Raw genomic sequence first — 72089 nt, forward strand, 5'->3', positions numbered from 1 at the left:
ATCTCTCAATCTGTATTCCTGTTTCACAATTTCACGGAAATGATTATAAGTAACGTATAAGCTCAATTTTTGAAAGGTTTCCATTTAAAATAGGTAAATTCCATCGTGAGATTATGATGCTAATAACTATGATTGAGAAAAGTAAGTAGCGTTTGTCGACTCAACACATATGACCATAAAGACCAACGAGTATAAGTTTTCGACTAAGAAAAATTTTAAATTACTAAATATTTGAATTTTCACTGTATGTACTTAATCTATTTACATGGTATAAAATTAGTCAAATAGTCTATATGTAGTTTTCAAATATCATTATTATTAATCCCTAAATAGATAGTCCTTATAATAAGGCTCACAATTAGTCTCACTTAGACCGATATATCCGTTTAAAGTGAAAGACGGGTCAAATATGCTTAAAGTGGTGATATTTTTGAGCCCCATCATACAACTTGTTGCTTGTCTTATGCTTAAAGTAGGTGGATATTTGGCCCGTCTATAATGAGAATTTGTGTAAGGCTCATCTATTAATCTTTTGACCAATATGTATAATACAAATTTTGTGTCTAAAACTAATCGGGTTTAAAAGTAGTAGCCTACTATCCTATCTCTCAGAAATAAAATTTATTGAGCTATACTTCAAGGCTCTATTTGTCAATGCATTTCAGGCACCTTATTTGGTCAAATTAGTTTATTTGACAAAAATTTCAGATACTTTATTTTTTTTGTAAGCGTTTGACAAGTACCTTATTTAACCAAATAAGCTACCTAAATGAAATGGTACCTAAGGTAACTGATTTGATTTCCCCTTTTTACCCCTTCAATCTATACTATTAGATAATTACCATATTCTTTTACGTCATTTGACCAAAATCGGTTACCTTTTCAGTTAGTTTACCAAACATTTTTTTATATAACCAGTTACCTTATCGACTCCTAATTTTAAGTTACCTTTTCAGGTTTCAGCTAGCTTTTCAGTTTTCAGCTACCTTTTCAGGTTTCAGCTATCTTTTCAATTAGTTTTACCAAACAGATCCCAATAATAAACATACAACTATTTATATACCAGACATTAAATTTTAATGAGTCAAATTATCATATACAAGCTGTCAGATGTCTTTGTATTATCTATGTTAAAATAAGTGTCTTCTTAGTTCTACATAGATGCCTTAATATTATTGGTCATCTTTATTAGTTATTTCACTCCCTTTGTCTCATTCATTTGTTAACCTTTTTTAAAAAGATATTAAAAATAATAGATATCGTTAAAAAGTACTAATAGCAAACACGTCAATGAGTTGCACAATGTTAGGTACCATTTAATTAATCTCATGATCAAAATTTTTAATAAAATTAATCTAAATATAATCGGATTTAGGAGTAATACCTACAAGCTATACTAATCTCTAAGAATATCCATTAAGGTCATGCTTCACCATGACGATAAATAAGAGTTAGGGAAGTCACTTAATCATGGTGAAGTTTATTTGCAGAAATCATATTTTAGTCATCATGACTAGCTTTACGTAACAACATGAAGAACATTACCGAATCATTAAAGTTCTTTATTTATGATAGGGAACAAGTCTACCAGAGTCATACGAAAAATATGTTTGACAAAGAAGTTTTCACACGTCTACCAACCTAGGTGTCATATTATATAATTTGCATGAAGTTCATATGGAACAATCAGTCTTAATTGTAGATAAGTCAAAAACAAATTCTACTATTTTGAAATCTTACATATTCTCCCAATATGCTACATATATAATTGAGATACCTGTTGTTTTACGTACCACCATTCAACGTTTACACTGGCGTATGCTTCCAGACTGTAATATATTGGTAGATATTTAGGTTAATCCAACTTGCGAATCTCATTATTATTGGAAAAACATGTGAGAAAAAATGCTTCTTCTATAGCTCATGTGAGAATTGACTTTTCCAATAATAATGTAGCACCTGCTATACCATTTGATATGGTAGACTCGCCCTGATAACAAATCAAACAACGTAATCACCCTGAATAAAGATTATTTTGAGTTTGATGCTTTTTATTAGTTTCGTGTCATGATTATTAATTTTTTTTCTCAAATCATATTTACAACTTTTATTTTATTGCGTTTGGGTAACGTGAGCTAAAGAAGAAGCATTTTTTCATTAATTCTAGATGATATTGGTCTTTGTGTAGCTCTTTCAATTCAGTTGTTTGGTCGTACACTAGAAGAACGAATAAAAAATTGTATGACACATGCTTTTCCTCAATATCGTACGTACGATGATTGGTACTTGGTAGAACTGTACTGTCGAAGGGTTTACCACCGATAGCAAACATTACTATACTTTTTGATTCGGTATTATTGAAGTAGATCCTTTAGGGCTGTTTTCTGTTGGTGATTTAAGTTAATCGCCGATCATTTGCTAATTATGGGTTCGACATGTAGGCAAATGGGTTGGGTTAAAATAACCAACCTGCTAAACATCGTCGACAAATTACTAATTATCCTCCACAATTTTTAATGATTTTCCTAAATTACCCCCACCTTAAACTCTCCCATATAAACTTAATAATTTCCAAAATTCATTATTCTCGATAAAAATCTCTAAAAAAAACCGTCTCACATAAAATAAAATAAACGCCTCACATCTACGAGATTTCCGTCACGTTTCCGTCATCTTGTTCAAACAACCTTTGAGGTATGTAATCTCTCTTTTATAGTTAATTTGTTTTAAAAAATTTGTATAAATTAGATGATTTAGGATGAATTAGGAAAGAAGCGGTAATTGTAGAACGGTTTTAAGACGGAAATTAGTTGATTATGCGTGTTACTATCCCTATGCCCAAAACAATTTAAGATAGAATTTTGTTTTTTGCTTTTTTTTAAAAAGAAAATATACGAAATTGGGTTGGAAGAAAAACATTTTCGTCCAGACGAAAAAAATTTCGTCCAAACCATATTTCGTGTTTTTTTTTTTAAAAAAGAAAAATTTTCGTCTTACAAATGTCATTATATATATTAATTTAATATTACTAATTATCTTTAGTTACGAAAACTAATAGTTAAATATACGTAATTTTTATTATTAAATCTCGTTTTTAAGTAATTAACGTCATTAAATATCGTTAACAAAATAATAAAAAACGACATTTAATGACATTAGGGTATCGTGTTTCGAAGTTATTTTCATTATTTAATATCGTTTTTAAGTATCTAACGTTATTAAATATTGATAATTTCATTAAATTTCGTTAACAAAATAATTAAAAACGATATTTAATGACCGTGTTTCGAATTTAAATATCGTTAATAAATTTATTTATTTTTTTAGAAAATAGAGTAATTAAATATCGTTATTAATTTCATCATATTTTATATCTGTTTAACTAATTAATGTTTATTTTATTTTGTAATTAGATGGCCGGTAGAGGAAAAGAGCATGTAAGTTGAGTTCATAACTGTAATGTGATAAGTGCATATTTTATACATTTTAACCCTTTATATTATTTTGATTTTACATATCATTTTAGCACTTATCAAAGTGTTTTTTAAACTAATATTGTGTTTCTAGTGCAATTGTGTGTTCAAGTGTGTTTTGTAGGAAAATGAGCTAAATGAGCTAAAGTACTATAAAATGTGCTAACACTAGAAGCAAGGCTAAAGAAAAGAGCAAGATTGGACTAAGTGTTGGAAGTGCATGGATTTTGCATGAAGAAAGTGTTGGATCGAAATGAAAATGCAAGCAAAGTCAATGTGCAAGTCAAAGCCCAAAAATTCAAGTCCAAAATGTGGTGGAAAATTTGGATGCTAAAGAAGAGTTTAGGATGCCAAAATACTTAAGATTCCCTCCTTAATGCTCTTAACCACACTCATAAACAAGACATTAAAGCACCAACTTTGGATACCTTGAGCATTAAACCAAGAATTGAAGAGAAAATTAAGAGTGTGCTTAGGATGCCATTTTGGATTCCTCTACAAACTTTACTATCTTATTTCCTATATAAGGGGTGCTAATCACACACCTTTATACTACACACCACTCTTACACATATTTTTCCATCTAAATTCTCTCTAAATTTTAGTACTTAGTTTAGGTTAGCTTAGTTTAGTTTAGTTTGTTTACATTTCCTTTTAGCAATTACATTACAATTCCATTTCAAGTTTAATTCCAAGTTTAATTTCAAGTTTGTTCTAGTTTCATTGTTCTTCTATTTTCATTTCCATTTCCAATTGCATGGTAATTTCTTATTCATATTTTCATTATGTTTTCCATTTTATTTATCGTTAGTTTAATTTATATTTCCACCATGTTAGAGTAGTTGTATTTGTCTAAGGAGTAAGGAGAGTCATGCATGATTAAGTAATTTGTAAATGTCAAAATAAGGATAAGTTAATATTGTATAAGTGTTTCTATCACATGTTTGCACCGTAATGTTTAATCTATGTTTAAAGGCCTTATTCATTGATTAAGTTTGTTCATTCGTTCTAAAAGTCGAGAGGCACGGAATTGAATTAGACTAAACATGTGTAGTAGGACGACCTAGTCATGGACAAGAGTTTCTCTAGGACCCGGTCTATGGTTGACACTAATATCGTAAGGTGGGTGTCTTTAAGTCTAAACATTTATCGTGAAATCAACTTCCTAACTTGACATAAACATTTACGTAATTAGCATGTGTGACCCGACCTCCCTAGACAATTTCTTTTGATTGTTGTTTTCATTTTATTTGCATAATCAACCAATCAATCAATCAACCGCATCGACTCAAGATAAACTTCGCTCCATAACAATTAATTAATAACTCCCGTCTCCTTTGGGTTCGACCCCTAAGTACTACATTCATTTGTTGTCTAGGGTATAAATATTATCTTTGTATAGGTGTGCGATAGCCTATCAAATTTTGGCGCCGTTGCCGGGGAGACGGTTTTGTTTGCTAATTAGTTGTTGAATTTTATCTTGTTTATTTGGTCTCGGGGAACACTTGTTCCTTGAGATTCATCTCACGGTTTTCTTGTAGTTTTAGTGCCTATTTTTGTAGGTAATAAAGCTATTGGCCTTTCATAATGAATTACGAATTTGTCCCACAACTCAAAGACGAGCCTTTTCATGACTATCTTGCCCGATTCAACCATTTTTGCAATAGTCTCCTCTCTCTTGGACATGTCCTTGATGGGGATTACATGGTTCAATTCGCGCTTAATGGCATGAATTTTGAGACCCGAGAAATAGCTCTAAACTTGAGTAATGGGAGTGTCTACTATATGATGGGGTTAGAACTTTGGGATTTCTTTGATTTCATGGCTATCCAAAGTCAATTGCGGGAGGTATCACGTCAATTCCATTATTGGCGCATCGAAGAGGAGCTTAAAGTGTTACAGGCTCGTTTGGAAAAAAATTCTCAAGAGAAATCGAGACCACGTGAGCCTATCTTTTCTCATTTTGCATTTTTACCTCCCCAATGTGAGTCTTTTAAATCTAATGATTTTGAATTCTTAGATGACGATGATGATAGTCCGACTTTTTCTTCTAAAAGTCCCCCTAATGTCATTCCAATTGATAATTTAGAGACTCATGTTGATGACATTGTCCTTGTAGTAGATAACACACTCACCATGGACGATGCCGGGCCCGAATATAATGAAAAGGATGAGGTTTTACACGAGACCTTAGACTCCTTTGAAAATCCTTTCGTGGAGGATGTGGTTGACCTTTTTAAGGTTGATGAAGGACTTCATGATGCTAAAATAGAGGTTAAGTGGGATGAACCCCCCATTTTCGACGAGTCCTACCACTTAGAGTTTTCATACCACCAATTTGAGACCGATTATAATTCTAATTTGTGCACTAACGATTATTTTTATGGTCTTAAGCATGATGCTCCTTTTGTTGCTGACGAGTGGAGTACGGTGGTTCTATTTGAAATCTCTCATGAGCAATTTGATAAGATTAATCATTTCTTGCCTTTGATCTTTCATATTTATATTTTGTCAATTGCTTACATATGCTTGTGTATTGCTCATGCACAGGTATATGATTTACTTCTAAGAGCATTGACATGCTTTTTAGAGGACGATGGAGGGTCCATTAGAAAAAAAATAGTTTGTTTTTATTTCACTTTTTACGTAATTTCATGTTTTATTAGAATTAGGAATCAATTTTAGACTAATTAGCTATTTTGAGTTGTGACTTGTAGGTGTTTGAAGAGGAGAAGAGGCGTTTTGAAGGATAGCATACTACCCCATGTTGTAGCCCCGTTCGGGGTCGTAACATTTCCGTTTCTTCAAAAAAAAAAAAAAAAATTTTAAAAAAAAATTATAAAAAAAAAGTCAACGGTCAACCCCGATTGGGGTCGTGACTTTCTTCCTTATTGCGCGTTTTAATAAAATACGGGATATGCTAATCTTTTCCATATGCTTCAAAAGCAAAGGTCGGTACTCCTTATCTCTATTTTTTCTTCATTTTTCAATCAAATCACCTCCGAAAACCTCTATTAGCATCAAGGACAAAGTACCCACCGGAATTTTGACCCATTTTTTTTTATGAGATGCTAAATGGAGGAATCCCCCAATGTTTATGCTAGCTTGGGGGAGGCTCGTTAGTCTAGTAAGTTTTCTTTGTTTTGCACTTTAGTTTATTTCTCGCAACCCATTAAATATGACCTCTTATCCTTCTTGTTTATGTGTTTTACGCCATTTTTATGGTTTAGTTGGGTAATTTAATTGTTGGCACATTGAGGACAATGTTAAGTTTAGCTTGGGGGGAGATTGCATTCGCATATTAGTTAATTTGCATTTAGTTAGTATAGATTTAGTGAGAATTTTTGAAAAATTTGTGTGAATTTTTGCTTCTAATTCTTTGCTTGTCCTACTTATGCCCTCTTGTTTGTCCCATTTTTGGCTTGATAGCTCTTGATTCGCTACTTTTGATGGGATATAGCATGCATGGGAATGTCTTGACATAGTAGGTGGAAGATGGAAATTAAACCAAGTAGGCTTGATCTTGACTTTTGGCAAGTTACAAAATTGGTAAGGTAGAACCTCCTTAAAGGCCATTTCATCTTTATTTGGTCTCACTTAAGTGAGTGGTAGGTCTCCTTATGGTGTGTGTTACATCAAAACGCACAAATATGGTCTTCTTTTCATCTCTTTTAAGCATTACTTTCATTTTGCTATGCATTTTTGAAGCCAAATTCACATTGATAAATTTGCCCATTTTCTAGCCCCCTTCACATGTTCTTATTCCCTAGCTACATTAAAAATAGCCTACCCTTGTTAAAGCTAGTAGCTATGTCTTTTGGTGATAGGAAGCTCAAAATTGGGATGTTCTTTAAAATTTATGTCATTGTGAATTTGTTTGCCGGATGTCATTGTTTTCCGGTTGTGCTATGAAAGAAAGAATTAGAGTTGAAGAAAAAGAAAAAGAAAAATAAAAAGAAAGAAAAAATGAAAAAAAAAAAGGATGAGAAAAAAATGAAAAGAAGAAAAAAAAGAGAAAAAGAAAAAAAATGAAAAAGAATAAAGTGATGTAATTTGGAAGAAAGGAAGAAGAGGTTGTGTTATTAAGAGTTCTCATGTGTTCATCAATATCTTATGAAGAATTTCTCATGATTAGTAATGTAAGAAGTCATTTGTCAATTTGATTTCTATTTGGGTTATTTGGGTTGGATTAAGCATCCTTTTATGGTTGTTGCTAGCTTAACGTTAGCTCCACATATCCATAATCATTTGTCCCCCTTATTGTCCCATATCACAATAAAGCCTTCTTCTAACCCTTTGGCTTCATTATTTGCTTGCATTTGATTGTTTCGGCTTATGATTTGATTGTTTACCATATTAGATTGCGGGCACATTCTCATGAGTCGAGGATAGCTTGAGTGATTATTCACAAAAATGTCCTTTACACAAAATTGAGTTATGAGTGGATCGTGAGAGTCCGAAAGTCAAAAGATCATGCAAGAGCCGGAAAGTTTACTTGAAGTCATCCATGCTACGCCGCCATGTAAATCTCATCCGTGATTTTGCTTATCCTTATGCCCATGTTGATTAGGGATTTGAATCATTTTGCTTGTTAGCTACTTGGGATTTGCAATGTTGGGATGATCTTGCTTGAGGACAAGCAAGGACTTAGCTTGGGGGAGTTTGATAAGTGCATATTTTATACATTTTAACCCTTTATATTAGTTTGATTTTACATATCATTTTAGCACTTATCAAAGTGTTTTTTAAACTAATATTGTGTTTCTAGTGCAATTGTGTGTTCAAGTGTGTTTTGTAGGAAAATGAGCTAAATGAGCTAAAGTACTATAAAATGTGCTAACACTAGAAGCAAGGCTAAAGAAAAGAGCAAGATTGGACTAAGTGTTGGAAGTGCATGGATTTTGCATGAAGAAAGTGTTGGATCGAAATGAAAATGCAAGCAAAGTCAATGTGCAAGTCAAAGCCCAAAAATTCAAGTCCAAAATGTGGTGGAAAATTTGGATGCTAAAGAAGAGTTTAGGATGCCAAAATACTTAAGATTCCCTCCTTAATGCTCTTAACCACACTCATAAACAAGACATTAAAGCACCAACTTTGGATACCTTGAGCATTAAACCAAGAATTGAAGAGAAAATTAAGAGTGTGCTTAGGATGCCATTTTGGATTCCTCTACAAACTTTACTATCTTATTTCCTATATAAGGGGTGCTAATCACACACCTTTATACTACACACCACTCTTACACATATTTTTCCATCTAAATTCTCTCTAAATTTTAGTACTTACTTTAGGTTAGCTTAGTTTAGTTTAGTTTGTTTACATTTCCTTTTAGCAATTACATTACAATTCCATTTCAAGTTTAATTCCAAGTTTAATTTCAAGTTTGTTCTAGTTTCATTGTTCTTCTATTTTCATTTCCATTTCCAATTGCAAGGTAATTTCTTATTCATATTTTCATTATGTTTTCCATTTTATTTATCGTTAGTTTAATTTATATTTCCACCATGTTAGAGTAGTTGTATTTGTCTAAGGAGTAAGGAGAGTCATGCATGATTAAGTAATTTGTAAATGTCAAAATAAGGATAAGTTAATATTGTATAAGTGTTTCTATCACATGTTTGCACCGTAATGTTTAATCTATGTTTAAAGGCCTTATTCATTGATTAAGTTTGTTCATTCGTTCTAAAAGTCGAGAGGCACGGAATTGAATTAGACTAAACATGTGTAGTAGGACGACCTAGTCATGGACAAGAGTTTCTCTAGGACCCGGTCTATGGTTGACACTAATATCGTAAGGTGGGTGTCTTTAAGCCTAAACATTTATCGTGAAATCAACTTCCTAACTTGACATAAACATTTACGTAATTAGCATGTGTGACCCGACCTCCCTAGATAATTTCTTTTGATTGTTGTTTTCATTTTATTTGCATAATCAACCAATCAATCAATCAACCGCATCGACTCAAGATAAACTTCGCTCCATAACAATTAATTAATAACTCCCGTCTCCTTTGGGTTTGACCCCTAAGTACTACATTCATTTGTTGTCTAGGGTATAAATATTATCTTTGTATAGGTGTGCGATAGCCTATCATAATGTCACATCATCAGCACGAGCTCGGAGGGGACTTTCGATTCGGAGTGATGTAGCACCGGTGGTTGGAGAGGGGAGTACTCAATCATGGACGGAGCAGGAAGTTGAGCGTTTGGTTGGAGAGGGGCGTCCCCGAGTTCTTGAGGAGGGGACTTTTCAGCGGGTTATTGAGGAGTTGGCCGAGCAGGAGGGGGACGGGGAGCAAGTTAGTAGGGCTCCCCGCGTCAATATTCGACGGGCGGAGAAGGGACGTTGGCAGCGGGTGTCCGGCAAGGGTTCTAGTTGCGTCGTGGCTCCGAAGAAGAAGAAGTCGAGCAAGGATGTCTCTTGGATGATTACTGAGCGTGTTCTTGGTGGGCCAACGTTTCCTTACGTGATTCCTAGCTTTGGGGGTCACATTGCCCACACCTTGTGGTCGACTCCTAATGAGGTTGGTCGACCAGTGCTGACCGGTTACCACCGATTTTGTAAGACGAGGGTGTTGAGTAGTTGGGGGCTACCCTCGGACGCCCAGTCTACTTTTGACAGAAGTGGTCTTTCTCATCTTCCCGAGTGCATGCTTGAGCATTACAACATGACTCCCATTTCTGCTTTCGTTGAGAGGTGGCAGCCCGACACCAACAGCTTTCACATGCCATTTGGAGAGATGACTATACATCTTCACGATGTTGCACAGATCTTAGGTATCCGGGTCGACGGTGAGATTTGTAAGGTGGAGAATGATGACGGGACTTTGACCGATCCCCTTATATATGTTTGTGGTTTCTTTGGGAAGTCAGCGGAGCAGTTGAGGTTGTCTTTAGAACATACGAAGAACGTCCCTATCTACAAGAGTGGAGGTATTTTGGTAGACTCGGTGTGTCAGGTGGCGAGGGTTGGTGATGATGTGCATACTCAGGGGTTTATCGCCGTGGTTTTGGGGTCGACGCTTTTCGTCGACAAATCAGGCAATCGGATACGTCTTCAGTTGTTTCCCTTGGTGGCAGATACCGACACTATAGCATCTTATGCTTGGGGTGCTGGTACACTAGCCTACATGTACCGACAGTTGGGTGTTTCTTCACATGCTAGTGTGAAGACTATTTGTGGTTGCTTGCCATTGTTGCAAGTGTGGATCTATGAGTACTTTCCTCTTTTTAGACCCGGTCCACCCTTAGACATCCTGCCTACTCAGCCTCGGGTGTGTTGTTGGAGATCTGGTGTTTCTTTTTCACAGGCTGGGGAGAAGTTGCTGGACTATCGGAGGATATTAGACGGTCTTACTACTGCGTCTGTTAGGTGGGAGTCGTACGGCCCGGGTCAGGAGAAGGCGTACCCTCGTGCCCTTTTCTCCGGTTGTTTACGGTTCATGGACACAGTCGGGCAATACTTACCCGATCGATGTTTACGTCAGTTTGGGTACAAACAGGTGGTTCTGAATCCCACTATGAAGGGGACAATGCATCGACCTGCTTCGGGAATAGGATACGACGTAGAGATTGGGCCGGTGGTGGATCATTTATGGGACTGTTGGGAGGATCACCAAGTACAGCTGATCGACTCCTGTTACTTTTCCGGGGGAGCCTGCACCAGACTACGAGGAGTGCTATCGAGGTATCTCTCACCCGCTCATCATCGATCCTGATCATCGACTAGCCCCCTTACCACGTGACGATGTTGATTTCACTGTTGAGGTAATTATATGAATGTTGATTCATTTGTTATATTTTCCTTAAACTAAAACTTCTCGACTATGTCTAACGCGTTAGTTATTTTTTTTATTTTGCAGACTGCACACGCTTTGCTTGACTAGTTCGCCGAAGCTGAGAAGATTGTGGATGACAGAGCACAACTCAAGTTTTTCCGCACATGATGAACACGGTACGACCACTAATTGACGCTCGGAAGAACAGAAAATGCCCGGGTCGTCGTCAAACACCCGGCGATCGAGTTCAGCGTAGAATGGATGGTGATGATAGTCATAGTGAAGATGATGAGTAGTAGGTTCGGTTAGGGACTATTATGTTTTTAGACTTTGAATATTGTGTGTTTTTAAACGCTTTTTATGAAACTGTTATAACCGTGTTGAAATATAACCGTTATTTAGTTCAAAAATATAATCGTTATTCAGTTCAAAAATATAGTTGTTATTCAGTTCAAAAATATAGCCGTTATTCAGTTCAAAAATATAGCCGTTACAAATTTCAAAAATATAGCCGTTATAAATTTCATTATAAATACCACTTGCTCCATCCATTCCAATCACAACAACTCTTCTCATTCATTAGTATAAATCCTTATTTCTCAAACAAAACCATCAAAAACAACAGAAACAATACCACAATGGTTACAAATGCTCAAAAAATCACAGTTTACCAACAAAAGATTGATTCCATCGTTTCGGATTTACCAAAGTTAGTGGATCGTCTTGAATTTGTCGTCCCATATGACACTATATGGAATCTGCTTGAAAATGATCTAATTGGCACAATCTCTTTCATCTTGGGCGGGAACACGCAAGATGCGCTAACTTCTCCAGTTATTGATGATGTTGTGTCTCTAACAACATTAACAGAAAAGATGTGGGAATATTGCAGGTTGCAAAGTGATGTCATTACATATTTTAACCATATAGTGACAGTGGTCGATTACGCAAGACTTTCTGCTTTATGTGCTGGTAACGAGAAACTCAATATCATTGATATCTATGATCAATATATTGCTGGTCAACCTGAAGAAATTGAGGCTGGAGACGATCTAGAAGATATGGAACCATCATCTTCATCAGCGGAAGATAATTAAGTTGGATTTTACATTCCAACTTAATTAACTTAAACTATGTTTTAATTAAGTTGTAATTTTTAATTTTGATGTTTTAATTAAGTTATAATTTTTAATTTCTATGTTTTAATTAAGTTGTAATTTTTATTTTCTATGTTTTAATTAAGTTGTAATTTTTATTTAAGCCAATAAACGTGTTTAAACCATTATATGTTGATAAATAATCCGATACAAGTGACGATAATACCTAATAAAATAAAAGATAACAAAAAATAACTAACGTCGTGGCTCGAAATTGCTCCACATAGCGAACTGATGTCGGTACATGCCACTATAATGAGCTACGCTACCATCATGTGGCCAACGAGGATATAGAGGTGGCATCAGTGAAAGGGGATGCACGCGGATCCTAATAAAATGGTTACCCACGTGCAAACCCATAAAACACGATATGGGCCACTTACACCAACCGGGGCTCGTAAGGGCAAGTAAGTGGCACTCGTACCCCAGTGACGTACACCGTGCTTGTCGAGAAATGAAGAAACAACACATATCACCCAATTATACATCGTGGCAAAACCAAGTAGATCAAACATGTCCATCCAGTGGCCCTGTCCACACGGTACTTGCTGCATAAAGTTAATTCTAGCAATGTCGCTATCATATCTGTCCCTTCTATAAACATGGTCACGATACGTGTTGATGGAACTCTTGATTTCTCTAAGTAACTCCATTCTAGCCATCGTGAAGTGATTTTGGTCACCCCGTAAAGCATGTGAAATAACTGGGTAACCGCAACGACCGTCTCCGAAAGGATCAAACCATGCTTCAAGATACTCACTAAATCACGGTGGCAAAAAATAAAGACTACTAAAGCTCCTCCAATGACCTACAACATAGTTTACCTCTAAAGGTGCACAGAACGATGTGTCGAAATTACCCGTAGTGGATGTGGTAGTGGATGTGCCAGGAACTGTCATAGTCGTACTAGTGGTAGTAGACGGAGTACCCGGAGAAGCTCCGGGCAAAGACGGATCTCGTGAAGATGTTGATCTACCTCTACCTCTACCCCTACTATTCCGCCATCGTGCATGCTCAATGGCGGATGGGTCTCTACGAGTTGCCCTCTTTGGACGACCTCTCGGGTTCTCGATCTCCGCTGGCTCATTTACATCCTCCTCCTTGGGGTGTAACTGGGAGTATAGAGCATCGTACATGGCAGATATCATACTCGGATCACAATTCCGAATTTCATCAAATAATTCCTCAAGTCGATCTTCATCAGTAGCCGGCATTGCCTCATTACCATCGTACTCCAACTTCCTCCAAAATTCATGTGATGCGGAACCGCTTAGTGTTCACAAATTAAGATGTGGTCGTTGGGTCACGGTCAAATCAAAACAGAATTTATAGCTTCACAAACAACTCTACAATTAGTAAAGAGGCAAGTAAAGGTCGGATCCCAAGGGACGGGAGTTGAAATGAGATTTCTATTGAAACTAGTGATGTCTTAGGGGTGTCATAAATTGGGTTGATGTAGAAGGTCACTAAACTAAAATAGCAATGAAAATAAACAAGCAAGATGAATTAAAGGGGTGTAGATAATTGATTAAAGACACTAGGGTGTCATGGGATCATAGGGGAATCATGGGATATGATCATACAAACATGTTCTCAAATTATAAGCAAGCAATTATTGTTGTGATGGATTGAGTTGGGTTATATCTTACAATCCTAGGAAAGTTTGGGTCCCGGAGCCGAATCGATTAGATTGTACAACACCTACAAGTCGACTTAATCTTCCCTACTCAACAACATGCATGGTCTAATGAGACTCGAGTTGGGTTATGTCTTACAAGTCTCATTGAAAAGATAGAAGATGATAGTAAATGCAAGGATTCATAGGCTTAGCATTTCATCAAATATAACATGTGCATGAGTTGAGATCAAAACAAGCAAGCAAATAAAATATGAAAGCATATTAATTTAAGCATGAATCATTCCCCATGTTGGTTTCCCCTAATCACACATTAACCCTAGCTAAGAGACTACTCACTCATCAACATATTGAACATGCTAGCAAGGTTGTCAATCATACTAACAATATGAAACATGATGAACAATTAAAAGTAATTTAGCAATAATTAAAAAGGGATTAAGAGATTATACCTACTAATGATTCCAATAACAAAGCAAGAATAATAGAAGTACTTGATGTTTGATTGAGAGGTTGTCAATCTCCCAATAATAACCCAAATAATTTTCAATTACCCAAAATAAAGGATGAACAAGAGAGAGATTAAAGAACTAAAACTTGGATTAAAGCTTGATTAATACTTGATTACAATATTAAAGAGAGATTTGATTGATATTAACTACACTAATTATTGATAAGAAGAACATGCTCCTCTAATTAGACTAATGGGGTATTTATAGCGGAAATTAGGGAGGATGCATTAGGGTTAACTAAGGGCTAAACTAGTAATTACACTTTTTAGATTGAGCAAGGAGGAGCCGGTATTTTTTGAGAGAAGGGCTTCTTTCTTCGTAGCTTGGAGAAGACGATCCGTGCTGGAGCCGAATCCGTGCGGAATAAGGTCGGGACGGGCGGATTCTGGCGTTGGAATCCGAGCGGATTCAAGGGAATCCGGTCGGATTGTGGAGGTGGAATCCGAGCGGAATAGAGCAAAGCCGCTCGGATTGTGCGGCTAACGGGGACGGACGGATTAGTGACAATCCGCTCGGATTGTCACTCAAAGAACATATCTTCTTCTTTTCTTCCCTTTTCTTCATAAATTCCTTGGGGATTTCCTTGGGGACTCAAGGATCCTTTCTCAACATTGCTCTTCTACTATAATATGTACAAAGGCCTTCTAATCTTGTCTCTCCTTGATGCTTGGTCATTGAATTCGATCAATTTAGTCTTGTTTTGCCATGAAAATGCAAGATTCTTACTCCTTTCCTACCAAGGGATCAAAATCTCAAAGAATATGCAAAACAAAGAACTAAAGATAAGAAATGACCCAAATATGCACTAAAAAGCATGGGAACAAGGCTAATTCGGGGGGCTAAATATGCGCTAATTATGGTCACATCAAATATCCCCAAACCGAACCTTTGCTCGTCCCGAGTAAAGAGGTGACAAAGACTAGGACCAATACTAACCTATCCTAATAATATAGCCGATATGAGACAATTAGCGGGTCTCACTCCGCCCCTTCAACTCACAACAAGACAACCATGAGGTAGGATGCCTTCTTGCAAGGCAAGGTGGGTCTTGCCAAAATGGCGACACATCCCAACATTAAGCACACAAAATCACATAATGGATGCATCTACAAAAAGAATAGCCACTTCCTCATCAAGTGGCGGAAGCACTAAAGAGGAACAAATTTAAGAGCATGTAATCCTTCACAAATACTAGTTCAACAAATTACTAAGTCTAAGAGGATGGCACTAAATCACCTCCAAATGGTGTTAAACTAGACTACTTTCGTCCTCAATTTCCAAATGCTTTCGTCAAGAGCGATCGGATGGTGGTGGAATGATGATCCCTATGATGCTAGTAGCATATGACATGACAAGTCTCGAATTCTCTACAAAAGTAAAGGTCATGGATCGTCCCAAACTCGACCAAGTGGCTTGACAAAAGGCTTTTTGGGAATGAAATGCTCAAATCTTTATTCACAACGGGTGGATATGACTAGTATTCAAAATTGTCCTCATTTCACTTTCACATTTCAAAAATTTAAAATGGGGTTTGTCCCTTCCGGGCTAGTGTCCTTTGCTTTCGCCAATCGCTTATTAGGCAACCGGTTAACCTCTAGACAATAGCTTTTCGGGGTGATAGTCACTCTGTCTCTGGGCGGCCGAATTCACAACCGTATGGGGGCCCAATTCAATGGATCCCGCACCAAAGCACATCGAAGTGGTACGCCTCCATCAAAACAACTTAAATTTCTCAACTTTCAACAATTCATAACATTTGAGGTTTCCTTGGCATTAATTTCTTCCACATGACAAAACTTCTTTGAAATGAGCACTTCAAGCTTATTGATAGAAAATATTTTTGGGCTGCCTTACCACAAGGTCAAACAAGGTCACCTAGACAAGTTAACCAAGTCCACATCGCATCACGGGGTTGGATAGGTGACTCACATGCAAACCCTTGACTAGGCCTTGGGTCATGGGTCAAAAGATACTAGTATGACACTATCTAGGGTGTTTTACAACCATTCTAGTAGGCAAAGTCTTAAGTTGAACAAGTATTTGTAATGGCTTAGTTGCTCTTGTCAAAGTTCCTAAATAGGCATTTTTCAAAACATTTCTAACATGCAACTACATGCCATGATGCAACTAATATAAACATCCTAATGCAAGTGATTCTATTAACTAATATGACATATAAACTAAATGCAAGTCCTAAGTTCACATTATTATACCACATCAATCAAAATAAAGCCACATAGTCATTAACATAAAGAGGAAAAAGGAGATTGGAAAGATCATACCATGCGGTCTTCATGATCATCATGTCTCGGATGTGGCGTAGTCAATCAATGTGAACAAGGATAGAACAAACCCAATATATACAAGACAATATATACAAGACTACAAAGGAAATAAACAAGTTTTTGGGTTTTCAATTTTCAATTTTTTATGATTTTTGAAATTTTTCAATTTTTTTGGATTTTTGAATAAGAGTTAAATGTTAGAATTCCCATCCCCACACTAATATGGGCATTGTCCTCAATGGCCAAAATGATGGAAATTATGCAAAGATGATGCATGATTTCTATACTAAATGCAATCTATACTAAGCTACACTACATGATGCATGGTTTTTGTTATGACGGAGAGGATAATTTAGATTACCTCCCGTTGTGTATGCATTAACTTCCCCAAACCGAGTGAGACACTATTGCTAATGTCCAAGGATGGGTGTAGTTCATGCACACACTATGCAATGCATGAAACTAATTTGTCATTTTGGATTTTGAAAATGGGAACAATAAAATGAGAACACCTCAATGGTACCGAGGTGTGAGTCCGCTATGGTGCTAGGACTACTCCAACAATGATCAAAATTATAATTAAGACAAAGAGAGAAATAGACAAACCATGAGAGGGTAGGAGTCTCCAAGGCTTGCTAATCTTCCATCATGCTATCACCATCACTTTCCTCATTAGAAATGGTCACATTGCCACTTCCCTTGTCATTTACTTCTCCACTTTCTTCCTCATCTTGCTCATCATCATCTTCACCATCCTTTTCTCCTTCACTTGCTTCTTCCTCAATGTTATCATCAACTTCTTCATCATTACCAACAACCTCATTGTCACCCAAAACGACCCTAGATGCACCCGGAAATAGGACTTCTCTATCCGCCCAACTAGGCAAAGGACAAGATGGATCAAGTAGTCCTTGCCTAGCTAAGTGTAGGAGGGGTGGATATTGAGCCAAGTAAGCATTTTTCCGATCTTCAAAGGCTTGCTTGTGCATTGCTTGCATGAGAAGAGTCACATAATCTTTTCTAGCTTCAACTCCTTCCGGCTTGAACTCTTCATACTCAAAGGGGTACGGTGGTATGACAATGGAAGAGGAGGGAGTTTCAAGATCACCCTTTTGTTGTTAAATAATATACTCGGCCTCTTTAGAAAGGGGAAGTAGATAATTGGTCCGGTGGACGCTTAGACGACAAATCTTTGAAGGCAAGGTGAACGATCTAGCTTCACTAGTGAGCCATCCATACTTAGTGTCAAGGGGGTTATGGGCAACCCACTTGAACTTGTGTATCATAGTATGCAAATCAACAAGATGACCACCCTCCTTTGCTTTGTACTTGTTATCCTTATTGAAGTTAGGATCAAAGTGCTTAGCTAGGATAGTGACTAGGCCGCCATTAACAATAACGGTAGTGCCCTTCTTCCCACAATCAATGTTGAGCCATCTATCTACCAAGAGCCTCAAAGAATTGTAAGGCTTGGTGTGTACTCTTCCAATGTTAAAAGCCGATTCAAGGAGAATAAAATCAAGTTTGGTGAAATGGTTGGTATCTTTCCTTGCAATTATGGTGTTTCCCACGACCTTGTGCCATACTCTTATGCCCGGATGGTGGACCAAAAGAGCACGACTCGCATGAAAGTCCTCAAATTTCTTCCCGGAGATTGCCTCCCAAAGAGGTTCGGGGTCATACTTTCCATAATTCTTAAAATAACGCGGTTCATCACTAAGACCCAAGATTTCACTCAATTCCCTAAAGGAAATGCGTCTACTAACATTAGCTAGACGAAACTCAAGATTCTCCCTATTCTCAACTTTGGTGACTTTCAAAGAACTTAAAAATTCCAAGGTAAGGGAGGGGTATGTCAATTCCTTTGTTTCAAACAATTTCTTCAACCCCATGGCATTGAAAAAGGCTCTAGTTTGCTCAAGAACACCCAATTTTTCTAAGGTATCTTCACATATAAATTTGGTGGATTGTAATGACTTCATAGCAAACTTGACAAAGGTATTTCTATGGGTATCGGAAATAAAAGTTACTTCCGGATAATGCAAAAGTTGATCGATTTCCGGAGTAGAAGGTGTTGTTGCTCCCATAGAAGGTTGTTGTTGTTGTTGCACTTCCAAGTTTGGTGTTGCTACCACCATAGCCAATGCTTTCTTTGTTTGAAGAGCCTTTTGCCTTTGTGAGAGTGCCTTAGCCTTTGGTGCCTTTGTTGCCTTTGTTGCTCCCTTAGTCCTTGCCATTGATGAACTAACCAAGAAAAGAATGAAAAATCTTCAATTTGTAGTGTACCCAAATCGATTTAAAGGTGAAAGGCTTTGCCTTTATGAAATCAAAAATCGACTCAAAGGTTGAATATTTTGTGCTTGGTTTTGATTTTTATTGAAGAAGGAGTGATTGGTCTGTTGTTGGAAGGATGATTTGATTTGTTTTTGGTGAATGTTGTTGAGGGTTTTTGTTTTTGTGATGGAGAGGATGAGGGTTTTGATGTTGTGGGTAGTGTTTATGAATGAATGAATGAATGAATGAAGGTGGGAGGGGTTTTAAAGAGACTGAAATTTTCGAATCTGCAGGAGCAATCCGTGCGGATTCTGCCCAATCCGTGCAGATTCTGCTCTTTCTGGGCTTTACAAAACTCGCCTAAAGACGGGCGGATTCGGTGGAAGACGCTCGGATTTCAAAACACGGGACGGGCGGATTTGGCTGAAGACGGACGGATTTCAGTTCAGGAGATTTTGCTTGTTTTCCTCATCTGCAAAGACGGACGTCTTTCTTTCAAGACGGGCGGATTCTTCAAGACGGGCGGATTGCTGCTCAGGACGCCCGGATTCAGTCACAGTCAAGAAATTTTCAAAATTCAGCTCAGTTCAGGACGGGCGGATTTTCTGCAATACGCTCGGATTACTGAAGCTGGGCGGATTCTGTACAATCCGCTCGGATTGTTCCCCTGTGTACACGGATTTAGTTCCATCCGTGCACAATGCATTTCCCTTACCATTCTTCTATTCTTTCTTCAAGTCTTGTGTTCGTCATTGTGGGGGCACTACTAGGCATGGATAGCCTAGGCAATTGTCATCCCCACACTAAGCTAAAAGCACTACACATCAATTGAAATTGTTAGTCCCTCCCTCACTTCTCTCAAACATGACAATTATTTTGATCAAAGTAAATAAAAATCCAAAGATGACAAAAATGCAATACAAGAATTGAAATGTAAGTTAGGGAGTTAGAAATATTTACAAGTGGTGGTTTAGGGAGGACTCCACCAAACTCTCATTCATGATGAGATGTCAAGGGGGCATGTTCAAGGTGTTGTTGATGTTGCTCAACACCTTGAAGAAGTAATCAAAAGCTTGTTCATTATCATGGTAAAGGTCCTCAATAGTCCTTGGCCTTTGTTGTTGGTCTTGATCGATGGCATTACCAATGTAGGGATTAAAAATCCCTTCAAATTCGTCGTCCCAAAGACCACAAACTTCATTAAGTTGATCATTGAAAATCTCTTGCTTAGATGGAGACAACTCTCCCAATTTCTTCTCTTGGCCAATGAGGCCATCCTCTTCTTCCTTGATTGATTTTGATGAGCTTTGCAAGCTCTCCTTGTCACAATTCACTTGCTCTTTGAATGGAGCATCTTCAATTTTCTTCTTCCATTGGAGTTCCGATTTCTTCCTTTCATCCTTTCGGCTATAATGATCAATCATGAAACATGGTTCATGCAAACGAGGAGCTCTCATAGTCTTGTCAAGATTAAAAGTTATGCTTTCATCTCCCACTTCTAGAGTGAGCTCACCATGTTTCACATCAATCACCGCACCCGCGGTGTGTAGGAAAGGTCTTCCTAGGATGATTGGAATGTTGGAATCTTCCTCCATATCAACAATGACAAAGTCCACCGGGATGAAAAACTTCCCAATTCGCACGGGGACATCTTCCCATATCCCTAATGGTGTCTTCGTCGATCTATCGGCCATTTGGAGCGTGATGTTGGTGCATTTAAGCTCTCCCATCCCCAACCTTTTACTCACCGAGTACGGCATGACACTCACACTAGCCCCTAGATCACATAAGGTTTTGTTGATCGTCGTGTCGTCAATGGTACACGGTATTGAGAAGCTTCCCGGATCCTTTAACTTTGGAGGTGAACTCCCTTGAAGTATTGCGCTACTCACCTTAGTGAAGGCGATAGTCTTAAGCTTCCGGATCGACTTCTTCTTTGTGAGGATATCTTTCATGTATTTTGCATAAGCCGGCACGTGATTGATTAATTCCGTGAAGGGAATTGAGACTTCCAAATTCTTCACAATTTCCATGAACTTTCCAAGTTGATCATCAAATTTGGGCTTGGCTTGACGACTTGGAAAAGGAAGTCTAATCACAATGGGCTCCTTCTCCTTGGCCTTGTCTTAATTTTTCTTTGAACTTTCTTCTTTTGATGATTCTCCATCTTTGGAGTTTTGCACAATTTCTTCTTTTTCACTAGCTTCCACAACTTCATCCTCAACTTGCTTCTTCGGTGCTTCATACCTTGTACCACTTCTCAAGTGAATAGCACTAACCGTTTCATGTCTAGGGGGATTACTTTGAGGTGGTAATTGCCCCTTTTGTCTTTGTGAGCTTGAAGATGCTAGTTGAGTCAATTGCGTTTCCAACATCTTGGTGTGAGCTAGAATGTTGTTGATGGTGGTTTCCTTTGCTTGGCTATCTTTTTGCATTTGAGTGAAAAATTCTTGTTGATTCTTTTGCATTTGGAGGACCGCTTTTTGGACATCAAAACCTTGGTCATTTTGGTGATTGTATGGATTTTGATTTTGGTAACCTTGGTTTTGATTGTAAAAGGGTCTTTGATTTTGGTTTCTCATGGGTGGTGGAGTGTATGTTGTTTGAGGGTTTTGAACATTTTGGCTTTTGTATGAGAGATTTGGATGGAATTTGGTGTTTTCATTGTAAAAGTTGGAATAAGGGGTACCACTCTTGTATGCTTGGAAAGCATTCACTTGTTCATTTGTTCCCCTACATTCACCTTGGTCATGTCCCAAAGTTCCACAATTCTCACATATCCCACTTGGGATTGATGAGGATGCCGTCATGGCATTAACATGATGCTTTGATGATTTTGAGTTTTCCTCAAGTCTAGCCATAGCTTGTTCAAACTTCAAGTTGATTGTGTCAATGTGAGCACTAAGTTGAGCACCCAATTGAGTAACGGAGTCCACTTCATGCTTTCCTCCTCTAGTAGCCTTGCGAGGTCTACTATATTGTGAGTTATGGACCGCCATTTCCTCAATTTTGTTCCATGTTTGATTGTCATCAACTTCGGTGAACATTCCATTTGATCCCATATTGAGAATGTTCCTAGAATCTTCATATAAACCATTCCAAAATTGTTGTACCAAAAACCATTCGCTAAGTCCATGGTGAGGACATGAGCGACAAATTCCTTTGAACCGCTCTCAAGCTTCATACAAAGATTCTTCATCCCTTTGCTTAAAACCCGTAATTTGAGCTCTTAGCATGTTAGTCTTTTCCGGTGGGTAGAATTTTTTGTAGAAAGCTAGAGCCAACTTCTTCCAAGAATCTATTCCGAGGGTGGCCTTATCAAGGCCCTTCAACCATTGCTTCGCGGTGCCGATTAAAGAGAAAGGAAATAAGACCCATCTAATTTGGTCTTTAGTCACGCCCGTTTGAGAGATTGCATCACAATAGTCGCAAAAGGTTTCCATATGAGAATGAGGGTCTTCACTAGGCATTCCCCCAAATTGGCTCCTCTCAACTAATTGGATGAAGGTGGACTTGGCAATAAAATTTCCGGTTAGATGTTGCGGTGTAGGAGTACCATTTGGTAGATTCTCCTCGGTGGGTACGGAGTGTGACGAGAATTTAGGCATTGTAGGTGGATTTTGTGGGGTATTGTGTAATGGGTTCTCTTCTCCTTCTATTGCGAAAGGATTAACAAACTCACTAGTGGGTTGAACAACTTCACTAATACCTCTTAAATTCCTCCTAACAAGTCTCCTATTGTTCGTCAAGGTTCTTTCGATTTCACGGTCAAAAGGCAACAAATCACCTTGTAACCTTCTAGACATGCAAAATATCAAACAACTCGAAAACAATTAGAACAAACCTTGAGGAGTTTTACTTCCCCAAGGCGAAGAAAGACACAACTAATAACAATAAAAAGAAATCTAAATCAAACAAACACCGTCCCCGGCAACGGCGCCATTTTTGATGCGGAACCGCTTAGTGTTCACAAATTAAGATGTGGTCGTTGGGTCACGGTCGAATCAAAACACAATTTATAGCTTCACAAACAACTCTACAATTAGTAAAGAGGCAAGTAAAGGTCGGATCCCAAGGGACGGGAGTTGAAATGAGATTTCTATTGAAACTAGTGATGTCTTAGGGGTGTCACAAATTGGGTTGATGTAGAAGGTCACTAAACTAAAATAGCAATGAAAATAAACAAGCAAGATGAATTAAAGGGGTGTAGACAATTGATTAAAGACACTAGGGTGTCATGGGATCATAGGGGAATCATGGGATATGATCATACAAACATGTTCTCAAATTATAAGCAAGCAATTATTGTTGTGATGGATTGAGTTGGGTTATATCTTACAATCCTAGGAAAGTTTGGGTCCCGGAGCCGAATCGATTAGATTGTACAACACCTACAAGTCGACTTAATCTTCCCTACTCAACAACATGCATGGTCTAATGAGACTCGAGTTGGGTTATGTCTTACAAGTCTCATTGAAAAGATAGAAGATGATAGTAAATGCAAGGATTCATAGGCTTAGCATTTCATCAAATATAACATGTGCATGAGTTGAGATCAAAACAAGCAAGCAAATAAAACATGAAAGCATATTAATTTAAGCATGAATCATTCCCCATGTTGGTTTCCCCTAATCACCCATTAACCCTAGCTAAGAGACTACTCACTCATCATCATATTGAACATGCTAGCAAGGTTGTCAATCATACTAACAATATGAAACATGATGAACAATTAAAAGTAATTTAGCAATAATTAAAAAGGGATTAAGAGATTATACCTACTAATGATTCCAATAACAAAGCAAGAATAATAGAAGTACTTGATGTTTGATTGAGAGGTTGTCAATCTCCCAATAATAACCCAAATAATCTTCAATTACCCAAAATAAAGGATGAACAAGAGAGAGATTAAAGAACTAAAACTTGGATTAAAGCTTGATTAATACTTGATTACAATATTAAAGAGAGATTTGATTGATATTAACTACACTAATTATTGATAAGAAGAACATGCTCCTCTAATTAGACTAATGGGGTATTTATAGCGGAAATTAGGGAGGATGCATTAGGGTTAACTAAGGGCTAAACTAGTAATTACACTTTTTAGATTGAGCAAGGAGGAGCCGGTATTTTTTGAGAGAAGGGCTTCTTTCTTCGTAGCTTGGAGAAGACGATCCGTGCTGGAGCCGAATCCGTGCGGAATAAGGTCGGGACGGGCGGATTCTGGCGTTGGAATCCGAGCGGATTCAAGGGAATCCGGTCGGATTGTGGAGGTGGAATCCGAGCGGAATAGAGCAAAGCCGCTCGGATTGTGCAGCTGCGGGACGGACGGATTGGTGACAATCCGCTCGGATTGTCACTCAGCAACATATCTTCTTCTTTTCTTCCCTTTTCTTCATAAATTCCTTGGGGATTTCCTTGGGGACTCAAGGATCCTTTCTCAACATTGCTCTTCTACTATAATATGTACAAAGGCCTTCTAATCTTGTATCTCCTTGATGCTTGGTCATTGAATTCGATCAATTTAGTCTTGTTTTGCCATGAAAATGCAAGATTCTTACTCCTTTCCTACCAAGGGATCAAAATCTCAAAGAATATGCAAAACAAAGAACTAAAGATAAGAAATGACCCAAATATGCACTAAAAAGCATGGGGACAAGGCTAATTCGGGGGCTAAATATGCGCTAATTATGGTCACATCATCATGTAAGACATCAAGTGGGACTCGAGAACCAGCTCTAGATAGACGATGAAGGGAACAACTACATAAGAGACCATGTGATGTAGTCAAGACACAACCGCAATCAACTGTCAAATGGTCTTCCGTCATCTACGCGCCTCTTTGGAATTCTTCTCGTAATGATACGAGAGAATTCTTAAAAAGCTTACAAGCTAATCTGGAGAATAACCCAACAAGCCTCGTCAACCGTTTCGATCTAGATAACTCTAATAAGTGTCGGATCTCCACGTGTTGCGTTTCCATCAACGAATGAAAACGGACCCATATGCTATCAAGTGCCAGTTTCGCGCTATTCAACCATTTCTTCAAAATTGCATGTGCCGACTCAACTCGGGATGTAGATGTATTTCCAAAATGGGTTAATTTGTTTGTTCGGTACTTGGCCCATTTTTCAACGTGCGGGAACCATGTACTATGAATATAAGCTGCTACTGGTGGCCATTGCTTTGCCAATTTTTCCCACGCGACATCAAACTCGGCTCGGGTCCCCGCCTGTACAACCACTCCAAACAACCTTGAAGAAATGAATATAGCCCAATTACTATCCCGAGTGACGACATCAAGTACTATCGCCTCTACGGCAGCATATATATGCCAAAGACATAGCAAATGGGAGGAATTCGGAAAAACATTGGGAATCGCCTTCGTCAACCCTCTTTCGAAATCTGTAACAATGACATTAGGCTGAACGTCGTCATTGAGAAGGGCCTTCAGATGCCGTAAGGCCCAAGCATAACCGTCCTCGGACTCGTACTTCACAAAAGCATATGCGATCAGAAAGGTCTTTCCAACGGGTGTGACCCCAACCATCTCAACAAGCGGAAGACCGTGTTTGTTGGTCTTATACGTGGATACCATGATGACCACATAGTAGTATGATCGAAACATCTTAACGGCTTCCGGATGAGCCATGAACATGTGGGTTAGCTGATTAGTCGACTGATCGGTAACCCAAAAGTGCACATATCTATGTTGAACCGCAAGTGCTAACATTTGTTGTGCCGGGTTTCTTCCTTCTCTTTCGTCGGCCCTCACTTTTTGAGCCCGGTTGTAGATTTGTCGTCTTGCGGGTCGTGGTTTTTCTTGATTCCGCTTATGTAATCCCGCACTAATCAGAGTCGGTGGTATATGAGCTCTAACTTGGGCATCGATAAACGCCAACTCATCATCATCAAGCTTAGCATAATATCTATCACTATCGCCATACTTCACCAAAGCATGATTATGAACTCCGAATCGCATGTAAAGTAACCATTGTGGAGGGGCGGCTTGTACTTCAACAATTTTCATTTTGAATTTGCAATCACACCATTGGAAAGTCGTGTTAGCCCTCATTAACGCGCCTCCATCATCATTGTTAGGACGTCTTCCACCTCTACGACATACAAAGTAATCCACACGAAGATCCGTCTTCTGACCCCGTCTCTTGTTGCTTGCTCTTTTAATGCCAAAACCGTGTCCAAGTGCGATCTGATATGCCCAATTGAACCCTTCTTTACTTGAAGTGAATACTCTGTTGGTAATGAAATGTTCCGTGTAATCAACACCGTTGCTACCGAAATCATCGTAATAATCCTGCACGAATTTCAAAAATTATCATATTAAACAAACCGAATTTAAAATATAAATAAAAATAAAAAACGATATTTAACACAAAAATTACATAAGATGAAAATTATTATATTTATTTAACGACATTTGTAAGACGGAATTTACCGTAATTATTTAATTAATACATTTACCGATATTTGTAAGACGGAAATTAGTTTATCGTAATTATTTAATTAATATATTTAACGGTAAGCCGGAAATTAGTTTTTTTTTTTAGAAAATTAAAAAAAATACTAAATGGGCCTGGACGAAAAAAAATTTCGTCCAGGCCTATTTCGTCTATTTTTTTTTCTAAAAAAAACTAATTTTCGTCTTGAATTTGTTTTGGGCATTGGGAAGGGTAATTGCTAATCCGTTCTAATCTAATCCGAACAAAAAATTATAAAATAGAAGCGTAATTAAAATCTAAACATACCCCGGCGAATTCGTTGCTAGCTTGATCATTGTTAACGTTATTATCTGACATGATTAAACCGTTTTAATCGAACATTACGTAAAAAAAACCGTCTTTTTTTAGAAAGATTTTAGAGAGAGAGAGAGAGAGAGAGAGAAAGTTAAGGTAGAGTTAAATGGGGGCAAACTTGACAACTTGTCTTAATAGTCGACGATAATTACTAAAAGTGTCGACGATATTTAAGACGACCCTAAAATAACGATTGTAGCCCATGAAATCCATAATACAGGCCCGAACTTATTTAAGTGCCGTTCCTCAGTAGTCGACCACTGGCCTGCCCCAGTATATACTACTTTAATCAATAACTCACTATCATCTATGTCATGTGGTCTTGGGACCACATTATACACCAACTATTAGAGCATCAACAATAGAGGTTTGTCAACAAAGGTTTGTGTACTTTTTAGAGGTTTGTTGACAAACCTCTCTATTGTTGGAGATGGGGTTTGAGGTTCATCCATAGGAATGTTACACATTTCGATATACGGGTTTGTTGATTGATTGGCAAGTGGTCCCTAAAAGTTAGATATTTTTATTCTCCAATAACATATGTATGAGGGGAAAAAATGGGTAATTTTATGTGGGTCCTATGATATGAACCTTGAAAAGGTTTGTCTATTGTTGTATATGGGTTTGTTATTGAAGAGGTTTGTTAAATTGATGATGTGTCATGTGACAAACCTCTTTAGAGGTTCATCTATTGTGGATGCCCTTATGAATTATGATCAAAAATTCAAAACAACAAAATATGTCCTTTTTATTCCAAGTTTCCAACTCCCTCCTCTCTCAACTTTACATCAAAACTACCATAACATACACTTCTTATTTACACAAATTCTCATTGAAGACGGGCAATATTCGTCACAAGTTGAAGACGGATAATGTTCATCTCACAATATGCAAGTGACACTATCAATGGGGTGCTCCATTTTCCCCCCACTTGCCCTCCCACTTTCCTTATTGTGAGAGATGCACTATCCGTCACAAGTTAAAGACGGATAATGTCCGTCACAAGCAAGACACTTTGTCTTATTTATGTATGTCTTTTTGGTAGATGTATTGAGTAATTGTAAATCGGGAAATTCTATGCACTACTCTTATATTTTTACGTTTATAAGTTGTAGCCCTTTGAACAAAAGAACTTTGATTTTATTTAAATGAAAGATCTTGTAAAGTCGAATAATTGTTCTAAAAAAATCGCCACTTTTGACTTAGCGGCTGAGATATATGTTTGACATAGTTTTATTCACTTAAAAAGGTAAAAAAAAAAAATATGGATATTAATTATACACAAGTTCTTTACTATCGAAGTATGTAAATGGAAATAATTTACAACAAGATTGTAAAAGAATTCAAACCAATACCTTTTTTGAGGTAATGATACATATCATCCTCTTCGTTATAACTTACTCTTATATTTTGATCCTCCTCCTTTAAACGTAAAGAGAATGTAACACAAGTATTTTCCAAAATACATCATATTATTGTTATATTTCGGGGTCCACTAGGGACATTACACCACATATCTACATCCCCTACAAGTAAAAATCACTTGCCATCATCCTATATAAACTTGCCCATCTCATCTAGACACCTTTACTTACACACCTTAAAACCTTGTCAAAAACACACTAATATCCTCATCCAATTATCCCATAATTTTCCGCAAAACATTCTACTAATCCACCTACCCTTAAACTCATGGGTGTACACCTTATACCTCTAGCCGCATTCCACCTCTCTAGAGGTGGTGCGGGTGTAGCCTCCCCAAGATTCTTGGCCACTTTAATATGGCCTTATCTACTTAAACTATGTCTTAGTCTTAAAGTCTCACCACATGACTTAATCACTTCCTCAAGGTTCTTAGTCTTCCAACTCTCCCAAATCTTCCTTAATGATGATCATCATGGTATATCAAATGATGATCCAACGGCTAATAATAATAGTAATAGTCGATGGGATCGAGGGTTGAGATTGGTTCGTGAAAGAGTTGCTCAATCTAGACAAGCTGGAAGACATTTTCAACCTAATGAGGAAGAAAGTCTACATCTTCTTTCTATGCTCGCTCTTTAGCAGTGCTGGAGGCAGGATTTGAACTCGAACTCAGCCGGGCCGAGCAAGCTATGGTGTGAGGGAAAATCGAAAAAAGTTCTAAAACTCTTAACTAAAAACTTTGAAAATTTTATCCTCCAGCGTGAGCCAGCGCCCTGCTAGCTTCACAATGCTCTGTAGTTAGTTAATTCATGGGCAAATTTGAATTGGTATAATTTTGTTGTAATTATATTATATGCTGACGGGTTTTGAATCCCGATCATAACTTGTCATTAGAATACATTGTTGTACTAATTAAGCTAGGTGATATATATATATATATATATATATATGTTACACTTTTCCTAGTTGTAATTAAATTGTATTTGAACATTGAAATTAGTTGGAAGTTGAGATTGATTTGTTTGTTATTACGGAGTATTATTAATAGTACATTACAGTCGACCGTGATTGATTTTGTTTTTGGTACATACAAATTTTGGTTTAAGGGTATGTTTATCCAAGGCAAGGCAGGGTAGAGTGTACACCACTGGGCTGTTTACAGATTGCCTATCAATATGATTATATTTTAACTTGATAGGAATTGAACACCTATCTTCAAGGATAAAAGGTGGACTTTTTTCGTTACAGTCGGCTAATTAGTTATGTTTATCCATACCTTAATTTTATTTAAAGCTTTATTAATTCCATATTAATGGTTGGTGTGATTAGAATTAAATAATTGATTCTATCCTTGTCTGCTAGTTTAATACAGTATGGTTTTGTATTGGTAATTTGTTATGGACTTCTGGAAGATGTGGTAGTTTATTGTTTCTCAATTTAGATGTCTCTCCTAGTCTTCCTGGTTTTCCTCGAGGGACTAGGCAGTAGGCTCTAGAGTGTTCTGTTGCTTATATATACTCCCTCATATTCACCATTTTCTTCCCTATTTCCTTAAACGGATTATTCAGATTTTCTTCCAATTTCTTATTTTGAAAACATTTACTCTTATTTTATTCATTTCTCTCTCCTATCACCAAACCCCACCCAACTCTTTTACTCATATTTTATTAATTTCCTTAATTTTTGGCCCCACAATTCCTTATTTAACTCATAATTATTCATCCCTCTCTCCTATCACCAAACCCCACACAACCCTTTTACTCCTATTTTATTATTTTCCTTAATCTTTGTGCCCTTAGCAAAAGGGAACAATATGGAGAATAGGAGGGAGTATAAAAATACACAACATCTTAGCCATTGATCTTTTAAGATTGATGGTTGAGATTTTAAAATTTTAAGATGGAAACTTTAATGTTTTAGAAATGAAACTTTAATTTATGATTGTAACTTTAATTCTTTATAATTATAACTTTAATATTTAAAATAATTTTATAAATAAAAATTTAGATTTATGTTATAAAATTTGATTTTAAATATATAAAATCAATTTTTGAGTATAACTTTAATATTTTAAGGTGAAACTTTAATGCTAAAAATTGAAACTTTAATTTTTTAGACAATTTTTAATATAAAAAGTTCAATTTATTTAATTTTACTGTTTTATAAATGAAACTTTAATGTTTTACGAATGAAACTTTAATACTAAAAATCAAAACTTTAATATTTTTAACCAATTTTTAATACAAAAAATTTGAATTTATTTAATTTATAAATGTAACTTTAATGTTTTACGAGTGAAACTTTAATGCTAAAAATTAAAACTTTAATTATTTTTTGACAATTTCTAATATAAAAATTTGAATTTAGTTAATATTTGTGATTTATAAATTTCATGAATGGTAACTTTAATGTTTTAAAATTGTAACTTTAGTCGTAATTTTTAAAACTTTATCTTCATTTTTTTTTAGGATTGTAATTTGAATTTATGTAATATAAGTCCTTGGTGAGTATAATTAGTCCATATGAAAGCATAACTTTGGTCCATAAAAGCGTAACTTTAGTCCGTATAAGCGTAACTTTAACTCATGCCGCTGAAACTTTATATTAATAACCACCACCCTCATCTCGTCCAGCCACTCGGCCCATGACCACAACGTTAACACCACCTCTAACCACCAGCCACCACACCCTCCACCGTGACGTCGTCTGCCTGCAACAACCGCCACCACCTACCACGGCCACATGACCGTAATCAAAAAAAAAAAAAAAAAAAAAAAAAAAAAAGAGAGAACGAATAGAGGCGGCAGCCACGACCTACCACGGCCAACAGCCGGCAGCCACACATGACGCACCAAAACAACAAAACCACGACACCATTAATAAAAAAAGAGAGAGAGAGGCGGCGAATGGCGGTAGAAGAGCAAGGGTCGTATTAAAAAAGCAAAAAAAAAAAAAAAAGGAGACGAGGAGACCGCGCACAGCACATCCACGGCCACCACCATTAACCACCGCCCACTACGACACAAATAAACCACAACCAGCAGATTTTTAAAAAAAAAAAAAAAAAAAAGGGAGGGCGTGGTGGCTGCGACCGAGAGGAGAAGGGAGAGCCGGCAAAGTAATGGCGTGGTGGTTGAGGTTGGGGCGAGGGCGGCAGAAGGAGACGAGGAGGAGCAGAGGGCGGCGGCGGCAGGAGGAGCAGAGGGCGGCGTTGGTTTGGGAGGCGGGACGGAGAGAGAAAGGGAGGAAGAGAGGGAAAGGGAGGAAGAGAGAGAAGCAGTAGGAAAGGAAATGAAGGGAATTAGGGTTTGGTTGTTTTATATAGGGCTTTTATTTTCAGATTCAATCTCAGTCCTTAATTTTGTTCTAATCTAATGGTCTAGATTAGGACTCATGGGACTCACCTATACTAAGGGACTCACTTGATCCCATTTCTATATATATATATATATATATATATATATATATATATATATATATATATATATATATATATATATAGCATAATGAGAACCGTGAGAACCCTTACTAAATCATCATCAAATCTTGTTCTGAAAGTTTTGATGGATCATTTACCTTTTGTTTAGTTTATTCAAACACATTTTTAGTATAGGTAAACAATTTTTTTTTACTTTATTAACAAAATATAAACTTAGTGTACGAAAGTACAACTACGTATACTAAAATAGCTATAGATGCATGAAAACGAATACTAGGTGCATGAAAATTGTTACATGCATGAAAATGATTACTAGGTGCATGAAAATATCACGCTCTAGGTGCACGAAAACGAGTTCTAGGTGCATGAAAATTGTTAGATACATGAAAATGAGTAGTAGGTGCATGAAAATTAATAAAATGTTTCTCGTCTCGATTTTCGTCAATAATTTATACTTTTTGGACCAAGATATATGTTATCTAGCCATAAAATTTTATGCCGAATCCTAATATGTCATTATTTTTTAAAAAAAATATCCGTAAGATGGAGTTCTCACGGTTCTCATTATGTAGGTGGTTCTCACTGGATCCCAAATCTATATATATATATATATATATATATATATATATATATATATATATATATATAGAGAGAGAGAGTTAGGATCAAGAGAGTCTAACTTTTTAGGGTGAGTCCGTCCTACCAACCTGAACCGTCAGATTAAGGAGATCCAACGATCTTGAATCAACGCACGTCATTAAGGGTAGGATGGTCATTTCCGATTTTAGTTATAAAAGCGCTTGTCCATGTATTTTGTCAGTTCACTTTCTCTCTCTATAATCTATTTCCCCCAATATTCTCTCTAAAAATTGCAGGCATATGACAAATTATTTCTGAACTCTTACAACGACGGCAACGACTGCTCGATGAAATCTCTAATGTTGATCTAGAAAGTCTGTTCTCTTCCAATTAACCTACATTGGAGATGAAATCAGGTACGAATTGCTAGATTTGTTGTTTATTCCAATTTAATGACAATAAAATTAGGTTAAACAATGAACCGAGATCCATTATTCGCTCAAAATCTTATGCTTTGATTTACTTATTGTTGGATATGATTGAGGTGTTTAAATTTAGGTGTTGTTGATTTGATTATTTTGTATTGTTGTGATAAAATGAGTTGTATTTTGCTGGAATTAAGTTAGTTTAGGAATTTAATTGAATCGCATCCTAATCAGTAATTAATGATATAGATTTGCAATGACAATGATGTTAAATGGTAGAGTTCGAGGATTATGTTATGAAATCCTTGTAAATTTATGTTTTGCGTACTCAATAATTGTTAGCTGTAGCAATATAGTGTGATAGATGATGTAATCGTTACATTTGTAGCAACTTTTTTTAGAAAATTAATTAAAAAGAAGAAAAGAAGTCATGTGAAGTATTTAGTTTTGTTAATTATACAGTATCGGTTAATTCGTGTTACGAAAACCAATGCTGTAACATATGTATTTATTTGGAATAACATGTGTTGTGAATTAGTATAACACATTTCTATCAAAGGTTTATTAACATACAGTTGGCTCTTAAATGCTAGTCTTATTCTGGTGTTGTATGTAATTGTGTTATTCTATTGAAATCATTGTGTTACTATGGTAGTTTAAGGCGAAACATGTTACTTTGATGGTATAATTGTGTTACTCTATTGGTATGACCGTGTTACAGTGATTGAATATTGTTTCCTTACGGAGCTTTCTTTCCTAATGATAAGATTCTAACATGACCTTATGCTGGATTTAGCAGAATGAATGTTATTGTTTCCACGTTTTTGAGTTTCTACTGTTTAATGTGCCGCTTGAACGTGATCGATGAAAACCACGTTAAATGGATTATTGGACCACTATCAACCTTTCTCAATTCTACGTTACTGTTAATTTTATCTTTTATACAATGATGTAATTTTGTTACTCTGATTGTACAAGTGTGTTACTGTGAAGGTATAGTTGTGTTATTGTAATGGATAATTGTGTTACTCTAATGGTACAAATGTGTTATTACAATGATATAAGCGTGTTATTGTGACGGTGTACGTTTGTTACTTTGTATAATAGACTTATAGCATGACATAATTTTATTCTATTACTTTATGATACCATGATTTTATACTAGTAGTATGTCACTATACGATCATACATGTTTTAATTATATGAATTTTGTTTAAATATCGATTCTTGACACCCATATTCTAATGCTTTGACTTATGTAATGTGTTTTTGTACAGATGTGTGGATTCATCAAGTCGCCAAGAGTCCTGTAGTTCTCGTTTTAAGACAAAAAGATGTGTACTATGGTTATCTGAAAAGGTGTTTACTTATATAATGAGAGCGTTTTACTTCACCAAGGTTCGCTAAGTTTAGTTGTATGCTTGGCTTTTCAGCTACATGTAATCTTTGTTTGTAATTTATTAAAGGCTATTAGCTCAAATGGTAGAGCAATATTGCAAATTTGCACAAAAGGTATGGGTTCGAATCCCATATAGCCTAGTTAATGTAACAATCGAGTGACCAGAATTTTTTGACACGAGAAATAAAGTAGCATTGATGATACTCTAATGGCCAATTAAGGACAAGCAGACCATCATTAGACTCGAGTGTGCCAATGCGAAATCCATGAATCTGGTGAGGAGCTGCGTTCTGAACACAGACGGTATGCAGCAGCTTTAGCTCACAAGTGAATATATTAACATTAATTTTTCAAGAGAATAACACAAAACTATTCAATAACTAAGAGTAGTTATTAAATGAAGTAACATTAGTGTAAGGAGAATTTCACTTTGACAAGACGGAGGAGACTTAGAATATATAATACTACTATAAAATTTTATAGCCAACATGGGAGTCGAACCCACATCTTGTGCATCGCACAATGCTCTACCTTTTGAGCTAATTGGCTTTCGGGGAGAGTAAGGCACACGACAAAATTAGAATGTTCAGGTACAAAACAAAGCAAACGCATCACAAATGATGAATTTTTTTTCCCGACAATTCAAGATCAGTGGTTCAATAATATTATGCAATGAGTGTAAATTAGTCAGTTAGAGTAACACTATTAAATCTTAATCGTGTTAAAGTAACCCTCTTAATCGTGTTACAATAACGACACAAGTGTGTTACCATAACAGTGTAAACGTGTTACAATAGTGGCATAAGTGTGTTACCATAACAGTGTAACCATATTACAATAATAACATAAGTATGTTACTATAACAATGTAATTGTGTTATAGTAATGGTGTGGGTGTGTTATAATAATGGCCCATATGTGCTTTATCCGTAACTCAGACGGAATATGAGCGACAATGACTAGTATGTTGCCATAACTCATATGTTGATTCATACGGGAAATCAATTATGAGCAACAAAGATTCAAATGTTATCACAACATTTACACTAACCATAGAACTAAATTATGATACAACTGCGGGTTCATTGAAGTCTTTGTGCTACTTATTCAATTAAACAGACGGAATAATGTTTACCCAAATTCTTCACACTTCATGAATAAATTCCATACAAACATAAACAATCTCTTGAATCTGCAACTACGTAACTTAATTTTCGATCTTTTTAGAGTTTTCGTTAAAATTATCAGTGGTTGTAATTAAAAAAATATAAAATTAAGCATGAGTTTATGACCGCTCTGAATTAATTGATTCAATCTCAATACATTCACAACCAGCACTCTTGTAAAGCAAACAAGTAATGATCTTATTCAATTTTGACTTTGATTCAATAATATTATATCTTTAACAAATTTATGCCTAATTTGACACAAATGTCAATTAAAACATGAATTAATCGATTGGAGTAATCTAAACTTAAAACTACATCAAGATTGATAAAAAGCGACAAAAACCACATCAAACTCTATCAAAAGATTTAATTAACATGGAAAAAAAACAAATCTAAAACAAATTCAAATATATTTACCAGACAGGATTGTATATATCCACGAACTGAAAAGAAAAATGTGTGAAACAGTAGCATCGTCATGATTTGAATCTTGAGGTGAATTTCAAAATGCGGAATTTTATTTTTGAAGGCAGTTTTTTATCATAAAATTTTATTTATGACTGAGAAAGGATATGGAATAGATGTGAAGCGTGTTTCTCAAATTGAGGAGTGAGGACATCAAACGCGGGTGTTAATTTCATCTAATCTGGAGCGTTGAATTGAAGAGATCTAACGGTAGACAAAGGTAGGACGGACTCATTTAAAACCCTAGACTCACCGGATCCTTGCTGTATATATATATATATATATATATATATATATATATATATATATATATATCTTTTTGAGTCCGTGAGTCCAGCGAAACAATATCACAAGTTATACTAAACAATATCATGCGTCATATTAAACAATATCACTCTTACTGAACCAGATTCGCCCTCTGTTATTAACTTCTTTTCTCATACTTTTTCTTACACCCATCAGTGCTAGGGTCGGAGCTCCGACAAATACCATCATCCTCGCGCACTTTCCCGCCGGTGAGTCGATTTTGGCAGCGTGTTCGTTGGAGTTATTGCATATTACTTCTTTTATATTTTTTCCTCTCTTGTTCTCTTCTTTATATTCGCCTATTTCCTTCATCGCCGATTCGCCGGCGATGAGACCCCTAATTTAACAGCGGTGGCGTTGTTCTTAGATGGAGGTTAATGGAAGAAGGATCGCTGATTGTATGTTAGTGAGGGGTGGTAGCGATGGTCGTTAGACGGACTTGTGCGTCGTGGTGGTGGTTGTTGTGGAGGTGAACGTGCGGTTGTGGGTGGTGGTTGTTGGGGAGGTGAAGGGGTGGTGGTGGGCCGTGGGTGGTTGCCGTCGACGATTAGTGTCACTAACTATAGTTTTAAGCCTTCTTTTTACTGTTTTCGTTGTATATTTTGCGTGATATTGTTCAGTATAAGCAGCGATATTGTTTCGTGTAGTGTTTGATATTCTTGTGTATAGGCCGTGATACATAAGTGGACTCATGGGACTCAAATATTTAGGTGGACTCACCGGATCTTGCCTCTATATATATATATATATAACTTTTTTGTTTCCAACACATTACACTTAAACATCTCCAACAAATTATATTTATGCATCATCCTAATTAATCTAAGCATTTTAAATAATACATCTAACAATAGTAACATCACAAATATTACATATATTTATCCCCAATACAACGTCTAAATGTATTTCTTCTAACGACGACAACCGTGTCTTGCCGTTGTTTTCACGTTTCTTCCACCAGTATTTCTTCCCGACGAGAACCATGTCTTGCCTATTGACGAGGGCTGAGCCATCAGACAACAAAAGCTCACTGAAAGAAATAAAAGCAAAAAGGGTGTAAGTTATAAAGAATTATGCAACTGATATACAATAACCACCTATAAATATTAAAATAATCGTACACCAACTATAAAATAACTGCTTATTTTAGAGAAATAAAGCACATTATTATAACCGTCTATAAGCATATTATATAAGATCACAAGAATAACTCCAAATTGAAATAACTAAGTTAAAACAATACATTAATTGAGATGTAATATTACTATAACCAATTTAAACAGACGACATAAGAAGACACCATCTTACAACAACTCTAATTTGAAATAACTAAGTCAAAACAATACAATAACTAGGTTTGAATAATACAATAACTCGGTTAAAGCAATACAATAACTATTATTAACAAAATATATTCTAACATAACAAACAAGAAGTAAGTACAAATACAATAACTGAATTTGAATGCTACAATAACTCGGTTAAAGTAATACAATAACTGTTATTAACAGATTAACACTGTAATCGAGAAATAACTACAAAAATACAATAACTGAGTTTGAATAATACAATAATTCAGTCAAAGTAATACAATAACTGTTATTAACAGATTAACCTAACCAACAAGAAGTAACTACAAAATACAATAAACTGAGTTTCAGGTAATTTCACACATATATATATGCATTGCTTGGACAATAAATGTTGAAGATTGTTTAATCCGTACAAAAATACACAATTGAAATAACACAGTAGACAAAACACCTTGAAATCAACATGGAAATGGATAAAATCATGTAGAAATAGACTATCAAACACAAAACCCTAGAAATTGATGGAACAAGAAATTGAACGATGATACCATTAAAATAAGAGAATGAAAACCGAAGAACGAAAATTAGGTCATACATTGGAAAAAATTAAAATCGATGTAGAGTAACATACCGCAAAACTGAAGATTAGATCGCAAAAAAGATGGATTTCAGATGACAAAGGTGAGTGGTTGAAAGAAATTGATGAATTAGAAGTAGAGTAATTAAGTAGATGATGGAACGCAATTGTGTTTTATGGAGAGATGAGAGAGAAAATGTTACAGGAGAAATGAATGAAATAGTTGGGTTTAGGTTTAAGGCGACTTTTGCATTAAATCTCAGCCATCCATCTTATGTTAGATCAATGGTCCAGATTCAGAGGGGTAACTCACCAATAATGACCCAACTCATATGATCCTATATATATATATATATATATATATATATATATATATATATATATATATATATATATATATATATATATATATAGAGAGAGAGAGAGAGAGAGAGAGAGAGAGTCGAGATCCGGTGAGAACCCCTAAATATTTGAGGATTGAGTAACGGATACAATATCGCGCAATAAACTAAACAATATCACTTAAAAAAAAGGTAACAAAACTAACACGCACGCCTTTTGAAATTCATAACCGCGCATCAGTTTTTTCGACTTCTCACTTTCTCTCTCTAAAAACTCAAAAAACCACTAAAATTCCCGATTATTAACGCGAATCAACAACAATTTACGAAAAAATACTAATCATTGTTCAATTCAATTGCATTTTGACTGAAAATCAGGTACAATTTCTGTCTTAAATCTCTCGAGGACTTCAATTTTAGTGAAATCATTGTTAAAATCGAGTATTTGTTAGTTTAAGTATCAAAATTATTGATAAACTTCGTTAATTTCCAATAATTTTCATATAATTGTACAACTTCGTAGTTGTTAATTGCATGTTTTTCTGTTACAGTTGAAATTGCATATTTTCCTCTTTAAATCTGCTAAATTAGCGTTGAATATTGTGCGACTGCGAAAAATTAGGGTTCAACATTGTTCCAAGTGCAAAATTAGTATTTCGTATTGTTTTTATCAATTAAGAACAGGTTTTAACCTATTCAATGAAGAAATTTATGTTTAAACACTGTTCCATTGTTTATTTGTGATATTCAAAGTTCGACATTGTTTATTTGTGAAAAATTAGGGTTAAAACTGGTTAAAAAACTGTTTAATATATTAAACCGTTTAATTATTCGTTTGAACACTGATCGATTGTGAAATTGAAAGTTGAAAATTGTGTATTTGTCAAAATAACGGTTGCAAATTGTTTGAATCGCGAAAATTGGGGTTAAACGATTGGTTAAATGTGAACGAGTACAATTTCATTACACTGAATTGAATTTGTTTGACGATGAGGTCCATGAATTGAGAGTTTCTGTTCAGTACAATGAGTAACGTTGATATATGTGTTGGCAATGAGAAAGACAAACTTGTAATACTGTTACTTGTATGGTCTGATATTGAATCTGAATATTAGTGGTACTCAATCTACAGGAGTGTAGTTCTATTATTGATAGTGTTTACAGAAATACGAAACTGTATACTCCTTTAAAAATAGTTATTACCAGTGACATACAATAGTGATGTTGTTTTGAATAAGGTGTGAAATTATTTCTAATGAAGTGTGATATTGATTCAAATAGAATGGACTTGATGACTTCTAAAGAACCCGAAAAAACATACAGGGAGAAAGAGGAAATCAAAAAATGATGAGGTTGAACAACCAAGCAAGAGGTCAAAAAATGGTAATGAAAATAAAAGTAAAGCTGACGAAATGGTGGTACAGGATGAAGTTGAAGAGCATCCTGCCGTCAACAAAAAAAAGGGCCAACCATCAAAAAAGAAATCAAAGACTGATAGAAACAATGATGCCGAATTGGTGGTACAGGATGCAGAGGTAGAGTAGCCTGAGATCAAAAAGAAGAAGGTGCAACCATTTCAAACTAAATGTAGGCCACTGAAATTGGTTGAGTTGATTGCCAACTTAAATGACGAACAAAAGAAGGTCATTTCGATGTTGGCTTTGGTGGATTGTTAGAGTTGAAACTAACAAAAATTCCACATGGAATTCTCAAATTCTTTGAAGGCATTTGATCACACAAGCAACATGTTCAAAACAAAAAAATTGATTTCTGTTGACGAAAGACGATGTGCATGACATATTTCAACTTCCTCGACAAGGTCGGAAAGTGGACGTCGCTCACATGGGAAACACCATCGTGTGGACACAAAGTGAAAAATGCATGGAGGGCAAAGTTTGGATTGGAGAGTACTTCAGCTCCAATTATGGTCAAAGATGTACATGAAAGACTGATGGAATGTAATGATGCTGGAGATGAATTTAAAAGAATGTTTGTGATTTACAACATGTCTATTTTCCTAGCACCGTCTTCAAATAAATCTCTGGACTTTAAACTGGTAAAGGCTGTTGAGCATGTGACAAGGATAAGCCAATTTGATTGGTGTGAATACGTATTTGAGGAAATGGTTAGAAGTGTTAGGGTGTTCAAAGAAGGGGGAAAGTCAAGTGTCAGTGGATGCGTAATAGTTCTTATGCTAGCATATATGCATAGGTTCGATTTCAAGGGCGATGTTTTGGAACACACTTTACCACTCATCCAACATTGGGACGATAAAAAATTGTCAAAGAGAGTGGATGATGAGAAAAAAACAGGATCTTTGGGGAATGCTCCAATATCAAAGATTCAAGACCCATCCGTCAAAGAACAAGAAGTCCCTAAAAAAACACCATATTCTTCAAAGACTCCAGAGATATTACTGACTCAGACGTCTGATCATGAAGCTGAAATGGAAACAAAAGAGGGGTATATGATGGTGAAGTTGCCTAGTGGTGTTGAAACTGATGAACAAATCAGAGCAAGGGCAATGGATGTAAGCACTAATGAAATAAATTCCTAACTGATAATTATTTTAGCTATGATATTAAAATATTATTGTGATATTGTTTTTGAACTAGTGTGATATTGTTTTGAGTCTGCTGTGATATTATTATGATATTGATATTGAATAAAAGCATTTGCTATCTGATAATTATTTTAGATATGATATTGTTTGATATATTGTATGATATTGTGATATTCTTAATTGATAATTGTGATATAGTTTAGAAAAGCAAATGATATTGAATAATAGATTGTTGTGATATTGATTTAAAAATTGTTATGATATTGTTTTTGCACTAGTGTGATATTATTTGTAATAGGTTGTGATATTGTTATGAAAGTTGATATTAAATAACCTTATTATTGTGTCATATCTTCTTATTATCAAAGAGTCTATTTTAGTGTTTAATATATTTATTTTGTAATTTGGCAGCGTGCTCATGAAATTTATCTACGTATGAAGAGGGACAATGAATTGTTCATAGGTAGGTATGTACGTAACATGAGAAAACTGATCACTATGAAAGCAAAAAGTTCAATGGGTGAAGCAACTACATCTACACAATCTGGTGCGAAGGTAGATGGTGCGGAAGATGTTGATCCTAAAGAACATGCTGCTGTTGAAGAAGAGGTTGGGAATCCTGAAAAGAGTACAACGAAGACTCAAACGCTGCCTTTCATGAAAGATGTTGGGTATCATAACTTGGTGGACATGTTGATAGCGAGGTCATATGAAATGAAGAAAGCAAAAGAAGGGATGCCAGCATTTGATGTTTGGACTGAAATGTTGAAAGTGCAGTACAAGGAATTGAACAAAAAATACGGTGGATGTACAGATAAAGATCTACAGAACAGTGATGATGACTTGGCATGTAATGACAAACAACAGGATGATCATATTAATGATGTTACTAACTTGGACAGTAGTGATGATGAAGACCAAGATGATGGACTGGATAATGACATGAATTCAAAATTGAATGATGTTATATCCAGTATTGGTGTAGGAGTACGAAGTCCCGTTGCAGCGGAATTCAATGAAGAGTTGAATCGTGATACACTTAATCAAGAAGGCGGTGAAAAAGAGTGTGGAAAAATAAATGAGGAGACAGATGTGTTGACACAGCTTGATGAAGGTGTAATCAATGTTGCTTTAGGAGAGACCAAGACTGTTGAGGAGGTTAACACAGATAAACCAAATGAGGGCATTGAAAAAGAGGTTCACGAAATGAATGAGGAGGCTGCAAAAAGGGATGGGAATACAGCAAATGTTGAGAATGTAACAAATGTTAAGGAGGGAATTGGAAAAGATGTTGAGGAAAATGTTAACAATGTACCAACTGTTGAGGACCCGAATACTAAGAACCCATGCACGTATGTAGGCGGTGGAAAAGAGGCTGGGGAGAAGAATGATGATAAAAGTGTGGGGTCTCATATGAAGGAGGTCGCTCCAAATGTTCAGTTGGAAACAGAGAGAACGTGGAGCATCAATGACTATTTGTTGCACGCAGACAACATGAACAAAATACCTGAATCGGCAGATATGGTACCTCATAATTTGGGGTGTACTATGGATCGTGGGTTTGCCGACAGGATGATCGCACTTGTCTCGCATTTCATGTTCGAGACAGACCAGTTATTTGAGACTGTCTTGAAGCGTCGGAAGGAAGTCATGGATTATTGCTTCCTTACAGATCATGCGATTAAGAAGACGTAAGTTTATTTTTTCAATGTAAGACATTAATTAATCTACTACATAAAAATAATTTAAAAACTAATATGCTATTTTTTTTGGAAAATGGTACAGAGAGATTGTCTGTGACTTTGGTATTTACCATAACATACCAAAGAGCGATATTGAGTCTTTGTTGCCTGACACTAAAATAGAAGCAGTGGTTATTGAGGCATGGGCAATATTGCTCAATCAGTTTGAAATGGCGCCAAAAAACGACAAGAACAGACCGACAAGGATTTTCTATGGCCTTGCCCACTCGGTATGGGAAACATAAACCTCATGTGTTCCTTGTGTTTTAAAATTACGTGTAAAAATGTGTCAACAGGACTAATCAATTCTGTTATAAACAAACAGGGTGGTATGGAGAAAATATTACTTGTAGATGAAGAAGATGTTGATGAACTGACAAGACTGAAGGAAGACGTATGGAGGACATGGGATATGTGGTCAAATCAATATAAAAAAGCCACCTTGAATTTAAAATCGATATGGTAAGAATTTAAAAGTACTTTTAGTTCGATCTTTGTTAAGTTAATTATCCGACATCTGTTAAGTTAATTATCCGATATTGTCGAAGTAAGTATTGATATTGTTTCTTAAATCAGGAAGCTATTTTAGTTGTGATATTGTATTATATATTCTGTGATATTGTTACTTATTACTTGTGATATTGTATGCTATGGTCTGTGAATGACAATGTTATTTTATATAAAATATTTCTATAGGTGTTCATACCTTTGCTATATCAAGACCACTACATTTGCGTCTGTATTGACACCAAGAGGGAAAAAATGTTCTACTTGGACAACCGAGATTATGATCATTTTGAGGACGAGGAGCATGTACACCTTGCTCATTTAACTGTAAGTACTATATTTAAAAATAAGAACAAAGGATATAATGCTTTTGTTAGCTAAAGATTGAAATTTGATAGTTATTTATTATAAACATAAACAGGGAGCTGTTTACGGGCACTACCTCGACAGTAAAGGTTATGCAAGTGGGGCGAAAATACAGGACTATGTGCTGACAAATGTCGCCTTTGATTGGCAAACAAAAGAGTTGAACCTGGATTGTGGATTATTCATGATGTTCCACATGATGTTTTTTTGTGGGTGAAGAGTTTAAATGTGAACTGAATGATGAAAAGAAGAGGCAGTTGTACAGGGGGGAGATTGCAGCAACGCTTGTGTTGAGCGATTTAAATAAATGTAGGAGTCAGGTCCTGAGGAAGGTTACAAACCTTAATGCAATCAAAGGGACACTGTTGTCTAAATTACTAGCAAAGAGGAAAGCAGCAAGCAAAAGAAAGAGAGGGAAAGGTGGGAAATAGAATGTTCAAACTCCTGTACAAAAAAAGACAGGTTATTTTCTTCAACGTTGACTTATTTTCATTATATATAATCATTATATATTCAAATAACAAAAATAAATATTTTTGTAGCTGTGGTAGAAGATGGTTCTGCCAGTGTGGTGGGAAGCAGTAGGAGGGGAAAATCAGATGGCCTTAGGAGCACATACAACTGTGGTGTGCAGATTCTAACGTGGAGGTCGTCTCAAGGTTTATGAAGGCTAACAAATCACTGTGTGCAAAGATGTTGACCATGAGGAAACAAGTGCTTGACTACCGCCTATTGGACGACCACGTTTCCCAAAGAGAGTATGTTTTCGTGATCTTTGTTTCTTAACGAGTGTGATATTGTTTTCAGAGTAGTGTGATATTGTTTGCACTATTTAAATTTGATGGTACTTTTATTTTATCATAGATGCTATTTTTTGTGATACTGTTTCTTAAGGGATGTGATATTGTTTTTAGAGAAGTGTGATATTGTCTGCACTATTTTAATTTGGTTTGTGTTAATGTTTGGAGCAGTGAGGTGGTTGCCAAATTCAGTAATGATCAATATCTTGTCAGAAACGATATATTGTCGTTGCTTCCAAATGAGCACGTTAGTAGCAATGTGATTGAATGTTGGTCCCTCATTCTGAACCATATTGAGCACACAGAAAAATGTGAAACAAGTTTGATGTTTTTTGGGATTCGACACATGGTAAGCTGTGCATTTAGTTTGACTAAATATAATCACTCTTTAAAAAAAAAATAGGACTTGTAACACATATATTCAAAACAGGAAATTAAAACCGAAGGAGCTGGAGATAGGGAATTGATTAAAGAGAAGATGTTCGAAGAATGGGACGAATTCATTAGAAGAAACACAGTTCCCTGTAACCTGCAAGCAGATCTGGTTTTTATTCCAATGGTGTGGAAAGAGCATTATTTCTGTGTTTGTATAAATTTCAAAACCGAGACAGTGGAAGTGCTGGACAACACAGAGTACCCCGACTGGGAGCAAACACAAATACACAAAGTTGCAGATTTGGTGGTATGATTAATTGATAGTTCTTTAAAGTATTGGTGTATAGTAACATTGGAATAATGAATTTCTGTGTTTGTGAAATTATTACTAATGGTGAACCGTAATATTGTAGGCGGAGCACATGAGTGACTACTTAGCAAAGAAGAACGTGAAAAGAGCAGATGAGATAATAACGTTTGATGTTGTCAACGTCAACTTCCCTTGGCAAAAGACAGAGATGAACAATACTGAGTCTGGGAACTTCTTAATGATGCACATGATTCGATATGAGGGTGTAATGTTTGAAGCCGACCTGAACCAAAAAGTGTATAGGCGATACTATCGGCTAGAAATGGCAAAGCAGATTGCTTTTAGCCGACATAAATGAGAACAGAACACCTTTGATCGAAAAAGTAAAAGAATTTTCAGATGGGAAGGATGAAATATGGAAGACATTGAAGCAACAAAGAGGAAGGACAACGAAAAGGCGAAAGGGAAGCGAAAGAGGAAGTACCAATGGCGAAGTTCAAACAAAAGAGAATGTGATGTTGTTGTGGAGGAGACAAATAAAGAAGATGTTAGGAAACAAAGACAAAGGAGGATTGTACTAAGAAACCGATTATTAACACAGAATTACCAATTCTTCGGCAATCTCCTAGGAAAAGGTAAAAACAATTTACAATTGTATATACAAAAAGATAGATAGTAATTAGGACAAAAGTGTCCGAAATAATAACCGATCGTTGGTATGGATATGCTTTCTGAGGAGCCGATTAGGAAAAGATGGTGAAGATCGTAGGAACGACCCCGCAATAACATACAAACGTGGTAGGATTAAGACCGTTGCAAATCCGAAGAACCGCGGTAGAGGTAGAGGAAGGAATTAGGACTACCATATTTGTTAGAACGAAGTTGTAATTAAACTAAAGGGTATGTAATGGTAGTACAAAAAGGAATTTAATGGTAACTTTTTATAATGGTAAAGTAGTGATGGCTATTTTGGATGTCATCTAACTGTTGCTAAAGTGTGATATTATTTCACGTTTGGTGTGATATTGTGTAATAGTTGCTGTGATATTGCTTCTCAATATCACACAGGGCTAAAACAATACCACACTGTTTACTTTAAAATATCACTATGGATATGGAATGTTAAATCTCACGTTGATATTGTTTTTAGAATGTTGTGATATTGTTGTGTACACAGATTGATATTGCTTCTCAGTATCACAAAGTTTGGTAAACAATATCACACAGAGTACTAAACAATATCACAATATGAATATGAAAGTTTAAATCTTACGTTGATATTGTTTTCACAATGTTGTGATATTGTTGTGTACACGAGTTGATATTGGGTTAGAAAACTACAGAAGCATATTATGAACTGCCTTATTTTGACAACACACACAACACAAGATGTGAAAATCTTAAAGCAAAAGGCATATATAGTAGTCCTGATGTAGTGATACTGTTTAGAGTAAGATGTGAAATATATAAATGTAACGTGTGATATTGTTTCTCAGTATCACAAAATACAAAAACAAGACAACTGAGACAAATAAAATAATCAAATATTATCCGAGTACGAGTACTTTCTATATAAAATAAAGTATAATCTATACTGTAATGAATGTTGTGGTCTATATTAATATACTAGTCATAAAGAATGTCGTCTATTTGCTGCTGCTATAATTAACGAGCGCCATCAACAAAAACTCCTTCGACCGATCAACCATCATCAGCATCATCCTCATCTGAACTACCCTGAAAATACAAAAAGGTGAAATAGTGATATTATTTTATATAAGGAGTGATATTATTTCAAATGAAGTGTGATATTGTTTCTATCTCAGAACAATTACAAACAATATCACATTCTGTTATCCTCAAGCAGTGATACTGTGTACTACAAAGTGTGATATTATATATAATAAGGTGTGATATTGTTTCTAATAAAGTGTGGTATTGTTTCTAAAATTACCAGGAAAATATAAAAGAAAGTTGAGACAGATGTGTCGACACATACTGTTATCCTCAACTAATATCACATTCTGTTATCGTCAAATAGTGATACTGTTTAGTATAAGATGTGATATTATTTAGAATAACCTGTGATATTGTTTCTGACTCGTGACCATACAGCATATATAAAAAGTTTCATAAATAGACTTTTCATGGTGAACATACCTTATTGTCGGCATCAGGTACAAAAGCATTAGGACAGTTACGTTTATCATGGTGAGCCATTTGTTTGCAATTACGACAAAGCCTTTTAGGCTTCTCCGCTTTAGCTATGCATTGTTGCTTTTTGGAGATCATTCTCTTGCCGCTACCCTTGTTCTTTGCCTGACGAGGTGGTAGAATCCTCACCTCAGTTGAGGAACTGCACCCAAGAAGCATCTCCAACTTCTGCTCTTTCGTCATTGACTCGATTGCGGATTGAGTTTCACCTGAATTGTTTAAGTGTGTCAACAAGATCGGTGATGTCCTTCGTAGACACATTCTTGAGCACACCGATGGTCGCGTAGAACTCGACCATAACTTGCACATTTCCATCTTTCGTAAATCGGTGGCATCAAAATCCTCAATTAACTCACCATGTGGACCATAAAGAGGGATCTTATGAGCATTCTTGGTCCACCGCATAAGAAGGTATTTATCGGGCAAAGTGTGTACTTGTTTTCCAGAGTAAACCCAGATAATGTGTCTACAAATAATACCCTTCCTGTTGAACAGCTTGCAAGAACATTCAGCGTCATTCGTGAGAGAATTGTAGACAACTTGGTAGGTCTTCCGCGTTCGGCATCAGAATACCAATTAATTCTACACCGTTTTGCGGGTGGTGTGAAGCCACCAACACTAAGGGAACAAATAGAAGCGGAAGCTTCTACTTGAAAATCTGAAAAAGCAAAGATTTGTATAAACCTTGGAAGCATGAGCTTCCAACTTAAGAGAAGTCGCTAATTGTGGAAGAGTACAATCATCGTCTCTATCAAGTTGTTTTTGAGTATGATAACAGACATCAATGGCGCTTTGAAACCGCATCAAGAATTCAACAAGTGTACCATGTGCATTTTCAAAACGTTTGAAAAAATTATTCGACTCTTAACGTTGAGTTGTTCGTAAGAGACAACCCATAGGAACATCACGAAAATAAGTTGGGATCCATTTTCTCCTTTTTCTAAACATGGTTGACAACCAGGAATTACCTTCAAGATTATGCTCATTGACCAACTGACACCACTTTTCTTCAAATTCAAGAGGTTCTAGCTCAAAGATCCCAAACAATAGCATTCAAACGGTGACAAAATCGGTCTCTTTCGATATTATAGGCCCAACCTTATCGTAAGCTTTTGCATGATATGCCACATGCAATATCGCGCTTAGCATGTTTGAAGACAAAGACGCAAACCCAGCTTTATTCCAAAGACACCGATCGTTATTATACAGTGTGGCTCTCATTTGTCCCATAGCATCAAGGAACTTTTGAAAGACCCACGTGAACGAATCTTCATCCTCATGAAATAGCAAGGCAGAAGCAAAAGTAACTGACCTTTTGTGGTGGTCTACGCCAGTAAAAGGAGTGAAAAGCATACAATACTTATTCGTACTGTAAGTTGGATCGTAGGTGATGTAATCACCAAACAAAGCATAGTTTCTACGAGACTCTGCATAACACCAAAACGCGCGAACTAAGCATTTACCAGAATCCACCTCATAAGCAAAGTAAAAACCTTCACTGGTATCACGTTTATCCTCAAAATAGTTAACAAACAGTTGAGCATCCCGGTCTCCTATGAAACATTTGATATCCCTTCCAAAATTCTTAAAATCAACCAGTTGAGCTCCAACATTCTCATAGCCATCTACATATTCCTTGACATTTATAAATGCCCTTGTTGGCCCTTGATTAACCCTTGAATGATCAATAATTGTCTTTTTATGGTAAAGATGGAGGTGCCTGTGTTTTTTTTGAAACTGTTGATTTCTAAGTGAACAAAGACGGTGATTATGCCACTCACGAAACTGAAAAACAACATAACCATCCCCATTATAGCGAAACTCAATCATAGCAGTACAACCAATCCTAGTTAATTTAGTGTTCCTGATATCAAAAGGCCTGGGAGTTGCCTGCTCCTTTCCACTATCTAAAATAGTAGCCTTCCTCTTACGATCTCTAAAACCTTCACGGTTGCAAACAACAAATTTATACTTCACATCACCAGAAACAGACCTTTTTTGAGAAGACTTCCTAGGTTCAAAACCACATGCTTCTGCATACACATCATAAAAACTAATAGCTTCTGCCAACGTCCCAAACAACTGGCCAATATAAGGTTTAAACTCAGGTGCAACATTCCTTGTCCACAATTCACTACCACCAGGTGTGGAGTCCAAAAGTAGTTGATGCACACGAGAAGGAACAAAATGATGTTCAACATGTGGAGTAGAACTAGATGCATCAGGTGGTTCAATCAGAACAGTAGAAGTAAGTGAAGACTCAACAATATCAGTACTATCTTTAGAGGTAATGGCAGAGACATGAAGATCATTACAGGAAGAAGAAGTGACATTACTTGTAGGATCTGGCAAGAAAGGTAAAATGTAAAATAACAAGAAAAAGTCTTAAAGATATGGACGAAATCAAAATCACACAAGTGGCTGAACAATATCACATATCCAGGAAAACAATATCACGTTGTTTGGGAAAAATATCACACATGAGATGGAAAACGATATCACAAGGAATGTTGCAGGAACAATATCACACATGTGCCTGAACAATATCGCATATCCAGGAAAACAATATCACGTACTCTGGAACAAATATCACACATGAAGTTGAAAACAATATCACCAGTTGTACAATGGTACAGATCAACATAAACAATATCACCAGTTGTAGAAGACAATATCACATATTGAGAAAAATAAGAACGTCAATGAACAAAAAATATTTACCAAAAGTATAACGAACATGTGATTGAAAGCTGAAAGCACAAAATAAAGAGAGAATACACAGAGATTTCAGAATACGCTGAAAGTACAAAATTAAGAAGAATAAAATACCAGACATCGCAATGAGGATTGAATACGCAGAGATTTGAGCAGGAAAATCTGGAAATCAAACAAAAACGTACCGAATTTTAAGGAAGCACAAAAGTAAATTGAAAATAACAAATAAATCAAGATGAAACTCAAAGCATATAAACGAAAAGAAGTACAAACAGAGTAAGATAAGAACGAAGGCGAAACATAAAGACGAAAAACAACAATTACGTACCTGAACAAAGGAAATAATTGGAATAATATGATAATTGTGAAGAATGAGCACCAAAACCTGGAAATACAACAAAAACGTACCAAAGTTTGAGGAAACACAAAATTAAATCGAAAATAACAAACAAAAGGAAGATGAAATTCAAATTATAGAAACGAAACAAGAACAAACAGAGTAATGTTAGAACGAATTCGAAATTTAGGGACGAAAACCGCCAATTACGTACCTGAGCAAACGAACTAATTGAAATAATATGATAATTGTGAAGAATGACGACGAAAAACGGAGATGACGCCTAAATTCTAGGGTTTTCCAGCTCAACAATGGAGGAAAAAGCTACAGTAGAGAGAGAAGTTGAAGGAAGAAGAAGAAAAAGGAGGAAATAACGGTATTGCTGTAAAAAGAGGTTTATATAGGCAGCTGTTAAATTACAAATTTGCCCTTGCTTGTTTCCACCCTAAATACCTATCATAGTATTAATCCTCAATCCTCAAATATATAAGTAATACTCACATGATCTCATTCCTATATATATATATATATATATATATTGAAGACGGGTACTATCCATCACAAGCTGAAGACGGATAGTGCCCCTCTCACAATATGCAAGTGGCACTATCCATGGGGTGCTCCATTTTCCCCCCACTTGCCCTCCTACTTGCCTTATTGTGACAGGAGCACTATCCGTCACAAGCTTGTGACGGATAGTGTCCGTCACAAGCAAGACGCTTTGTATATATATATCAGCAACTAAATTAAAACGTTAGCTAGCAAACAAAATAATATATTTCTGTTATTTTAGCTTTGCTAATTGTAATTATTTTCGTCTTGCTCTCCAAGCATTGTAATTTATTATTTCCGTCTTGCTCTTCAAGAATTGTATCTTAGGGTTGAATTGTATCACTATAAATACCTTGTACTCTCATCAATGAAATTCAAGCCTTTTCTCATATTATTTCTACATGGTATCAGAGCTTTTGATCCTGAAAAAAAATTCCCAAAGTTTTTTTTTTGCCCACCACCATGGCCACCTCAGGTCTCTCCTTTGCCAACCCTAATGAAACCAATTCTCCCTTCCTTCTTATTAACTTCAACAGTTGCACAAAACTTACCCCAAAAACTTACCAAACATAGAAGACACAAGTCGCTGATATCCTCTTTGATTTCGATCTGCTTAAGTATGTCGATGGTACCTTTCCTAAACCCGACTCTACCCTAACTGCTACTGACTCCAAAACGTCCACAAACCCTGCCTATGCTACATGGATGCATCAATATAGCCTTCTCAAAGGCGTTATCCTTGGCACCCTTGACCCTACCGTCTCTCCTCTCGTCGTTAAAGCTACCACCTCCCACAAGGTGTGGTCTATTCTGTCGAAAACCTATGCTACCCGATCTCGGGGTCATATTCTCCAAATCAAAAATCGCTTTGACAATCTCAGCAAAGGCGATCTCTCTGTCTCCGAGTATATGCAAGCGGTTCACTCTTGTACCACTAAGCTTGCCCTTCTCGGTAAGGTAATTGACAATGAAGATATTGTTGATCGTGTTCTCAAAGGACTCGATTCCAACACCTACAAATCTATCATTGATGTTGTTCGTGCTCGCGACAATCCCATTAGCTTTGAAGCTCTCCACGAGAAGCTTCTTAACCATAAGTTGCTCTTGCAAACCTCCTCTCTATCTCAACAAAATTTTCCTGCTTCTGCCCTTGCTGCTGTCCACCACCATGCATCCTACTGTGTCACTTCCTCTGCCACACCATCCTTTGTTGGTCTCCTGCCAACACCAACCGACACTCCCCTCTTCAAGGGTAAGTGTCAATACTGCCACTTTTAAGGTCACTTCCTGCAAAATTGCTCTAAGATTAAGCGTGACTATCTTAATGTTATCCCCCTCCCCCCTCTCCTCCTGCCTCTCGCACCACTCGTCCATCCACCACTGTCTATCCTCAAGCACACACTGCCACCGCTCCTCCACCTTCTTCTAACTCGTCTTTTCTCTTAGATAGTGGTGCTACTCACCATGTCACTAATGACCTCTCTACACTTACTCCTCACACTCCCTATAACGGTGCTGACGAGCTTATCATTTGTGATGGTTCTAGTCTTCTCATCTCGCATATAGGTTCATTCTCTATTCCTATCTTTTCCTCTCTGACTCTTATTTGCAATAATATTTTATATGTCCCTACAATTTCTCGCAAAATTCTATCTATTTCACAACTTTGTCTCGATAATAATGCTTTTGTCGAATGCTCACCATCTTTTTTTTCTATAAAGGGCAAAATTACGAACAAGGTTCTTCTTCAAGGAACAATTAATCGTGGCATCTATGATAAGTCCAAGCTTTTTTAGTGTTCACGTTGGTCTTGTTGCTCCCACTTTGGCGTGGCATCATTGTCTGGGACACCCATTTATCCATATATTTAGTCGTCTTTATCGGCAATTTAATTTAAGTACTAGTTCTCACATTAGTCACTGTAACTCTTGTGCGATAAATAAAAGTCATAAGCTTCCATTTTCCGTCTCTACATTAGTTTCAACTGCTCCTTTTGATATTATTTTCTCTGATGTGTGGACTTCGCCTATTCATTCTATTGATAATTACAAGTATTATGTTGTTTTAATCAATAACTTCTCAAAATATATTTGGCTTTACCCAATTAAAAATAAATCTGACATCGCTCCTGTATTTCAGCATTTCCGTGCCTTGGTCGAATTTTTTTTTAAACAACCCATTATTCACCTTTGCTCCGATAATGGCGTAGAATACATTAAATTAATTCCGACTATTACATCTGATGGTATATCAAACTTAACATACCCTCCTTACACTTCCGAGCATAATGGCTTCGCCGAAAGACGACATCACCACATAGTTGAGACGGGTCTCTCTCTTCTTTCTCACGCAAATCTGCCCTCTTCGTTCTGATCATATACTTTTACAACTGCTTCTTATTTAATTAACGGGCTACCAACTCCTATGCTTCAATACTCTTCCCCGTTTCAAGTCTTATTCCAATGCTCGCCAAATTACTTAAAAACTACGAAGTTTTGGATGTCTATGCTATCCATTGCTTCGCCCCTATTCCTCACACAAACTCAACCCCCGTTCAGCTCCTTGTATATTCATTGGCTACTCATCCACTCAAAGCGCTTTTCATTGCTTTGATATTGCCTCACGCAAATTCTTCACCTCTTGGCACGTCAAATTTATTGAGACCGTGCTTCACTCCTTTCCTGCCACTAATCTACCATCTTCATCCGCCATTACACCCTCTGACTGGTGCTCGTTCACCATCCCTCTTATCTCTCACTCACTGCCACTATAACAACCCGACCCGTCACTATCGTAACACAACCCCAATAAGATGAGTGTGCACCATTGGGCCCATTATTTGTCCTCACTTAAGCCCAAAAGCACAAGACCTTGTTATTAATTGGTGGGGGGGGGGGGGGAATCCCTTATAAACATATCATAAGCTCCCTATTTTCCCGATGTGGGACAAATTTCCTCTCAATCTCTTGGGGTGTTACAAACTCCCCCCACTTAAAGCACACAACGTCCTCGTTGTGCCTCAAACTTGACCGCAGCCAATCCCAGAATCCACCCCCGCTAGGTGGGTGACCCGAGTACTCCTGACCACAAGCTCACCACACGGTCGCAGGGTTGCTCTGATACCATTTAGAACAACCCGACCCGTCACTGTCATAACACAACCCAAATAAGATGGGTGTGCACCCTTGAGCCCATTATTTGTCCTCACTTAGCCCAAAAGCACAAGGCCTTGTTATTAAGTGGTGGGAGGAATCCCGTATAAACATATCATAAGCTCCATAATTTCCCGATGTGGGACAAATTTCCTCTCAATCTCTTGGAGTATTACAGCCACCTTCTGATTACACTCCCTATTCTTCACCCACTGCGTCGGCCACTGTCACGCCTACTACCCCTATCACGCCTACTACCCTGTCAACCAGTCCTCCCCTGTTCAGACCTCTTCTACCTCTCCCTTGCATTCTGCCACTCTACACAACTCCCCTGCCCATACTCCTCCACTTCCAGCATCGTCATCCCCCTCCCTCTCGTACAGTCATTACTCGCTTATCCAATGATATACGAAAACTAAATCCCAAATATGCAAAACGTATCACTTGTCTTTACCCTACTCCCCTACCCACAACCACTAAACAAGCACTTCTCGACACAAGGTGGCGCAATGCTATGACTGATGAGTATCGGGCTCTTCTCAAAAACGAAACCTGGACTCTTGTTTCTCCACATCCATATCAGAATATTGTTTGTTGCAAATGGGTGTACCATATCAAGTACAAACCTGACAATACCATTGACAAATTTAAGGCACGACTCATTGCCATAAGATTTCATCCGCGACCGGGTGTTGATTACTCTGATACCTTTAGCCCCTTTGTTAAGCCTACAACAATTCAGGTTCTTTTATCACTTGATTTCACCAATGGTTGGCATTTTCTCCAACTCAACGTCAACAATGCCCGTTTGCATGGCCATCTTCATGAAACCGTGTTTATGGCCCGACCTCCTGGTTCCATTGATCCATCGAAACCTAAGCATGTTTATAAATTATCTAAGGCTATTTATGGACTGAAACAAGCCCCCCCGGGCTTGGTATACTGAGCTGCATAATTACCTTTTATCGTTTGGTTTTGAAGCGTCCCTCGCTGATCCTACTTCTCTTTTTATTTTTACTAAAACATCTAATCCCATCTATTTACTTGTGTATGTTGATGACATTGTTGTTATCGGTCCTTCTATTACTAACATGCGGGTATTTATTGATTCTTTCTAAGAGCGATATTCACTTAAGGACCTTGGTCCTCTTTCATATTTTTTGGGTGTGGAAGTTCGTCCCGATGCTGCTGGTCTCTTCCTCTCTCAAATAAAGTATACTTATGATCTTCTCTCTCGTCATAATATGCTAGAAGCAGAGTCGTCTCCTACTCCACTGTCTACTGATTCGCCTCTCCTACGGACTATTGGTGATCCTATCTCCAATGCTACTGAATATCGGGCCGTCTTAGGTGGACTCCATTACTTGTCCCTAACTCGTCTCGACATCTCTTACGCTGTGAACACGCTTGTCGAGTTTATGCAGAATCCTCTTCATCCTCATTTTGCCGCTCTTAAGCGAATCCTTCGCTACCTTAAGGGTACGCTTAAGGTTAGTTTACAGTTACGTCGTCAAAGTCCCCCCGTCCATCATACCTTTTGTGACGCTGATTGAGCCCGCGATCGTGATGATTACATCTCCACTTCCGGGTATCTGGTTTATCTCGGGTCTAATCTTTTTTCGTGGTCCTCAAAGAAACAGAGGGCTCTCTATCGCTCATCGACAGAGGCGGAATTTCGCGTTGTGGCTGATACCTCTGCCGACCTCACTTGGATTCGTTCTCTACTTGGCGAGCTTCATGTTTCCTTTCCTCTCCCTCCTATTATTTTCTGTGATAATTTAAGTACTACACACTACTCTGCCAACCCGGTTTTTCACTCTCGCATGAAGCACCTCGCGCTTGCATTTCACTTTGTTCGGGAACAAATTCGTTAAGGTTCTCTTCGGGTAACGCACATCCCAAGTAATGATCAATTGGCCGACGCACTTACTAAACTGTTGTCTCGGTCTCGTTTTCAGTTTTTACTATCCAAGATTGGTCTTACCTCCAGCAAGTCCATCTTGCGAAACCGTGTTAATAATACATAATCTAATATATTTCTGTTAGTGTTTATTGTATATATTTTAGCTTTCCTAATTGTAATTATTTTCGTCTTACTCTCCAAGCATTGCAATTTATTATTTCCGTCTTGCTCTTCAAGCATCGTATCTTAGGGTTGTATTGTATCACTATAAATGCCTTGTATTCTCATCAATGAAATTCAAGCCTTTTCTCATATTATTTCTACAGTTACATGACCGTTTCACAGAAGAATTTGTATATGCAATTGTACTTTGATCACTCGGCCTTTAAACAATTTTCAATCCTATAGTAGATTATTAGTTTTAATTTTGACCAATTATTCTTGTACATATGTTAATATGCTATAGTATTGTCAAACTTTATCTAAATTAATGACATTTATTAACAAAATGATGTGAGAAAGCCGACATTATAGTATACTTTGATTTTAAACTAATTTCTTTCCCTTTTTTATTCTTTGTATAAGGGGTACTTAATCAAAGTTAAACAAATAATAGGGACGGAGAGAGTAATATGTTTCTAAATATTTTGCTAGTCGTATTTGAAAGGATTCTATAACCCTCTAATTAAACTATTTTAATTATAGATCTAATTTACTCATTAAACTAGATATTGATCTTATGCATGCATAACAAAATTAAATCAAAGATTAATAAGAAAGCTTCTTACAATGCGGAAATCGGATTTGGGGCACAAGCAAGAACACCTTTCTTACTTGTTCTTGAGCTTAAATATTGGATGATTCCTATAGTCCCAATAGTATGAGAACCTCCTATTAGTTGCACTAAGACAACCCTCTTAAAACTACTCAATAAATGACTAGATTACTTTAGTAGCCATCCTTAAAATATGATCCAATAATATTTTTATTAATACTATTGTAATTTGTATATTTAGATATTAGAACAATTTTATTTTATCTAAAACTTACTTCCTCCATTCAACTCTACTCTACCTATTTCACTTTTGTACACTATTCACAATTGTGTATTCAATTTCGATTTTCTCTCGATACGTAAGTGGAAATATATTCATGTGGGATCTTGTTTGATTCGTCTTTACGAGTACATTAAAAATATCTAACTTTTATAATTTTTGCAAATACGTAGCTAACGATATTTAGCGCGTAAAATACGCGTTGACAAACGTGAAAAAAGAAAGTGGTAGAGTGGAGTTGAATGGAATAAGTATTTTAGAGAAGAGACAAGAGTAAGAAGTATATATTTTTCTAAGAATGAATGTTAGAAAAATAAGAACAATTCTTATCATAAAAGGGAGAGGAAAACCGGTTGGGAGGAGAGAGGAAGTGAGCCAATGCATGCCCATATTACTTTATCAATTGTTCTTCTCAAAATTGCTAGGGTGTGGTTTAGGTTTTAGAGGGTAATCATTATGTTTTCCACTTAACAAAACAATTTTACCATTTTACCTAAACCATCCCACAAAACCGGTTTTCCTAGGTTAATATGGAGTTCATTTTATTTTTATCAATTTGTCATTTTGTCATATAATGTGTGACATGTGACATGTAACATGTTATTAATCATATTAATGAATATTTAACAATTAAATATCATTACATATATTAATTTAATTACATACAACAATTGACTAGTAATTCACAATTACAAGTAAATAAAATGGTCCATGTTAATATAATCTACAACATATTGCAATTATAATTAACCGTTCATTCTTATTTTAATTGTTTCATAAACAATATTTTAGTAATATAACATCTTAATTACTAAAACGAATCTCATTTAATCGAATTACAATAAGATTCATATTCTTACTCACATTCATGAATTGTTCTATTTTAAGAAATTAATTAATCAGTATCATTATACAATTAGTTAATTTTATCTATTAAGGGGATCGTCACTCAAGTTTGACCTTTAGGGATCAACTGATCACCACCGTATAAACGACAGTAATGTCAAACTCTAGTCAGCCAATCATTACCGATTAATGTTGACCAGTTGACTTATAAAAAGAATCATCCCTGTATGTATTCTTATTATGAGTTTCAATAATGTGATCGCACTATTGTTGAGGACACATACTCCAACAATCTCCCACTTGTCCGAGACATGTGTGCGTCACCAATTCTCTTGTCCTATTACTATCTCCCACTTAATGCAAGGTGTCTTGCAGGTCGTTCTTGCAAGTGATCATATCAAGAGTGGTTTCCTCGATCTGGAGAGTAACTGTCTGACCGGAACTATCTACCAAAGATACTTTCCGAGCGTGGCCACGCATTTTCAGTTCACTACTCCTCGAGTGGCCCTGAGATTTTTAAATAACCCTGACAAGGGGATGGACAATTCCTATCGCACTATTCCCTTTGTTTAACCATAGCTCATCATGACCCAAGAGATGCCCATTTGACCTCATTTAAGAAAGTCGTAGAGCATAACCTAAAGTCACTCAGAAACTATGCCAACTTGGGCGTACAGTCTTTAGTCAAAGAATTGACTCAAAAGAATACTATAGTAGCTCTTGCCACGACCAGGCTATATGAATTACCATAACTCTATAAGCGGTCACTGCCCAACAGAGTGTCCCTCACAGTCTGCCTAAGTGATCGACTAGTCATCTCTTATGACCATATGGCACTTGAACTTGCCATCAATCGACTCACATTCTAGTCACTTAGAGACGTCACCTCGTACAAGTAACTAGGGGCGATTACTATGTTAAACCAGTTCACTTTAATAGGGTTCAAAATTGTCTCAACAACCTATTTGGATAAAACAAAGTAATGAATAAAAGAGTTTAAAACTCAAACGATAAATGTGATTATCTTATATGAACAATCAATATAATATTATTACTTTATATCTTATAATCTAATAAAAATTAGGCATACGCTTAAGACCCATGAAAAATACATGATGGTCATGCATAGCCTGCGATAAAGTCTTGGTTAAAGGATCAGCAATGTTATCCTCTGTCCCAACCCTAAAAATCTCTATTTCCTTCCTTTCAATGTAATCCCTAATCATATGGAATTTTCTGTGTACATGTCTAGACTTGTTGCTAGACTTGGGCTCTTTAGCTTGAAAGATGGCCGATATGCTGTCACAATAAAGTGTGATTGGATCTTTGGCGAAAGGAACTATCCTTAGTCCTTCTAAGAATTGTCTAATCCATACAGCTTCTTTGGCAGCTTCAGATGCTGCAATGTACTCAGCCTCCATTGTAGAATCCGCAACGACTGGTTCTTTGAAGCTTCTCCAGCTAACGGCACCACCATTTATCATGAAAACGAAGCCTGCCTGGGATTTTAAGTCATCCTTGTCAGTTTGGAAGCTCGAGTCAGTGTAACCCTTCACACTAAGCTCAGTCTCACCTCCAAACACCAAGAATAAATCCTTAGTCATTCTCATGTACTTAAGGATATTCTTGACGGCTACCCAGTGACTGTCACCTGGATTGGCTTGATATCTACTTGTCATACTCAAAGCATATGAAACGTCAGGACGAGTGTATATCATGGCATACATGATTGATCCAACAGTAGAAGCATAAGGGATCAATTTCATACGTTCCACATCTTCAGGTTCAGTGGGTGACTGAGACTTGCTCAAGATAATTCCACTGCCCATTGGAATAAAACCCCTTTTGGATCTTTCCATGCCGAAACGTTGAAGAATCTTATCAACATAAGCTTCTTGACTTAATGCCAATATCCTTTTAGATCTATCTCTATAGATTCGGATACCTAATATGCGTTGTGCTTCTCCTAAATCTTTCATCTGGAAGTGATTCCCCAACCACCCCTTGACAGAGGTAAGCGTAGGTATATCATTTCCAATGAGTAGTATGTCATCCACATACAAGCTAAGGAAGACGACATTGCTCCCACTGAATTTCATGTATAAGCAAGATTCCTCGACACATCGAGTGAAACCATTCTCTTTTATGACATTGTTAAAACGATGATTCCAACTTATTGATGCTTGCTTAAGACCATAGATGGATCGCTTAAGCTTGCATACCTTGTTAGGATTTTTCGGATTTACAAAACCCTCTGGTTGGGTCATATAGACTTCCTCCTCTAAATACCCATTTAGGAAGGCGGTTTTGACATCCATTTGCCATATTTCATAAACATGAAATGCGGCGATCGCTAACATAATCCGAATAGATCTAAGCATGGCTATAGGAGCAAAAGTTTCATCATAGTGTAAACCATGAATTTGGGTGAAACCTTTCGCCACTAACCTTTCTTTGTAGACATCATCACGCCCTTCTATGTCATTCTTTACTTTAAAGATCCATTTGAATTGGAGAGGCTTTACACCCTCAGGCAAATCAACCAAATCCCAAACTTGATTCTCATGCATAGAATTTATTTCGGATTGCATGGCTTCTTGCCATAAAGTTGAATTTGGACTAGAGATTGCAGCTTTGTAGGTTACAGGTTCGTTACTTTCCAATAGTAACACGTTTAAGTAGTCATCTTCCTCGATAATACCTATGTATCTATCAGGCTGGCGACTGACTCTACCTGACCTTCTAGCTTCGGAAGGAACAACATTCGTGTTAGACGGGGAAGGAACATCTTCTAGCATCCTCTCTTCAGATTGTGGCTCTTGAACTTCATCAAGTTCAAATTTTCTCTCACTCTGTCTCTTAGAAATAAATTCCTTTTCTAAGAAGACAGCTTCACGAGCCACAAACACTTTGTTCTCGTGAGGGATGTAGAAGTAATAGCCATATGTTTCCTTCGGATAACCTACAAATATACACCTTTGAGATCTTGGGGCTAGCTTGTTGTCAGTCTTAACTTTGACATGTGCGTCACAACCCCAAATCCTAAGGTGAGACAAATTAGGGACCCTCCCTTTCCACATCTTACGATTGAGTGAATGAACGGTCGATAGGAGAGTAAATCCCCAAAAAGAGTTTGGTAAATCAGTTTGACTCATCATTGATCGAACCATATCAAGTAACGTTCGATTTCTCCTTTCGGCAACACCATTCAATTGTGGTGTTCCAGGTGGAGTAAGTTTTGACACAATGCCACAATCCTTTAAGTATGAATCAAATTCATTACTGAGATATTCACCACCACGATCGGATCGAAGTGCTTTAATCTTCTTGTTCAATTGGTTCTCTACTTCATTTTGAAATTCTTTGAATTTATCAAAAACATCACTTTTATACTTGATCAAATAAATATACCCATATCTACTTAAGTCATGGGTAAAAGTGACGAAGTGGTCATAATTTCCTCTAGCAGTGATCGTCATTGGTCCACTTACATCGGTGTGTATTAGACCCAATAAATCACTAGCTCGTGTGCCTTTACCACTAAAGAGGGCACGAGTCATTTTGCCTAGAAGACATGATTCGCATACACCAAATGATTGAAAATTAAATGATTTTATTACACCAGTGGCACTAGTCTTTTAATGCGTTTTTCATTTATGTGACCTAATCGACAATGCCAAATGTATGAATCATTTGGGTCAATGGTTTTGAGTCTTTTTTATTGTATGTTATAGATATCTTTGCTTGTGCTAGAAGTTTCAAGAACATAATATAAATGCCATTAATTGAAGTGGCTCGGCCTATGGCCAAGTCATTTCTAGAAATTTCACAACAATTGTTCTTAATAGCAAAAGAAAAACCTTCCATGTCTAACATGGCAACGGAAATTATGTTATTAGATAAAGTAGGTACAAAATAACAATTATGTAAGTACAACTCAAAGCCATTAGCTAATACAAGTACATAGGTTCCTTTTGAAGTGGCGGCTACCCTAGCTCCATTTCCTAGTCGGAGATCCACATCATCCTTGTTTAGCTTTTCCACGTTCTTTAGCCCCTGTAAATGATTACAAAGGTGAGAACCACATCCGGTATCCAATACCCATGTTGAAGTGGAAGTGAGATTTATATCGATAACAAAGATTTCGGAAGAATTATTACCTACTAGAGTGACGAGTCCAGTAGCAATATCTCCCAAATACTTGGGGCAATTGCGCTTCCAATGGCCTAGGTCATTACAATAATGACACATTTCGAATGGTTGGGCACCCTTCTTGTGTTTGGTTGTGGTACTCCCACTAGCCACTCCCTTAACAATCGTGAATTTGGGTTCTTTGCCCTTACTTGCTTTCTTCTTATTACTCTCTTTAGTTTTGAGGTCACTCTTCTTTAAACTCCCACTAAATTCTCCATTATCCCTCGTTTCATCAAACAAGGAAGCCACGGATGTAATGATATTATCTTCATGAGATTCATCATTTGTAGGAAAAATTATTGGAGTGGGAGGAAAATAAGTTGTGAGAAAGCAAAGATTCCCATCTTCACTAATGCTAACTCGTAATTCTCTAGTTGAATTGTGATTGTTAATGGAGCAATTTTTATCAAATAATTTAAGCCAAGTATCAATGGTAATAGTTGAAGGAGAAATAGATGAATCCATTGTGGTAAAACAAGATAACTACAAAACGGAGATGAAGGAAATAATTAACATTTATCATTTTACTTGTAAACATTTTAACAAGATTTTAAAATTATGCATTTATATAATGACCTCGGACCTAAATTATATAAATGATTCCGAGATCCATCTTTATACAAACATGGGCACGGGAAACCGATACAACCCATAATTGGATAAATTTGGTGAATTAACTCTTTAATTGATTCTACTATAGAATTCTCGGTCGATGTATTTCATAAAATCCATCTCTAGCCCCGGAACATAAGACTAGTCTTTATATCCCGTTGAATCCAACCAAAATTCGTGTGTAATAACGTGTTATTACCTCACTTACCCAATGAAAAATGAAAGTACCACGGGGAACCGAATCTACCCCAAATGTCAAAGGGATTTATGAGTCCTACTATTTGGCAAGGCTAATCTCAATTTTGAATGTATGTGTGAGGTCTTGTCAATTTATTATCTATCATCTTTAAGTGAACTAAGTCGATGAATACTCGATAATTATAATTGACAATAGACGATAAAACGATTAAATATGCATGTGTAGTTATGGCGATTTGGCAATGCATGCAAACATATAAAGCAAGCATAAAAAGAAAAGCAAAATTCCTAGTATGGCCTTTCCAAAAATAGAAAATCTTCGATTCTATTACATATTCGGAAACCAACTCCTTTGGTCCCTTGAATATTCAAAGATACGCCTCCCGAGGACTAACACCATCTTCATCGGAACTCCTTTCCGAATGGCACCGTCTTTAGGAAACTCCGGAATTACAAATAATTTAAATAATAAAATGTACATTGTACTTCCTATTATGCATTTTTAAAATAAAATCTAATAAAATAAAATAAAAGTGATACGAGATCACATTAATTACAACCGAATCAATATTCCCTATCATTACGGGTAATATCGATTAAAACTAAGGCCATACTAAGATAAAAATTACATAATTCAAAAATTATATAAATAAACTATGATATTCATCAAAGGTAAAATGCAGCATTATAATAGGTATCTAACATGCCAAAATTCGTGCCAAATCGCCCTATATAAATTCTATCGTAAATATAGTTCGGTTTTATGGAAATTCGTGATTTTTAACTTATTAAAATCACCAAAAACAATACTAAAATCTAATTTTAGTTCAAGTTAATTACCCTAATATTTTAGGACTCAAAAATTAGTCATCACTCAATCTTTGACAATAATTCAACTTGATTTACAATTTATGCTCATATTGACCTTAAAATCATAACCTTTTATGAAATAAATCCAAATTAAATTACAATAATTTCTAAATTTGAATTTTAAATTTTTGAATATTCTGGAACAATTTCATGACACTCATAATGTCAAAAATTAAGGTTAAAATATTTCGAATTTAAATCGAGAAAATATAGTTGCTATATATCGGTTTTAACAAATAAAACATATAAATTATATGAAAATCAATCTAATCAATGTTCTAAATTTAGATCTGATATATGGGATATTTATGCAATTTTAAATAATTTTTCTCATGCCATGTAATTTATATTAGCTATTTTTGCTAAATTAGTCACTATTTATGTCATTTTTACACTAAAAATTTATAAATCATGCAAAATGAATCGAGTTCATCTAAAATTTTACACACAGTGATTAAAATGTGCATGTGACAACATATTAAAATTTTATGGCCATATTACCTCCATTTATTCCATTTTTTAACTAATTTTAACCATATTACCTCCATTTATTCCATTTTTATCTCATAAAAATCATAAATCATGCAATATTAATCACATTAATAAAAATTTTTACATACAATAAGTAAAATATGCATGTGAGGTCATATAAAAAATTCAAGGTCAGAAACAAAGTTTAACTATTTTTAGCATTTTAAACACCATTTTAATCAATAAAATGTAATATAATTGCTAAAAATCATTAAATAAGCCAAAAATTATCATAAATCATCAACATGACCTAAACTCATTTTAGGACCATAATATATGACATGCAAAAATTTTCTTGACCTAATCATATAAATCACAAATTTCTAGTTTTAATTTAGTCGGAAAAACTAAGCCGATTATGCATGCAACAACCATAGCTCTTGATACCACTTGAAAGGATTCTATAACCCTCTATAACCCTCTAATTAGAACAATTTTATTTTATCTAAACTTTATTTTAGAGAAGAGAGAAGAGTAAGAAGTATATATTTTTGTAAGAAAGAATGTTAGAAAAATAAGAACAATTCTTATCATAAAAGGGAGAGGAAAACCGGTTGGGAGGAGAGAGGAAGTGAGCCAATGCATGCCCATATTGCTTTATCAATTGTTCTTCTCAAAATTGCTAGGGTGTGGTTTAGGTTTTTGAGAATAATCATTATGTTTTTCACTTAACAAAACAATTTTACCATTTTACCTTAACCATCCCACAAAACCGGTTTTCCTAGGTTAATATGGAGTTCATTTTATTTTTGTCAATTTGTCATTTTGTCTTATAATGTGTGACATGTGACATGTAACATGTTATTAATCATATTAATGCATATTTAACAATTAAATATCATTACATATATTAATTTAATTACATACGATAATTGACTAGTAATTCACAATTACAAGTAAATAAAATGGTCCATGTTAATATAATCTACAACATATTGCAATTATAATTAACCGTTCATTCTTATTTTAATTGTTTCATAAACAATATTTTAGTAATATAACATCTTAATTACTAAAACGAATCTCATTTAATCGAATTACAATAAGATTCATATTCTTACTCACATTCGTGAATTGTTCCATTTTAAGGAATTAATTAATCTATATCATTATACAATTAATTAATTTTATTTATTAAGGGGATCGTCACTCAAGTGTGACCTTTAGGGATCAACTGATCACCACCATATAAACGACAGTAATGTCAAACTCTAGTCAGCCAATCATTACCGATTAATGTTGACCAGTTGACTTATAAAAAGAATCATCCCTTTACGTATTCTTATTATGAGTTTCAATAATGTGCGCACTATTGTTGAGGACACATACTCCAACAGTATTTGGATGAAACTTCGGCTATAAGCCACTTTTTTTATGGCAGCAAAGTCAAAATAACGCAAATAGCAAATTCAAAATAACGCAAACAACTTCAACTATAAGCCACTCTTTCTATGGATGAAAATTATTTTTCAATGTCAAATGAATTAAAAAGGTACGTACTATACAATACTTAGGAGATGGACAAGAGAGATTTTAATTAAACCCGAGTCCTGATAGCCGTTGTAACTTCATCTGAAGTTCTGAATAACTAAATTAAGACATTTTCGATTATTACATAGCCAATTATTTGGTAATTTGAAGTTGTAAGTTTGCATCTCAACTATGGTATGGTTGCCGAGGGTATGTAAATTAGAGATCAAACTTTAAACAAATGTTAGTTATCACAAATTTTTATTTCAGACAGGCTGTTTTCCCGTCTGAAATAAGACCGACAAAATGTTGCCATTTTTTAAGAGAATATAACTATTTAATCCACATGATGTTATCACTAGAGATGTTACTTTTTACCCTGAAAATGATGTGAAAAATAATGGTAACATGTTATCAGAAAATAACAACATTTTATTGTAAAATATTACGCCACCCTTGGCTCCATCTCAACGGCTCTCTCCACCAAATAAGGCAAACATATCTCCTAGCCTAATTAAGTTATTTGACTGTTGTAAATAATATTCTTTCCGTCAATAGCTTGCTTTGTTCGTAGTATAAATAGGTAGATGCATATTGTAATTATCACAAGTAGGAAATAATAATATCACAATATTCTAGTCCTATACAATCCTCGACGCAAACATGGTGTCAGCCCAGGCTCTTTTATTCAAAACCCTTAATCAAAACAAACGCCTCCATCTTCACCTTCGATCTCCATCTCGTTTTTTTCAATGACGAACCCCGAAAATACTCAAATTGTCGACACCTCGAAATCCTCGACTCCTTCATATGTCCATGTTGAAAACCCTGGTGCTAATATCACACAAACCCTCTTTAATGGCAATAACTACGACGACTGGGTTAGTGCTCTTCAACTCGCATTATTGGCCAAAGGCAAACTCGGTTACAAAGACGGAACGATCAAGAAACCCTTAACGGCAGGCGATCCTCTCGACTCCTGGCATTCCATCAACGCGTTGGTAACTGCTTGGATATTCAACTCCATCGAACCCACCGTTCGTAAGTCGATCTCTCACCGCCCGGAAGCCAAACAGGTATGGCTTGACATTCGCAATCGATTTTGTCAAAAAAACGATGCTCGTATATACCGATTGCAGGTCGATCTCATGGCATGCCATCAAGGACCAACCGACTCCTTAATGGCTTACTACAGTCGTCTCATTAATTTATGGGACGATCTTTTAGAGGCAGACCCTCTTCCATCGTGCCCTTGCAATCCATGTGCTTGTACGTGGGTTAGTATTCTTGATGATCGTCGTGAACGACAGCGGGTACGTGAATTCTTAATGGGTTTAGATGATGAATATAACAATGCTCGATCTCAATTGCTAGATATGAACCCCTTAATCTTAACTTTACATATAATCGCCTATTGCAAGAAGAAAGTGTTCGGTCCTTTGTTGCTACAAAACCCGATGTTCGGCCTGACACGATGGCTTTCGCCACTCGTCTTGCTCCTGGACCATGACAAACAGGGGGGGATGATGCTCGTAATTCTCGACCCTCGAATAATGACCCTACCCGACCCTAATGCATAGCTTGCAGCGATCAGGGCACCTATGGCCAGTTTGTTTTCGGGTTACGGGAAATTTTCCCGAATGGTGGGGAGACCGTCCTAGAGATCGCATCTATATTAATGAGAAGTATTTGAGTCGTACCGTCATCCCCGATGTCGAAGGCCGCGCTAAGTATAAGCGAATTAAAAACAGTGGCACTGGGTAGATACCCCGTGCTCATATGGTTATGGGCACGGCTACGGATCATGCTTCATGCTCATCCTCTCAACTCGACAAAGTCGATTTCAATAACTTGAGTTCAACCGAGCTGGATGAATTAACACAACTCTGGCAGGCTCACAAAGCCAACCCATCCACGGATCGTCTTAGTGGTAATATCCCTTTTTTTCTTTTGATTATCGACACCGGCGCATCCCATCAAATATCAGGATGTCGCTCCTTTTTTACTACTCTTCGAGCTATTAAACCCCTCTATGTCGGGTTACAAAATGGCGACTTAACCGTTGCCACACACACGGGTGATATTCTTTTATCACATCGTCTTATTTTACGAGATGTTTATTTTGCTGAAAAATTAAATTGTAATTTAATTTCGGTTTCTAGTTTACTTTTTGACAACTCTCTTACCATCCAATTTTCGCATAAACTTTGTCTTATCCAGGATCGTTCCTCGAGGATGGTGATTGGTGCGGTTGAGCAAGTCGATGGTCTCTTTTATTTGACGGGGGTTCGCAATAACATTCCTCCTGTCCACGCCATAGGAACGATGGATCAGCATGAGATTTGGCATAGGAGGTTGGGCCACCCCTCTTCGTCTGTTTTACGTTATTTGCCGTATTTCAATAATTGTGCTAAAACAGTTTTCTCTAGCACTCATTGTGATATTTGTCTTAAAGCTAAACAAACTCGTACTACTTTTTCTTGAAGTTCAAACATTGCAGACGATATTTTTGATTTAATTCACTGTGATTTGTGGGGTCCATACTCCGCTACTACCTCATGTGGATCGCAATATTTTTTAACTATTGTGGACGATTTTTCCCGATCCACATGGGTCTATTTACTTCGTTGAAAAAATGATACTCGTCAAACTTTATTAAATTTTTTCAATATGGTGGAACGACAATTTAATAAGAAAATTAAAACTTTACGAAGCGATAACGGCACCGAATTTACTCACTTAACTAATTTTTTCTTTGAAAACGGAATTTTATTTCAAACTTCTCAAGTCGACACCCCGCAACAAAACGGTAGGGTGGAGCGAAAACACCGCCATATCCTCAATGTGACGCGTGCTCTTTTATTTCAAGCATGCTTACCCATCTCGTTTTGGGGGGAGTGCATAGTCACCGCTGTCTATCTTATTAATAGAACACCGACCCGTTACCATCATGGGAAAACGCCTTACGAGATTCTTTTTCACAAACCACCTCCTTTACACCACCTTCGTGTTTTTGGTTGCCTCTATTATGCACGAAACATAAACCGCTCCCGTGATAAATTCGCCCCCTGAAGCAAGAAATGTATCTTTGTGGGTTACTCGTTTGGGAAGAAGGGATGGCGAGTTTATGACTTGGACACCAGAACCTACTTTTCCTCTCGAGATGTCATTTTCATCGAACACGACTTTCCTTATCAGGCCATGAACATCATTAATTCGTCCCCAAACGAACCCTCTTTTCTTGATGATCCCCTCATCTCTCTTGAACTTGTCCCCACATCGACCATCACCCAACCCGCTCAAGACACCAACACGACTCCACCCACGGCTCAACCCGCCACTTCTACCAGCCCCGAACTCGCTGTCACACCACCACTTAAGCCCTTACATCAGTCCGGCCCACAGCCCGATACGAACACAGCCGTGCCTTCCCTTGATCCCACCGACACGTCTTCAACAGCCTCAAACACTGAGTCCATGACCCCACCTCGACACCCTCTTTACCTGACCCTCCAAACATGGGTAAAGGACACCGAACGTAGTTCCCTAACTCTCGTCTCAACGGTTTTGTTCAACCCCCGTGGCGACCTTCGACACATTTACTCACCACCACCACACCATCCTCTGGTACGAAGTATCCGATTTCACATTTTCTTACTTACGATAATTTTTCTCCTAACCACAATTTTTTTCCGGCGGCCGTGACTAACAATTATGAGCCTAGCATATTTCATGAAGCTATGCAGGTACCACAGTGGAAGGACGCCATGAAAACCGAAATCGAAGCTCTCGAACGCAAGAACACTTGGACACTCGAGGACCTCCCCCCAACAAGAAGGCTATTGGCTCCAAATGGGTTTATAAAATCAAATACAATGCCAACGATACCATTGAACGATACAAAGCCCGTCTAGTTGTCATGGGCAACCGCCAAGTCGAAGGAGTCGACTATAACGAAACTTTTGCTCCCACAGTCAAGATGGTGACAGTTTGAACTCTCCTTGGTATCGCCGCAGCCAAAGGTTGGGACCTCCACCAAATGGATGTTCACAACGCCTTTCTCCATGGCGACCTTAGTGAGGAGGTATACAGGAAATCCCCTCCCGGGTTCTATCCGAACACAAATGGTCAAGTATGCCGCCTCCGAAAGTCTCTCTATGGACTTCAACAAGCTTCAAGATTTTGGTATGCAAAACTAGCCTCCGCGCTTAAAACTTACGGTTTTACACAATGTCTCTATGACCACTCCCTCTTCTCCATAACTAAACCCGACACCGAAATCCACGTTCTCGTCTATGTAGATGACCTCGTAATATGCGGAAATAACCCCACCGTCATTACACATTTCAAAACCTACCTACATAAGTGCTTCCACATGAAAGACCTCAGCCAACTCAAATATTTTTTGGGATTGGAAATTGCTCGAAACAAAACGGGCCTTTTTATCTCACAACGAAAATACACACTCGACATACTTGAACAAACCGGTCTCCTTGGGGCAAAACCCGCCAACATACCCATGAAACCAAACCACCAACTTAGCCTCTCACAATCACCCTTGGTGAACGATCCCCAACCATACCGTCGGCTAGTCGGGAAACTAGTTTACCTTTCCATCACTCGACCCGAGCTCATATACTCCGTCCATATTCTCGCTCAATTCATGCATGCCCCTCGTCTTGACCATTGGAATGCCGCCCTACAAGTAGTTCGATACCTTAAAGGCCGACCGGGACAAGGCCTATTATTTAAATCCGGTAACGACATGTCACTCCATGCCTATTGTGACGCCGATTATGCAAGCTATCCAATGAGTCGACGATCCTTATCCCCCTACATTATTTTTCTTAGCAGCGCACCTATATCTTGGAAAACCAAGAAACAAACCACGGTCTCGAAATCCTCCGCAGAAGCCGAGTATCGTGCCATGGCATACTCTATTTGCGAACTCAAATGCCTTAAAGGGCTCCTCTCCTTCCTCACTATCAAAAATGATAAACCAATTGATCTACAGTGTGATAATCAATCAGCGCTTTACATTGCTCGTAACTCGTTTTTTCATGAGCGAACCAAACATGTTGAAGTCGACTGCCACTTTATACGCGATGAGATCCTCAATGGCACTATCCGTCCAAGTTACATTCACACCAAGGTCCAATTAGCAGACATTTTTACTAAAGCACTTGGTCGGCTACCTTTTGACGATTTACTATCCAAGTTGGGCGTTTCGAGTCTCCACGCGCCAACTTGAGGGGGGGGGGGGGGGTGGGGTATTACGCCACCCTTGGCTACATCTCAACGACTCTCTCCACCAAATAAGGCAAACATATCTCCTTGCCTAATTAAGTTATTTGACTGTTGTAAATAATATTCTTTTTGTCAATAGCTTGATTTGTTCGTAGTATAAATAGGTAGATGCATATTGTAAGTATCACAAGTTGGAAATAATAATATCACAATATTCTAGTCCTATACAATCCTCGACGCAAACATAAAATGACAATATGTTACCCGTCTTATTTCAGACGGGAAACGGCCGTCTAAAAGCAAGACGCGCTGGTTAGTTATATAGAGATTGGAAATCACATCACATGCTAAAATTGCTAATACATACTACAAGCAACGCAGGTTTACGGCATGGCGTATTATCTTCGCATTACTTGCGTTATTATTGCGTGTGATGTTTTTGCTATTCTTGTTATTACTTTCTAGACTTCTTTTTCATGCAAATTAACGTCAATATAGTACAAATGACATAATAATACTCCCTCTGTCACCCAGTGTGATATAAAATAACCACGAATTTTACCAAATTGATGTAAAACTAAAACAATTTTTATGATAATTTTAGATTAATGAAATACGCAGCAGAATTAAAGTATTTTTAGAGTTTTTTTTATGTATAAGTAACCAAAATAATAAGGGATATGAATTAGTTGTGAAAATCTCGCAAAACCCCTCAACTAAAACTAGGATATGACGTGAATAAACTCTCCTTCCTCGCAAGAAATTCAAAAATATACACGAATGGTGGCTCTCACCTCGCAAGGATCGAATCACACTAAAATCTCAACCTCGTAAGGAAGAAATAAAGAACTTATAACTCGCAAGCTATAAATCGCACAAGTATAAAACTTGAATTAAACTCTCAATCACAGGAATAGAGATAGGTAAATCAGGAAGCACAAAGTACGATTTCTTGTCAGAAACCGTATTACAAGTCACAGGCCACATGGGGTCCTTTTTCTTAGCAGGTTGGGCAAAGACAATAGAATGCTTGCCTACTTTAAAAGTCAGGGTCCCAGAACCAACATCAATAACTGCACCAGCAGTGTGCAGAAATGGCCTACCCAAAATAATGGGGATATGGGCATCCTCAGGCATGTCAAGTATGACAAAATCGACAGGGAA

General features: G+C 36.7%; 1 protein-coding gene and 1 non-coding gene across 2 annotated transcripts; one reads left to right on the plus strand and one right to left on the minus strand.

Moving 5' to 3' along the window:
* Positions 1–22244: 22244 nt before the first annotated feature.
* Positions 22245–22351, plus strand: LOC141654366 (small nucleolar RNA R71). The gene has a single exon (XR_012547926.1). It is a non-coding gene; the product is annotated as a small nucleolar RNA R71 (small nucleolar RNA).
* A 2594-nt stretch (positions 22352–24945) lies between these two features.
* Positions 24946–26932, minus strand: LOC141651585 (protein FAR-RED IMPAIRED RESPONSE 1-like). The gene is made up of 2 exons (XM_074459290.1): positions 26882–26932; positions 24946–26430 (listed from the first exon to the last, which is right to left on the minus strand). The coding sequence occupies exons 1-2, from the start codon at positions 26930–26932 to the stop codon at positions 24946–24948; spliced, it is 1536 nt and encodes a 511-aa protein (XP_074315391.1).
* Positions 26933–72089: the final 45157 nt, after the last annotated feature.

This window comes from Silene latifolia, chromosome 4 (genome assembly GCF_048544455.1).
Source record: "Silene latifolia isolate original U9 population chromosome 4, ASM4854445v1, whole genome shotgun sequence".
NCBI classification, from domain to species: domain Eukaryota; kingdom Viridiplantae; phylum Streptophyta; class Magnoliopsida; order Caryophyllales; family Caryophyllaceae; genus Silene; species Silene latifolia.

Coding starts and splice junctions, on each gene's coding strand:
- LOC141651585 (XM_074459290.1), bottom strand. CDS start 26,932: ATGTCAGATAATAACGTTAACAATGATCAAGCTAGCAACGAATTCGCC. Junction 26,431..26,881: donor CTAGCAACGAATTCGCCGGG/GTATGTTTAGAT, acceptor AAATTCGTGCAG/GATTATTACGATGATTTCGG.